The 72,089-nt window shown below is 39.8% G+C and overlaps 1 protein-coding gene across 1 annotated transcript; it reads right to left on the bottom strand.

Annotated features, from left to right (window-relative positions):
- Positions 1 to 38,574: 38,574 nt before the first annotated feature.
- Positions 38,575 to 70,326, bottom strand: KCNV2 (potassium voltage-gated channel modifier subfamily V member 2). Its single transcript, XM_075208961.1, has 2 exons — positions 68,800 to 70,326; positions 38,575 to 40,568 (listed from the first exon to the last, which is right to left on the bottom strand). The coding sequence occupies exons 1-2, from the start codon at positions 70,201 to 70,203 to the stop codon at positions 40,284 to 40,286; spliced, it is 1,689 nt and encodes a 562-aa protein (XP_075065062.1). The 5' UTR covers positions 70,204 to 70,326; the 3' UTR covers positions 38,575 to 40,283.
- Positions 70,327 to 72,089: the final 1,763 nt, after the last annotated feature.

Here is a 72,089-nt window from a genome sequence, read left to right as displayed (position 1 = left end):
TGTTCTTGAGGTCGACGCCTCTGACGTCGATGCTGGGGCCATACTATCACAGAAGGACCCTCATACTAATCGTCTACACCCGTGTGCCTATTTCTCCCGTCAGTTCTCTTCAGCAGAAGCCAACTATGATGTCGGGAATAGAGAACTGTTGGCAATCAAATGGGCCTTCGAGGAGTGGCGACATTGGCTGGAGGGTGCTCCACATCAGATCTCTGTCATTACCGACCACAAGAACTTGCAATATATACAATCAGCCAAACGTCTAAATCCCAGACAGGCCCGTTGGTCGTTATTCTTTACCCGGTTCAATTTCCTGATCACCTATCGACCGGGTTCCAAAAATGTCCGGGCAGATGCTCTGTCCAGAAGTTTCTTGGCACACCACGTTCCAGTTTCAAACCCAGAGCCTATTATTCCTCCTTCCATAATCCATGCTGGATTAACCCGAGATCTGAGTATCACACTTCAGAGATTCCAGAGATTAGCCCCTGATACTACTTCGGAGCAACGTCTTTTTGTTCCAGTCCATCTAAGGAAGGTGGTTCTTGCAGAGGCGCATAATAGTAGGTCTGCTGGACACCCTGGAGTTTATAAGACGCTGGAGATCCTTTCCCGTAAGGTCTGGTGGCCATCCTTGTCCGCTGACGTCAAAAGTCATGTCCTCTCATGTGAGATTTGTGCCAGGAATAAAGTCCCCAGGACTCGCCTGGTGGGTCAATTGCTTCCATTGCCCATTCCTGCAAAACCTTGGACACATTTGTCCATGGATTTTATTGTTGATTTGCCACCTTCTGCAGGACATAATACTATTTGGGTTGTGGTAGTCCGTTTCAGCAAAATGGCACATTTCATTCTATTAACCAGGCTTCCTACAGCTCGAGATCTGGCCATTCTCTTCATACAACATGTTTTCCGGCTCCATGGACTTCCTTCCGATATTGTTTCTGATCGTGGTTCACAATTCATAGCACAATTCTGGAAATCCTTCTGTACCCTTTTCGGAATCCGGATCAGTCTGTCATCTGCATACCACCCTCAGTCTAACGGGCAAACTGAAAGGGTTAACCAAGCACTTGAACAGTTCCTCCGATGTTATTCCTCAGAATTCCATGACAACTGGTCCTCTTTGCTGCCTTGGGCAGAGTTTGCCTACAATAACTCATCTCACTCATCTACTCAAACTTCCCCGTTCTACTGCAACTTCGGTTTCCATCCCAGGTCTAATTCTCTGTACTCTCTCATATCTGCTGGTATTCCGGAGATTCATTCCACAGCTGCTGATCTGAAAGTAATTTGGGGGAAAGTTCAGTCCTCCTTGAAAAAGTCCTCATTGTCGGCCAAAATTTTTTCGGATCGCCACCGTACCACCTGCTCATTCAAAGTGGGCCAGAAAGTATGGCTATCAACTAGAAATCTTAGGCTCAGGCAGCCTTGTAAAAAACTAGGGCCTAAATTTATTGGGCCGTTCATGATTACCAAACAGATCAATCCGATAGCTTTTAGATTGAAGATTCCTAGCTCACTAAAAATTCCGAACACATTTCATTGTTCATTGTTGAAGCCGGTATTGTATCCTAGCCAATCCTCAACTGTACCTGGGGGAAGTTCGAGTAAGCCACTAAGATATGTGATTCAAAGGATTTTAGATTTCAAAAAAGTGCAAGGACAGGTGCACTTCTTGGTGCAGGGGAGGAACCGCGGGTTAGAAGAGCGATCTTGGGTTCCGCGGAGACAACTCCATGCCCCTAAACAATTGAAGGAATTCTTCACGAGGTTCCCAAGAAAACCTGGATGTCGGGGTCCCTCGACCCCTCCTTAAGGGGGGGTACTGTTACGAGCCGTGGCGGTGCCCAGCCGCCGCGACTCACTCACCTGCGTCCCGGCCGTTGCCGGGGCAACGAGTAGACGCTTCAGCGCTGCATCCCGGCAATGAGAGGAAGCCGGGCGCAGCGCTCACCATATTCTCTAGCCTGTGGGCTAATTAATGCAACCTATTAATTATGCTGGGGGCTGTGTCTAATTCAGAGCTAGGCTCTGATAGGTGGCCACTGGTATTTAGGGCAATGAGGTCTGCTGCCTCATTGCCGGTTATAGCTCCTGTGTTCCAGTCTACTAACTTGCTAGTTCCTGTCCTGTATCCTGATATCTCTATTTGACTCCCCGTGTATGACCCTTGGCTTTGAATTGGACTTCGCTCGTGTTTCCTGTGACCCTGATCTTTGGCCTGTTTACCCGTTCTGCTATTTGCCTGTGACCCCTGACCTCAGCTTGTCCATCGATACTGTTGTCTGCTGCCGGCCCTTGATCTCTGCGTGGACCTGACTCTTCTTGCCTGGGTTCTCCTCAGCTGGTATGCACTTCACGACCCTCTGTCAGTCTGCGGCCCAGTCTGTCCCCACCATCAGGGGCTCCAGTGAACACCTGACTGGCAGAGTAGATTCCGGGTTGTGTTGTGCCGGCTGGAGGGGTTCCTAACATCAACATGTTTTTTTTTCTTCAGCAAAGGAGTCTTGCATGGTGAGTGTGCATACAGGCCATGGCAATTGAGTGCATTACAAACAATTGTACCTGCTAATTTCAGGTCTTTCTGAAGCTCTTCACAAATGGTCCTTGGTTCTTTTTTTCACTCCTCTGTCAGAAATCTTGTGAGGTGCACCTGGTTATGGCCGGTTTATGGTGAAATTATGTTCTTTCCACTTCCGGATTATGGCCCCAACAGTGCTCCTTGGAACATTCAGCAGTTTAGAGATCCTTCTGTAACCAATGCCATCAGTAGGTTATAAGGTACAATAAGATAGCGAAGGTCTTGAGAGAGCTCTTTGCTTTTACCCATCATGAGATGTTTCTGGTGTGACAACATTGTAATGAGACACTTTTTTTTATAGGCCATTAGCTGTGGCTGAACCAATTTGCAGGATTGCTTTCTAATTACTGATATATTTCAGCTGGTGTCTTGGCTTTCCATGCTTTTTTGCACCTCCCTTTCTTCATGTGTTCAATACTTTTTCCCTGTGTCATTTCACATTATAACACAAAACTTAAATTATGGCCATCAATGGTTTGATTTCTTTGCATGTGTGGATTCAAGGGTTGTTGCCGACATTTGGTGTAAATTTCATTACAATAGCCACAATAAATATATATTCACTGAGAAAAATGTTGCTGTGTTCAATACTTATTTTACCCACTGTATCTTGTATGTTTTGTTATTAACTGTTTTGTAATTAAGCCCTGGAAATATTTTTCGAATTAAATAAATGTAATCTAGCATAATCTTTGTGAATTTGCGAAGCCAAGTATGGCTCATGTTACATGTGTATGTGATTTAAGTGGCAAACATTAATAAGTGGTTTTGGTGAACGCAAGGACGCCATAGTAAATTCTTCATGGTGGCAGAAAAGGTGTATTCATTGGTAAGTGACTTAGGTGACTCCAGTCACAGTCAGCTGTTCAGATTGTGGTATCTGAGACAGGCTAGGCGATAGTGACGTGTTCACAGAGAACAGCTCTTTGTGACAAAAATTGAATCCATTGCCTTGTGCCTCACTGTCTAATGGTAACAATTGGTGAGGTATTGCATCAATTTCCCTTCACTGAATGTTTAGATGAGGACAAAGTTTCAGTTGTGATCTCTGTATGGTTATTCTTTGTTTTAGTGGCATTTTTAAAATTTGAGGGTTAACAAGTAGCCAGATCACCTCTATTTCATAATCCAAAACAATCCCACATAACTTAATTTGCACATAGACAGGAAAAAATAGACTTGCCATTTAATAATGATTTATTCTTTCCTAGTCACACATTTTACACTGCAGTTTTACTGGCCAATTTGTTCCAGCATTTCTCATTATATAGGTACTTTAGTCTTTGCAATAAATTGTGTTAACCTGCACTTTGCTGGAGGTGAAGACGGTTAATGCGTTTTTGGATCTGTTGATATAACTTAACTATGAGAATTTTTCAAGCTATATTGTTAAATGTGGCTTTTATACACGGAAATAGAATCCTTTCTTAAAGAGGTATATAGCAGATGATTAAACACAGACATACCACTGTTAAAGCCATATATAAAGCTTTGTAGAAGAGAAATTAAACCTATGTATTACTAATTTAATGAAAATGTGTGGCATACTACGGTATTCTTACTCTGCTGTCAAATGGAGCGTTGATGTATTGTATTATATAAATAAACAGACTGTAACACTTGACAGCACTACACACAATGATGACCATAAAGTGACTTACAGTCTAGATTTGTATTGTGTAGCAGCTTCTTGCAGCTTCCAGTAGATTGTAACAGTTCCTGTGACTGTTGCTCTGTTGGCAGCCAACACAACAGTTTCCTTGGGGAAAGCAATCTCCCATCATCTCACAAGTGTGAGGAAACACTTGAGCTACTTCGACCACTTCCAACGTAACAATGCCGGCGAATTGTAGAAGAATATGTTGCTACAATCTCCTGACATGCATGTGTTTTTCAGGGGAATCATTAATGTATTTAAATAATTAATGTGTCTCAGGAAGTTTTCATCCCTCCTACTCCCTTTTATCTCTTTCTCATCTCTCTCTCCCCCCCCCCCCTCTCTCTCTCTCATTTTGAAGAATCTCATTTGAGATCGTTTGAATTGTTAATAACATGAGGCTACTGGCACAAATGTAATACCAGCTGGATGGCCATAAACTTAAAATCCAAATGTCATGTGCAAGCTACTTAGAAGTTCTATAAAAGTGCAAATATGTGTTTATGATTTAATTCATTGTATTAGCTTGATGTGGCTCAGAGGAAGTCTGTGTCCAGCCATGGGTTAAAACCTGAAAGGGGGAGAGTATTTCTAAATTCTTCTGCTCTACCCATGAGGTTTTTGTGGATAGAGAATTTCAGACACATAGTTACAGATGTGTGCAAAATACCAATTTATGGCACAAGTCGTTTAAGCTAAAGACCTTGAAATCTCGCAAGGTTATCTAAATAAATAATGATGATGATGATGATGATGAAGGTTATATCAATATGAATAATAAAACCAGACCCATTACATTCTTCGTGCTTCTGTGATCTCTCGGTACATCTCAAGTGGGCGACAGAGGGCTGAGCAACTGGGATTAGATTAAATGAAGGGAAATAAGGACACAGGAAAATGTCATAATTTCTCAAATATCATACATACAGGAGTCATATCTGGTATAAAAATTAAGGGAACTTATGGCCTGTTTTGTGGAGGTAGTTTTTACATCACAGAGGAAGGAGGGCTGCGGGCATCTGTAGCATGTTTAAAATGTCCTGTAAATCTCACAGTTGTTTGTTCACTTTTGGGAATCAATTTCATATTGAGAGATGTTCCAGTATTCACACTCTCCCAGCAAGCAGAAACTGATCATTCATGAGTTTACCATTCTCTGTTTATTTGTTTTTATTTAATAATCAACAATTGTATCATGTCTTTAAGTCATTTTGTTGACTTTTTCATCTTAAGCATTGTGGATTTCTTTTCCACATTAAATTACACTTAATAAGTTCAGGTCTTACAAATTCATGTGTCAGACTTGGTTTAAGAACAATACATAGTTGAGACAAAGGAGTTAATTTGGTTTATGATAATTCTGTGTTAGGGGAGATCATTTGGTTTATAACTCTGATGAAAGTAAATTTGGATACATTAGTTTAAAGGGAGTACTGAATGGTACCTGAATAAGAACATATGCTCTTCATAAAGAAAACATCGGTGGTGGTATAATTGAATTGGTCAGGCAAAGTTAGTGTGTGGGATAGACAGAGAGAGTTTTAATAATTTTAAACAGTCCAGGTGGTTGTTTTTGATTAACCCTTTGTCACACACACACACGTCACACAGGCTCAGGCGAGTATTGGATCGTGACACCAAATATATCCAATAGTGGGATTCTCATCATTTTTAAATAAAAACTAGAGACACATATGTGGCCTAACCTTTATGCAGTCCATAAAGTTACCCTTTGATTCCTTTTGTGCTTCAAATGAGTTAAAAATTTTTTTAGAAACGTCTCACGTCTTGTCTTTATTGGATTGCATCAGAGGTTTGAGTTATTGGAAAATGGACATTGTGATTTAAAGATTTCTAGTGTAAAAGGTCACGGTCTTGGGAAAAGTGACATATGGGGGACATTCAATTCAGCGTGATGTGTCGCTGGAACAGTCCACAGAGATATATCGCTCTGATGTTGATGCTGAAATTTCCATTTTCCTTTCCTTCCATCTGAAAAATGAGTGGAGATTGTCGGCAATGTGTGCATTAGGATATCGTAGCCAATTTAATCTCCCTCCATGGAAATCCTATCCAAGCATCTTAAAAGAGGCATATATAAATATGCCATAATTCCCATACATGATACAACTTAAGATATATAAGTCTCTGACTTATGAAAATTGCAAACAGGTCCAAAAACAGAGTAGAGCTGACTTGAGGTAGCAGAGGATTATGGGTGCTTGGAGAAATGGAGGGTGGCAACCATGCTCCATGGCAATTATTAATCTCATTCCTATGTGTAGCTGCACCATGACTCCTCCACTGGACACTTTTCCTGGCAGGTGCCAACACAACATAACCAAGAGGAGGCATATGTTGAGTAAAAAGTGGAAAGGTGGCGCTCTTCCATATTTATAAACACTGGGTATTAAATATTTAATTTGTTACTTAGACCATTTGGTTTATCTAAAACTATTTAGTGAGCTGCATAAGCTGAACATCAATCTATTATGTATAATCAAGCACAACTTGTATTATAAAGTAAGTGTGTCCTACTCCTGGAAATGGCATTGCTGCATGTACATACGCATTTACATTATGCAGTTGAATGTTGACATTGTTAAGAATGTTCACTTCATAGACTCCTTGGAGGATAGGAAGAGAGAGCTGTAATGATTTCTCTCTTGTGTTACCTCAAACACACACACTTCAGTATGGGATGTCTTCGCCTTGGTGATCATACACTTTTTGTCAAGTGGTTGCAGATTGTACATAGTATCCTAGAAGGGCAGAACTAGGTTAGTACCTTGTAACTCTGTCCCCAATATATTTTTGTTATTAAGATTTTAATAAAGATCTTGTCCAGTTTGTTTTTTCAATGTTGTGCCACATGAGTTTGGGGTGTTGCAGGGTTGGAGAAAATACTCTAGCCCAGGGTTGTCCAAACTCGGTCCTCAGGGCTCCTTAGCAGGGCAGGTTTTCCAGGTGACATGTGAAATAATTATATCACCTGTGTATCTGTTACAATGTGTTAATCAGTAATGAATACACCTGTGCTCCAGCAAGCAGATATGGAAAACATGCACTGTTATGGGGCCCCTAGGACTGGATTTGTGAAACACTGCTCTAGTCTATATTTGTGTGAAAATTGCATAATTATTATATATGGTAATGTTTCTCCCGCATCTGCCCACTTCACTAAATTAGAGCCGGCATGTACGGAGCTTGGCCCCGCCTCCAGTGATGTAATGCTTGTTTGGGGTCTTTTACCACTGTAAAAAGACCCAAAACAGGCATTATGTCACTGGGGGTGGGGCCAAAATGATGCGATTCGCAAAGACCCGCCCAACACCCCTCGTGCCCTCTAGGAACTCTCGGACCCGGCCAACAAAAAGTTGATATGCTAATACCACAGCAGTAGCCCACAGATATAGATACAGACACACTGAAGGAACTTTATATTGAGTTTGAAATTGAACACAGAAGCAAGTCCCGGAATGGAAGATATAGTAGGTCTGCCTGCCCAGTTCTCTCTGTAGCATCACCGAAGCATGTAAATAAGTTGGGGATAGCAGCAATGGTATAATTGGGCCAGGACAAAGACTTCCAAGGAGCAGTTAGGGTACTATGTAAGATGAATTAATTATGTTAGATGAATTAATACCAACATTTTCTTGAGATAACTGGTGGCTCTTATTCTTTGTGTATGGACAACTACATAATGACAATTTTAATGGTGCAACAGTGAATTAGGATCCAAAAAATATGGAAAATGTCAATTTTCTCTTGTTCTGTTTGCTTGGGTATGTGAAATGTCAATATTGTTTTTATACTTTTATAAATTGGGTATTCAAACTAGCCTAATAGTCAATTAGACCAATTCCACTTTTTATTATAGCCACTCCCACTCGTCTTTACTAATTTCCCATAACTACTCTGCGCCAACAATCTGCTTTCTTTCTGATTGATACAGCCCTGACGCTTTTTCTTAGGACTACATCACTGTTTAACAGATATATCAAATGCCATGTTACACCAGCTCACTCATATCTAGACTTGATCTTGAGTCTTATAAAACACATCCCTTACCATTCATCAGTTTCTATAGGCCAATAACAGTTTATCTCCTTTTATCTGAAGACCTCAATCAATTTCATTTCTTGAACATTAATTTCTTTTAAGCTACAGGGATTCCAAACCATTCAGAAAGTTAGGTTTTTATGTTTCGTGTAAATCATTTATGACTGTAGGTAAAATATACTTAAAGGGTTTTTCATCCAGCCTGAACTTTACAGTTTTGTAAAAATAATCAATGCTTTTTCATTATTTGATTTCCAAAATCAGATATGCCTTCCCAAAACAAATTGAAGATGACACAGCATGCAAACTATTCACATACCCTTCAGATATGAACTTGTACAAGCATCTTCTTTTTTTGGAAGTGAATTAAAACCTTTTTATTTTTCTTAAATGTGTGATGAAATGGTGTTTATAACTTTCTTTTGTGCTTCATCCACATGGTTCACTTGCTGCATACCGCTGGGTGAGCAGTTATGTTTTTTCTGTTTGGTGTTCTCGGAATGTGACGTTATAAGTACATGTTATTCATTACTGAAAAGCAAGCACTGTATTTCTTAAAGTTAACTGACTCCTCAGTCTAATTTTACTATGGATAAGGAAAAACAACATGACATCCCTGCAAAGAATAGAAATTAAGTCTTTATTAGGCATACAACATGAGTAATACAGTATATACACAGACATAGAACAGTCCCAGTAAATGGAAGCTGTACTATATTCTTCAACATACGAAAACATAATTCCATGTTTAACCGTTTATAAAGTTATTCCACTATTATCTAAATTGTGGGGATTCAAATTTGCTGTTTGAGTCCTTATAAATTCAAGTGTATAACCTTGATAACCAAGAGGGTCACAAACCATTTTGCCCCTGCTGCTAGGTTTACTTTCTTGAATTACCCGTGAACAAGCCAAATAGGTGAAACATATGTTGAGTTTAGGACATTCTCTTTGGTTTTGGTTCGGATTTAAGGTTTTGGATTCGTTTTTTTTTTGAAAAAAAAATAATAAGTGTAAAAATCAAGTTTTTGGGCTTATTTTCACTCCTACGCTATTATTAACCTCAATAACATTCAATAACAATCATTTCCACTAATTTAAAGGCTATTCTGAACACCTAACACCTCACAATTTTTATTTTTTTTTAGTACATAACGTTGCAACGAGGTATCTTTTTGGACTGCGTAGAGGAGTGTTCCACACAATATAATTAAAAACCCATCAACTGGTCTGAATTACACCCAAAAATAGTATCTGCACTGCGTAGAGTAGTGGGCACTGGGCACCACAATAAAATATATAGAAAACCTTCAACAGGTCTGAATTACACCCAAAAATAGTATCTGGACTGCGTAGAGCACTGGCCACTGGCCACCACAATATAATATATAGAAAACCTTCAACAGGTCTGCATTACACCCAAAAATAGTATCTGGACTGCGTAGAGTAGTGGGCACTGGGCACCACAATAAAATATATAGAAAACCTTCAACAGGTCTGAATTACACCCAAAAATAGTATCTGGACTGCGTAGAGTAGTGGGCACCACAATAAAATATATAGAAAACCTTCAACAGGTCTGAATTACACCCAAAAATAGTATCTGCACTGCGTAGAGTAGTGGGCACTGGGCACCACAATAAAATATATAGAAAACCTTCAACAAGTCTGCATTACACCCAAAAATAGTATCTGCACTACGTAGAGGACTGGCCACTGGCCACCACAATGTAATATATAGAAAACCTTCAACAGGTCTGCATTACACCCAAAAATAGTATCTGCACTGCGTAGAGGACTGGCCACTGGCCACCACAATATAATATATAGAAAACCTTCAACAGGTCTGCATTACACCCAAAAATAGTATCTGGATTGCGTAGAGTAGTGGGAACTGGGCACCACAATAAACAATATAGAGAAAACCTTCAACAGGTCTGAATTACACCCAAAAATAGTATCTGGACTGCGTAGAGTAGTGGGCACTGGGCACCACAATAAAAAATATAGAGAAAACCTTCAACAGGTCTGAATTACACCCAAAAATAGTATCTGGACTGCGTAGAGTAGTGGGCACTGGGCACCACAATAAAATATAGAGAAAACCTTCAACAGGTCTGAATTACACCCAAAAATAGTATCTGCACTGCATAGAGGACTGGCCACTGGCCACCACAATAAAATATATAGAAAACCTTCAACAGGTCTGAATTACCCCCAAAAATAGTATCTGCACTGCATAGAGTAGTGGGCACAGGGCACCACAATAAAATATATAGAAAACCTTCAACAGGTCTGCATTACACCCAAAAATAGTATCTGGACTGCGTAGAGTAGTGGGCACTGGGCACCACAATAAAAAATATAGAGAAAACCTTCAACAGGTCTGAATTACACCCAAAAATAGTATCTGCACTGCATAGAGGACTGGCCACTGGCCACCACAATAAAATATATAGAAAACCTTCAACAGGTCTGAATTACCCCCAAAAATAGTATCTGCACTGCATAGAGTAGTGGGCACAGGGCACCACAATAAAATATATAGAAAACCTTCAACAGGTCTGCATTACACCCAAAAATAGTATCTGCACTGCGTAGAGGACTGGCCACTGGCCACCACAATTTAATATATAGAAAACCTTCAACAGGTCTGCATTACACTGCACATACGGCTGCTCCTCCATCCTCTCCATCATATACATGTTGGAGTTTCAGCGTGTCAAAACCTCTTGTTTTTGATAATGACAGTGCATTTTGAATATTTTTCAATTTGCCCCACAACACTGAATGTACTTTATCTATGATACGCATCTATCTTTCTTGACTGCGTAGTGTGGTGGCCCCGGTACACAATTTGGTACCGAGGCCACAATATAATTAAAAAACCCTCCATGGGTCAGAATTCCACCAAAAAAGGGTATGGACTGCGTAGTGTGGTGTGCCCGGAACACAATTTTTTACAGCGCCAACAATATAATTAAAAAATTGGGCATCAACTGTCACCGTTGTTTAATATCTGATACACCTAAATATGCACAGTGGAGTGGCCCCGGTAGTAAACGTTGTGAGGAAGCAACCTCCTTCGCCGCTCACTGACCAGGTTACCCGCTGCACTAAAAACTCTTTCCGAGTACACACTGGAGGGGGGACTACTCAGGTAAAATAGAGCCAGTTTGTACAGGGGCTTCCAATCTGCCTTTTTTTCCTGCCAGTAACAATATGGACTGTCTGACATGTCTACTTGGATGGTGTCAGCAAAGTAATCCTCCACCATTTTTTCAATTGTGACAGCATCCAATGCAGCGACAGTAGACATGTCTGCAATGGTTGCCAGGTCCTTCAGTCCGGACCAGATGTTATCAGCATCCCCGCCAGTGCCTCTCTTAGGAAAACTGAGCTTTTTCCTCGCAGCCATAGATGTGGAAGAAAATGAGGGTTTCCTATGTTGTAGGTGGCTGTGTAGGCTTGAATGGCCTTTTGATGCTCCTCCATCCTCTGCAGCATATAGAGGGTGGAGTTCTAGCACGTCACTACCTCTTGTTAATTGAGATTGCAATGCTTGTAAATACTTTGAAGATAATAAAAAGCAGGCTGCACAAACTGTGGAGCTAGAAAGTTAAATTAAATAGACCACGTTTTTTTTGTGGCTAGTATCTATGCCCCCCCTCCCCCCCCCCGCCCTACACTTGTAGTTGAATATAAAAAAAGCAGCCTGCATAGACTGTAGAACTAGAAATTCAAATATACAAAGAAATGGACAAAGGCAGTTTAGTATCTGTCTGCATCAGATCCCCTCTCCACTAGGAGTAAAATAGAAAACTATTCAGCCGTTATATAATCTAGAATATAAATAGGAATTGAGAAAGGCAATTTGGTATCTGTCTGCATCATAATCATCAACATCCTCCTCACCCCCAGCTACATCAATATCCTCCTCCCGGTGTACAACATTCACACCTTCATTAGCCAAATCTGTAACTGGACTGTGGGTGATCCTTCCAGCATATGCAGAGGGCGTGCTGCAAATGGTGGAAGGAGCCACCTCTTCCCGTACAGTGATGGGAAGGTCAGGCTTCGCAACCACCAACACCCTTGGACTCGCCTTATTTGTGATAATTTCTCTTTAGAAGGCCGAGTTGTTTGCTGTTTTGTTGCTGACACCATAACTCTCTTCAATTTTTTGTAGGGGGGGGAGGAGGAGGAGGGCTAAGATCCTTGGGTGAAGCTGAACCACTAGTCATGAACACGGGCCAGGGCCTAAGCCGTTCCTTGCCACTCCGTGTCGTAAATGGCATATTGGCAACTTTACGTTTCTCCTCAGATGATTTTAAGTTTCTCTTTTTGCTACTTTTACTTAACTTGGGCTTTTTGGATTTTACATGCCCTGTACTAGGAGATTGGGCATCGGGCTTGTAAAACGACGTTGATGGCATTTCATTGTCTATGTCATGACTAGTGGCAGCAGCTTCAGCATTAGGAGGAAGTGGGTCTTGATCTTTCCCTACTTTATCCTCCAAATTTTTGGTCTCCATTATATGTAGCACAAGATACTGCAGAATGTGTGAACTGGGTAATATTGCAGTACCAATGGACTTATACTGCTGGATTGGTTTTGCAAATTTGGTTATAATTATTTTTTTATTTTTTTTATAACTTTTTTTTTATTTTTTGAAAACTTGGGAATAATGGGGAAATAACTATGGCCTTAGAAGCACAGAGCACAGGACACAGCACCACTGGACTGAACAGGACACAGCACAGGACCCAGCAGCACCACTGAACTCAGCAGGACAGAGCACAGGACACAGCACCACTGGACTGATACTGCAGAATGTGTGAACTTTGTAATATTGCAGTACCACTGGACTTTTACTGCTGAATGTGTGAACTTGGTAATATTGCAGTACCAATGGGCTTATACTGCAGGATTGGTTGTGCAAATTTTGTTGTAATTAAAAAAAAATTAAATTAGTTTTTTGTATTTTTTTTAATAACTTTTTTTTATTTTTTTAAACACTTGGGAATAATGGGGAAATAACTATGCCCTTAGAAGCACAGAGCACAGGACACAACACCACTGGACTGAACAGGACACAGCACAGGACCCAGCAGCACCTCTGAACTCAGAAGGACAGAGCACAGGACACAGCACCACTGGACTGAAGTGAACAGGACACAGCACAGGACCCAGCAGCACCACTGAACTCAGAAGGACAGAGCACAGGACACAGCACCACTGGACTGAACAGGACACAGCACAGGACCCAGCAGCACCACTGAACTCAGAAGGACAGAGCACAGGACACAGCACCACTGGACTGAGCACAGCACAGCACAGCACAGAACTGAACAGCACGAGATATAGCAGGACAGAGGACCACCTAACACACCCTCCCTCTACCCTGATCAATGCCCGAGTGAAGATGGCGGCGACTAGCAGGGAATTTATAGGATCCGAGTATCGCGAGATCCGACAGCGGGATTATGAGTCAGAGCCTCGGTTTCAGATTTGAATTTGGCGCCAATACCCGAATCTGTCTCGGATCCGACTCGGATCGGCAACGTTCAGGTGGGCTCGGATTTCAGAAATCCGAGTGCGCTCATTTCTATAAAATAGTAATGCCTATGTGAATCACAAGAATAGAGAGATTTCCTGTTTAGCAGAGTGTACTCATAGCTGATGGCAATCAATTTAAAATGATGACATAGTTCCATTTCCCGCAGCTAACGGAGGGTTTAACTAGTAAAGCTTTAACTGTGGTGGATGTTTTACCTATATTGGTAAATTACCTTATTGTCTACTAATTGCAGCACTGTCCTCACTACTGGGCTTTCCTCAAATTATTGCATCCAATAATTGCCCACAATTCATAGGATAGGTCGGGGTCGGCAACACTTGGCACGCGTGCCAGATGTGTCATGCGGACCACTTCTTTCTGGCACACCGAGCTTCGCAGCTGTCTCATTAAAAGTGAAGCAACTCCTGTGGAATGGAAGATCAACATCAAATGTAACTTGGAGGAATAACATTAGCTGAGGGCATAACTGTGATGATATTATGAACTGGGGGCACAACTGTGAGGGATAACAGTAGCTCGGGGCACAACTCTAAAAGCTAATATTAGCTGGGGCATAACTGTGTGTGAGGGATAACATTAACTGGGGGCATAACTGTGAGGGATAATATGAATTGGGGTCACAACTATAAAGAATGAGATAAACTGGGGGCAAAACTATAATAGATAATATGACTGGGGAACAATTATAAGGCATAATATGAACTGAGGGAACACCTATGTGGCATAATACTGGGGGCACAGGTTTGAGGTTAGGGCGGCACGGTGGCATAGTGGTTAGCACTTCTGCCTTACAGCACTGGGGTCTTGAGTTCAATTCCTGACCATGGCCTTATCTGTGAGGAGTTTGTATGTTCTCCCCGTGTTTGCGTTGGTTTCCTCCGGGTGCTCCGGTTTCCTCCCACACTCCAAAAACATACTGGTAGGTTAATTGGCTGCTATCAATTGACCCTAGTCTATGTGTGTCTGTTTGTCTCTGTGTTTGTGTATGTTAGGGAATTTAGACTGTAAGCCCCAATGGGGCAGGGACTGATGTGAATGAGTTCTCTGTACAGCGCTGCAGAATTAGTGGCGATCTTTAAATAAATGGTGGTAATAATAATAATAATAATAGTATGATCTGGGGCACAACTGTGTGGCATAATATGAACTGGGGACACTATTGTGTGGCATAACAAGAACATTTATTTGGTTGTCCCATTACTATTATTATTATAATGATATTACCATTATACAATAAGAAATAAAGAAATGCTATATAAATATAAATACACAGTGGTGGAAGTGGAAATTTAGAAGTGGGGGTATGGATAATGTAAGTTAATGGAATTTGATAGTCAATCAAAACAGTAAAATAAATGGCATGTGGCATACCACTGTATAACAGCACTCTTCAACCAGTATATATTGTAAGGTAATCAGGGGAATAGGTACCATTTCCTGTGGTAGATGGCGACGAACAGCAGTAAGAAGTTACTTGAATGCAGAGTTTTTCGGTGTAACTGGCCTCAACTAGTTTTATTAGAATAAACAAAGTAAACAAAACACAAATAAAAACCTTGGGCCTGATTCATTAAGGTTCTTAAATGAAGAGGATTCTCATTTCAGTCTCCTGGACAAAACCATGTTACAATGGAAGGGGTGCAAATAAATGTTCTGTTTTACACATAAGTTAAATACTGCCTGTTTTTTCATGTAACACACAAATATCAACTTTAAATTTCAGTGTACAAATAAGCTATCAAATATTTGTGTGTTACATGAAAAAACAGGCAGTATTTAACTTGTGTGCAAAACAGAACACTTATTTGCACCCCTTCCATTGTAACATGGTTTTGTCCAGGAGACTGAAATGAGTATCCTCTTCATTTGAGATCCTTAATGAATAAGGCACCTTGCCTGTCCGGCACTTACTTAAACATTTGTGGAGGCCCTCTCTCCTGTGCAGGAGTTTATGTCCCACACACAAACAAATGTTATGTGTTTAGAAGACATGATTTGACACTAGATTCATCATGAAGTTGTTATATAAGTTAGGTTTTACCGGCAATGTGCCATTCTCCCACCTTACCTCAAGGATTGATTCATAATTGCAAGATAAGAAGTGAATGGGAAAATCAGACGAAACATTTGGGATGTTATTTCTTGCTTATGGGGTCTACCTGGCTGTGAATAGGAATGCATGAAATATTCAACATTTTGGAGAAAATAGTCAATGAAACTATGTCAGTGTTATGTAAATTAACAGACGTAGTAAGGGCTCATAGGATGGTAATAAAAAATAATAAAGTTTTAGATTTTCTGTTACCCAGTAAAGAGGGAGTGTGCGCATTATTAGGACAAAAGTGTTGTTCTTTCATACAAGACAATATCAAAGACCAATATTGTAAACTTTTAGAAAAAACATGGAATAGAGTAATCAGGGTTTATGTCCCTTGTTAGAAAACTTTTGTTGCTGAAATCATGCAGTCTATATTTACTATAACTTGTGTTTTATATTATATTTTTATATGTATCATTTGGTTGATAGGTTTCCAATCACATTATTTAAATTTGAGTGTGTAAGTGTTCCTATCTTGAAATGTTTATTAGAGCATATCTCTATGTTGTCACAAACTAAATATCAAATCACCTCTGATGTTAGTAATAAGGATTCTAAATTAGGAACATAGGCTTACCATATGTTAATGATATTGTTAATCATGGAGTTTATATGCCATTGTATTAGCAGGTCTAAATTAATGTAAAGTGTTATTCTGAAATACAAGCTATAAAAACCAGGATCCTTTAAACAAGGTTAATTATAAGTATGCTTGATTATTATTAGAACAGGTAACACTTCTGAATAATGAAAATGAGATTTCAAACATGGCTACATGGAAACATTTAAATATCTATAACAGTAGTATGTAAGGATAATAGAGTTATACATAAATCAGTTTGAATATTAGACAGTTATAATTCAGAAAAATACTTTTGTTATATGGGTTAATTCATAAATTAATATAATTAGTCCTATAAATGATCAGGTTAGATTAACCCTGATCTTTCAAAGGGACATAAGGATTTATGAAAAGTTCATATTTGTACTCTTGACATAGTCATTGTTTATTTTTCAACATCTAAGTCCAATATGAACAAAGAGTTGGATCATTGCCATTAAGAACCTAAAAAAACAATATTCTTTGTTTTTTTAGTTTTTTAATTAGAGTTCAATGTTTCACAGAAGGGACTTATTTTTTTTAAACATTCAAATACTCTTAATTGTGTTTTAAACCCATAATTTTATTTATATAATTAATAAATTAAATTATAATGGTGTGTTACTTAATGTTAAATAAGATCAAAAATAAATTTGAAACACACAATGGAGCTTAAATGTTTATTGATGAGTGAGGAGAATGAACTAGGTTTTAAAAAAATATATTCTATTAGCCCCATGTAAATTAGCATTCAAAGTGTAGTATGACTAAGCCATTTGAATGAATAATATAATAGCAACAGGCTTATGTAGATGGGAGGTAGACGGTAGGAGAACATTCAAGCAGAAAGTAGCATTAATAATAAGCTGCTCAGTTGCATTTCAAAAGGTTCTTTCTATAAAAGTCACTAAAGTTTGCATGATTATAAAAGAATAACCAAAATATAGTAAATTATATGAGATGTACAGAGAATGAAAACTATAAAAAAAAGTTGGAACACTGAGATGAATTAAAATGATCTTAGGCTGATATAAGATGATCTAATAAAAAAACATAAAAAATATATACATATAAATATACCTCTATAAACTCAATTTTATATATAAATTATTATATGTATTATGGTGATTAAAAAACCTAGCTCAAGGAAGGTTGGCACTAGTTGTGGAGTTTCTTATAGGTTACGACATCCACAGTTCAGTTTACAGGGGCTCTCTTTTTATACAGTTTTAGACACAGCCTCACAGGCTTTTTTTAGAATCAGGATGCAACCTGTTTACCCAAAAATTAATTTATATGTAATGCAAAGCTAGCAATATTTACGCTTATCTGTGATATCCTAAAACCTTGCTATGATTCCCTGCGTCTTATTTTGGACACAGTGGACATCTGACAGCAAGTCTAATTACCTCTTCCTTTCCCTGAAATTTTGAAGTTGAAGTTTAGATTATTCCTAATTTGTCATTTTTTATTCTTTTTTTCTGAAATTTGGCAAGCGGCACCTGTGGACAGTTCTCCATTCACATGCCAAATTTCAGCTTAATAGCTTTAATACGTTTTAAAATGTAGACCCTCAAACACCATGCCCCCCCTCTCACAGATTTATAATGGAATGTCATTTATTAGATGCAACCTTAATATAAGGGCACAACTGTGCCCTTATAATTCTTTATGAAACATTCTGGATACACATGAAGGAGTAGCAGAAAGTTGCAACAGAAAAACTGAGATAATCACCAAAACATAGAAGAGCAACAAACAATGACCCAGAAGTCACAGAACATATTCGAAGCCATAATGTTACTTTTTTTATACTTAAAATATATTAAAAAAGAGCGGGGGGACAGTGTGCTCAGGGCCAATACTTATAGACCATAGTGAGTGCATACCACGAGAATGGAAGAATAGAAGTGTATTCTGAACGAATGTGCCGTAGGAACGCGGGCTCTAGTGAACTGCGAGAATAGGAGAGGAGGGATGCAAGCTGGTTACACCAAGTGATACTGGGCAGGGATAAGACAACATTGTATTCATTTGATTCCTTGAACTCCAGCCAGTTGCAACATGTAGACATGAAAACTGAATATTTATCTGTGGCCGACAAAATGTTGTCATCCATTGACATATAAAAGCCCACCCTGTGGAACCACTTGCTTATTGAAGGAGTTTAAGTCGAGTGCCAGTCCAGAGGAATATTTATCCTCGCTGCGTTATTCAGAAGTTTCAGCAATTACTTTTTGTATCTGGAATACTGGTGTGGGAGAGTAGCCTGAAGCAAGGATCCTCTGGAACCTCATTGCCAACTATCTTTGCTGAGACTTAGAGTACTTCCCTCCAGAAAGGAGTAATATGTGAACAACCCCACCATATGTGAAACAGCACACCAGGAGCGCTATTACATATACAGTAGGTAAGCGAGACCTGAAGTTGGAATTTATGTAGAAAGCGGGACATCTATATCTTCTGGTGACAAGCTTATATTAAGTCTCAATCACCAAAACACTTAAAGAGCACCCATGGTTGGCTTGAAAGATCTTGGGGCAAGATAATTGAATGGAAGTCGAGGCTAAGTCTCTATCCCAGGGCACCATGAAGGAGGTTTTGGGCTTAAAGGGGTCTTCTAGGAGAATTTGGTATATACCTGATATGGCATGTGTGGAAGTGGCCTGGGAAGCACATAGCATCTCAAAGTGTTATACCTCCCCCCTCCAAATGGTCTTAACCTTCCCCTTGGAGCTAATGAAATGTACTACCTGCATATAGCCTAAATATTCCCTGTCTTCCAAAGAGTACCTGGCTCGGAGTTCTGAGAAGGAGCATAATCTCCTGTTTATTACCAGTTGGCCTAACCTGGTAACACCCGCTTGAGTCCCAGAAAAACCCTGGGCAAGAACAGGAGGGAAACCAGGAGTAAACAGGATGGGGGACATGGGTGAGTTGAAACACAGCTACGTGAACGCAGCCTTCCCCATATTCAGAAGGTGGGGCCAACAGTGGAGTAGGGCACTCTCACAATTTTGGAGAGTCAAAGAAATATGTGTAGTGGAGTGCCAACAGAGGAATTTCAACATTGTTTGTTCCCATCCCCCTTGTTCATTCCATAATTCTACTAAGGGACACCGCGTGGTGGTAACTCGTGAACATAGGCAGTTGCATTCCTCCTTGGTGTTTACACCTAAACAAGATAGCGTGCTTAAACTGTGGCCTCTTCCCTCCCCAGACAAAGTCACAAACAGCTTTCTGGAGGTCAATAAAGAACCACAAAAGAATTCTAATTGGGACAGTTTGCAAAATGTAGAGCACTTTGGGGAGTATGTTTACTTTTACAATGTTAATTCTGCCAAACCAGGAGAATTTTGAGGTGGACCATAACCAAAGCTGTCTACGAATTTTAGCAAGCAGTGAGGAGTAATTTAGCTTGAATAAATGAGCATTGTCTATGGCGATTGAGATCCCAAGATAGCAGATATGAGTGGGCTTTTTAAAGGGAAGGTGGACTGTAGGCCAGCAATTAAGTTCATAGGAGCAGATATATTAAGCATGTTAGACTTAGGATAATTAATTTTGAAATTGGACAGATGGCCAAATTTAGAAAATTCTAACATCATTTCAGGAATAGTCATGGTTGGGATGGAGACTATGGTAAGAAGGCCATCAGCAAATAAGGCTAGACCATATTCTTTATTACCTAACTGAAGGCCCGGGACATTTGAATTGCGACAAATTGCTCTGGCAAGGCCTTCCATGGAAAGCACAAAAATTTGCGGGGATAAGGGACAACCCTGGCGTGTGCAACATAGTGATTAATTCTGATCTTGGAAATAAGGAAGTTATAATCATCATCATCCCCATTTATTTATATTGCGCCACTGATTCCGCAGCGCTGTACAGAGAACTCATTCACATCAGTCCCTGCCCCTTTGGAGCTTCCAGTCTAAATTCCCTAACGTACACACACAGAGAAAGAAAGGCTAGGGTCAATTTTGATAGCAGTCAATTAACCTACCAGTAGGTTTTTGGAGTGTAGGAGGAAACCGGAGCACCCGGAAGAAACCCACGCAAACACAAAGAGAACATACCAACTCCACACAGATAATGCCAAAATCTTATGAAAACAAGAAGGATGAATACCCATATGCACCAATCAACTTTATCAAATGCCTTTTTGGTGCCAGTGGATAGGAAAATAGTCAGTGACGAAGTTGAGGAAATTAAATTAATTAAATCTATTATTTTAGTGGCGCTGTCTCTCGCTTCCCTTTCAGGCACAAATTTCAGTTGATCGTTGTGAATCAGTGACAGAAAGAGACATTTGAGACATTTGGCAATCAATTTGGCAAACAATTTGATGTCCACATTAAGGAGAGAGATTGGTTGGTAGCTGGAACACAATGAAGTGTCCTTCTTCTCCTTTGGTATGACAGTGATATGTGCTTCAAGTGATTGCGCAGAGAAGCCCTTCTCATTCGATATCTTGTTAAAGGCCTGGGGAAGGGTGGGTCCCAATTTATTTTTGAAAGTTTTATAGTAGAAAATTGAGAGCCCGTTAGGACCAGAAATCTTCGCAAGGGGAGATGATTTAATAGTGTACTCTAATTCAAGTAATGTAAAGGGGGAGTCGAATACTAGACACATCTCCTGTGGATACTCTGTCTGACCTCCTGTGTATGACCCCTGCTTGGATTATTTTGCACTCTGCCTGTTTTGCTCGTGACCCTGACACTTCTTGCCTGCACTTTGGACTTTGCTACCGTGCCTGTGACCCCGACCTCTAGCGTGTTTATCGGTTACCCGGCTTGCCTGTGACCCTTGACCTTAGCTATGGTCTTGACTACCCGTTGTCTTCTGCCAGTCTCCTGGCCCGCCGCTGTGGTCCTGCATTACCAACCCACACTACACTTGGAGCTATGTCCTGGGGGCATCCGAGTACCGGTGAGCGCGTCAAGCTCTAAGGGAAAGGCGGCTGCTATAGGTGAAGATCTCCGTCGTCTAGTTCTGTGGGTTGGTGATCAGGGCCAGCAGCCTAACATTATAACCGGCCCTATAGAAATTCCAGAGACAAAATTGGAATGGATGAAAGCGAAACCAAATCGTCTCCATCTCAAGTTCTGGCTGGCCATGTTTACACCCTGTATCAAATGGTCCAGGGATTGGCCCAGCATTTGTCCGCTCAAAAGGAGACCTCCAAGGCTACACAAGTTACGTCAGGTCCCATCTGTGAACCCAAGTTAAACCTGCCGGACCGGTTCTCTGGAAATAGAGCCTTGTTCCGGAACTTTAAGGAGAGCTGCAAGCTCTACTTTTGGCTGAGACCTCGGTCGTCTGGTTCAGAACAACAGAGAGTCGGGATTATCATCTCCCTCCTTCAGGGTGACCCTCAGACTTGGGCCTTCTCCCTGCCTCAGACAAGTCTTACCATGCAGTCGGTATAAGCCTGCATTAGGTCTGCTATAGGATGACCCAGATTGAGTGGCCTCCGCTCCCCTACGGGCCTTAAAGCAAGGTCGGCGGTCTGCAGAAGAATCCTGAGCTGAATTCCGCAGATGGTCACCTGACAGTGAATGGAATGATCCAGCGATACGCAGCAAGTTTTGCCAAGGACTGTCAGAGCAGATTAAAGATTCACTTGTAGAGTACCCTTCTCCCACCTCGTTAGAGAATCTTATGCAACTCGCCATTAAAATTGACAGGAGAACTAAGGAGAGGAAGACAGAGAAAGAGGCATCTTCCTTTTCATCTGCATTTATTCCTGTTCCCACGGATGTTGAGGAACCTATGCAGTCTCCTGAGGAAAGAGACAGAAGACGGTCACAGAGCCTATGTCTCTACTGTGGTACTAATGGCCACTTCTCCCGCTCTTGTCCTAACAAACCGGGAAAAGAGCATGCCTAGGGAATGAGGGGAATGTTCACCTAGGTCTGCAAATTGTTTCCCCAAAAAATTCTGTCCTGATTCCCGCACAAGTCACTTTCGGTGCCAGTTCAGTGGCCCTCTCGGCCTTCATTGACAGGGGAGCTGCAGGCAACTACCTTGACATCGGGTTTGCCCGCTCTGCTGGGATTCCGACTGTGAAGCTCAAATCTGCTATTACTGTTTGTGGCTTAGATGGGAGTCCATTGCCTGGTGGCAAGATTATCTGGGAGACCCCACTACTGCAACTAAACATAGGAGCTCTCCATTCAGAGTCCATGAACTTCCTTTTTATCGACTGTCCGTCAGTTCCGTTGATTCTGGGCCATCCTTGGCTTTCCCGTCATAACCCTGTTGTGGATTGGGTGAAAGGGGAAATTATCCAGTGGAGCTCTCATTGTACACAGTCTTGCTTAACTATGCCTCTGCAAATCATTTAGTCAATTCCTGAGCAGCTTCCCTTACAATATCATGAGTTCTGGGATGTGTTCTCCAAAATTGCTGCTGACACTTTACCACCTCACCGTGACTTTGACTGTGCTATCGAGCTTATTCCTGGTTCCAAGTTACCCAAGGGACGTTTGTACTCTCTCTCTGGTCCAGAGACCAAATCCATGCAGGAGTATATTGATGAAAACCTAGAGAAAAGTTTCATAAGGCCATCTAAATCTCCAGTATGAGCCGAATGCTTCTTCGTATCCAAAAAAGATGGAGGACTAAGACCCTGTATCGACTATCGAGGACTGAATCTCATTACAGTCAAGAACACCTATCCTCTTCCTCTCATCTCCGTATTATTCGATCAGCTAAGCGGTGCTACAGTCTTCACTAAAATCGATCTTCGTGGAGCACATAACCTAATCCGTATCAAAGAAGGAGATGAATGGAAGACAGCGTTCAATACACATTCTGGCCACTATGAATATCTGGTCATGTCGTTTGGTCTTAGCAACGCACCTGCAGTGTTCCAAGATCTGATTAATGAGGTTCTTCGAGAGTTCCTTGACTATTTTGTGGTTGTCTATTTAGACGATATGCTCATTTATTCTAAATCATTATCCATACATCAGGGTCACGTCAAACAGGTTCTACAGAAATTGCGAGAACACTACCTTTACGCCAAACTAGAAAAGTGTGGGTTTGAGGTGCAGAAGGTATCCTTCCTGGGTTACATATTTTCTTCTGAGGGATTCCCCATGGATCCAACCAAGGTCCAAGCTATCCTGGATTGGGTGCAACCAAATAATCTCAAGGCGGTGCAGAGGTTCCTGGGCTTTGCCAATTATTATAGAAGGTTCATTCATGGTTTTGTTGACATTGTGGCTCCTATTGTCGCCCTGGCCCGCAAAGGAATGGATCCAACTAACTGGTCGCCCCAAGCAGTAACCGCATTTGAAAGCTTGAAGAAAGCCTTTGTATCCGCTCAGGTCCTTAGACACCCGGATCCTGAAAAACCATTTGTTCTGGAGGTCTATGCCTCTGACGTCGGTGCCAGCGCTATATTATCGCAGAAGGACCCTCATACTCATCGCCTACACCCATGTGCCTACTTCTCCCATAATTTTTCTTCAGCAGAAGCCAACTACGATGTCGGCAATAAAGAACTATTGGCAATTAAATGGGCCTTTGAGGAGTGGCGACATTGGCTGGAGGGTTCTACACATCGGATCTCGGTTATTACGGACCATAAGAACCTACAATACATACAGTCGGCCAAACGCCTGAACCCCAGACAGGCCCGTTGGTCGCTATTTTTCACCCGATTCAATTATGTGATCACCTACCAACCAGGTTCTAAAAATGTCCGAGCAGATGCTCTGTCCAGAAGCTTCTTGGCACACCATGTTTCAATTTCAAATCCGGAGCCTATCATTCCTTCTTCCATAATCCACGCTGGGCTGACCCAAGACCTGAGCATTACACTTCAAAGGTTTCAAAGATTAGCTCCTGATAATACCCTGGAGGGATGTTTATTTGTTCTGGTTCATTTAAGGAAGGCGGTTCTTGCAGAAGCACATAATAGTAAGACTGCTGGACATCCTGGAATTCAGAAAACATCGGAAATCCTCTCCCATACTGTATGGTGGCCATCGTTACCTACTGACGTCAGGAGTTATGTTCTCTCTTGCGAGGGTTGTGCCAGGAATAAAGTTCCCAGGAATCGTCCGATAGGCCAGTTGGTTCCATTGCCCATTACTGCAAAACCCTGGACTCACTTGTCCATGGACTTTACAGTCGATCTGCCACTCTCTGCAGAACCCATATGGTGTTGTGGTAGACCGATTCAGCAAGATGTCACACTTCATACCACTAACCAGGCTTCCTAGTGCTCGAAATTTGGCTATCCTGTTCATCCAGCATATATTCCGTCTCCATGGACTTCCTATTGACATCATTTCTGATCGTGGTTCCCAATTCATAGCACAATTCTGGAAATTCTTCTGTACCCTTCTTGGCATCAAGATTAATCTTTCATCAGCATACCACCCTCAGTCTAATGGGCAAACTGATAGGGTTAACCAGTCCTTAGAGCAGTTCCTACGTTGTTACACTTCAGAATTTCACGACAACTGGTCCTCCTTGTTACCCTGGGCAGAGTTTGCCTACAATAATTCGTGTCATGCATCTAATCAAACCTCTCCATTCTACTGCAATTTTGGTTTTCATCCCAGATCCAATTCCTTGTATCCTCTTAAGTCCGCTGGTATTCCGGAGATTCGTTCCACAGCCAGGGATCTCAAGGTCATCTGGAAAAAAGTGCAGTTGTCACTAAGAAAAGCCTCATTTTTTGCAAAAAAACTTTCGGACCGCCACCATATCACCTGCTCCCTAAAAAGTGGGCCAGAAAGTGTGGCTGTCTACACGCAATATTAGGCTCAGACAGCCTTGCAGGAAACTGGGGCCTAAATTCATCGGTCCCTTCCTCATTGTCAAACAGATTAATTACATAGCTTTTAGATTGAAAATTCCTGGTTCCTTAAGGATCCCCAACACATTCCATTGCTCCCTGCTTAAACCTGTGCTATACTAGCTTCCAAGTTCGCATGTACAGAATCGGAACAAACCTCAAAAATATATAATTCAGAAGGGTCAGGTGCACTTCCTAGTACAGTGGAGGAATCGTGGTTTGGAAGAGCGCTCCTGGGTTCTGCTAGGCAAATTCATGCTACAACACATCTGAAGGAGTTCTTCAAAAAATGTCCTAAGAAACCTGGGTGTCGGGGTTCCTAAACCCATCCTCAACGGGGGGGGTACTGTCACGAGCCGCGGCGGTACTCACAGCCACCGCGTCTAGCTTCCTGCGCCCCCTGGCGTCCCGGTCGTCACCTTGATGACCGGGACGTCATTTCCGCCTAGCACCCGACTGTTGCCAAGGCAATGGTCGGACGCTTATCATTGTAGCGCCGCGTCCCGGCAACATGGTACAGCCGGGCGTGTGAGCAAAGTTAAAGTAATAGCTTGAAAGCTATTTAGGTCTAATTTATTAATAAGCTAGGGTCTGTGTGTTATTTCAGAGCTAGGCTCTGATTGGCTGACTGCTGTATTTAGGGCAGTGAGGTCTGCAGCCTCACTGCCGGTTATAGAGTATCTGTTCCAGTCCTGCTGACCTGCTCCTGTTCACTTGCCCTATCCCAGGGGTGTCCAACCTTTTTGCTTCCCTGGGCCACATTGGAAGACGACGAGTTGGTTTGGGCCGCACATAAGATACACTAACAATAATGATAGCTGATCATCCAAAAAACCATAGAAGACATAGTTAACATATATATATGAGAAAGAAAGTGATTATATATATATATATATATATATATATATATATATATATATATATTATCACTTTTTTTTCAATTCCCCTTATACTTACCTTTCAATCGCCCTGTTCAAAAAATCCTCTCTAGTTATTATACTATAATCACTTCTTGTATTGTTTCGATGCAATATCAATAAAGTGCATTGTATATCAGGGTGCCCTGACCAGGCCTGCGGTGCCTGACATATACATCACTGTGACTCCAAATTGTGACCTGTTTTGCTAATTACACCACTATGTTAGTTAAGGGATAACAACATATAATGGGCCAAAGAGAAAAATATATAATGCCCTATTAGCATTACAAGTATAAGTATGTAGCAGAAAGATAAGGTCCATGATGCTCCAGGACCAGGTGACTTTTATTCACTGGTCAGCGTCCCTTGAAATAATAAAAAAAATCCCCCTTAACTTACCTTTTAATCGGCTTGTTCTCCTGTCTTCTTCTCTTCTTTTCTCCAATTCTGTGCTGCTGATTGTTCTTCTTGCGCGGGTGACTCCTCTGTGCTGCGCTCCGCAATGGATGTTGGGCGTGATGACATCACGCCCGACATTCACTGCGAGCACCGCACGGAGGAGGAGACAAGGGAGGGAGCCGGAGTACCAGCTGACGTGACCGCGTGACCGCAAGGTAAGTATTTTCTTTTCCTTTTTTTTGCAGGATTTTTTTTTCCATTAACAGTGCTGCCCCCTTGCCACAACCAAAACTCCTTCTGGGCCACATTTACAGGCCTGCTGGGCCGCATGCGGCCCGCGGGCCGTGGGTTGGACTCTGCCTGTTTTGCTCATGACCCTGACACTTCTTGCCTGCACTTTGGAATTTGCTACCGTGCCTGTGACCCCGATCTCTGGCGTGTTTATCGTTTACCCGGCTTGCCTGTGACCCTTGACCTTGGATATGGTCTTGACTACCCGCTGTCTTCTACCAGTCTCCTGGCCCGCCGCTGTGGTCCTGCATTACCAACCCACACTACACTTGGAGCTAAGTCCCTGGGGGCATCCAAGTAACGGTGAGCGCGTCAAGATCTAAGGGAAAGGCGGCTGCTATAGGAGAAGATCTCCGTCGTCTAGTTCTGTGGGTTGGTGATCAGGACCAGCAGCCTAACACTGGGGGAAAGTCTACCAGGTCGTGTAAATGGGTGTATGAACCGAGTCTGTCATCTGACGAATCCACAAGTCCACCACTATGTCCAAATATCTATGGCTTATAAATAAATATATATATGTTTTATATATATATATATATATATATATATATATATATATGTATATATAAAACTCGGGAAATTGCAGGGACGGCAGTAAGAAAGTGGTATTAGTGTCAGAGGGGACAACAGATAGAAAAAGCTGTCACAAAGAGAGACTTTTTTGGATTCAGAAATTAAACACATTATCACCAAGAGGTCTTAATGTAGGTGTAGACCTCATTTAGACTAAAGATTATACAATTAGTTAAACCTTATGTTATTAATATAATATTTTAGAATCAATAATCGAAATTAAATATATTTTTAGCCCTTATTGATTATTATTTCTATCCATTATTTTCAAATATACATGGTATTGATTCTCTGTACTAACCAAACTGCGGTGCATTGTATATAAAAAAAAAACTTTGAATCTCTGCACTGACCAAATACATCATTAATGTTCTTCTAACTACTAGAAGCTGTAAAAAACAGTGACGGGTAGTTCCACATAGTGCAGTAAACAGTATCTTTTTCCTCATTCTCCTCTTCCATCAGTTTTACAACTGTAATTTTGGTTTCAGTTTAGTTAATTCCTGTTGGCTTACTAGTGGATCAATAAGTGGTTATATGTCAGTTCTTAATTCTGTAGTAGCAAAAACGTAAGTAAATATAAATGAATATAAAAAGAAAATATTTTAATAGCTTTATAATTTGCATACAATACTTAAGATAAAATAATTAATCTACAATTTATTTTAAAAATTAGTCTACATAGCTTGATAGCCCTGAGGAAGTCAATCCCAGAAATGATTGGTCTCCCTGTGATAGTTTTAGAGGGGGGGCTTCTGTATATGGTTAGCTGAGTAGCATATAAATCATTTCCATTCCAAACATAAAAAGGATACTCATCTAAAATAATTCCAGAGCAATAAAATAAGATTATACAGTTATATTGACGCGTGTAATGTCAGCCTGCTACCCCAGGAGACAGAAACTCTAACTCGATCTTGCGGCAATGGGTATAAGTACGTTCAACTTATGCGACACTTGCATATATATATATATATATATATATATATATATAGTATATATATATAAAGTCCCATCAGAATGCGCTGAAAGAATGCAATTATTATTACCTATTAATAATGTAATCATTAATGAAAATCATTAAAAAAGTTTTTTTTCATATATTTACAAGAAATATAGACAAGCAACCCTGACCATGACATTTATATTTGCAATTAACTCTTTTCGCCCATATGGTGTAGACTGCTAAGATATACCATACACCTGATTGCTCTGGACCAATTTTATCAGCATCTTTATTATATTTAAGATGGAAGAGTGTGAGGATTCACAGCACTAGCTAATGATGACAGCTGTCAGAAAACTAATCAATGCCAGCTACAAACACTTTCCCTCAATTCATGTAATCAGCACTCTGCTGAGAACAGCATTCTAGCTAGTCACCTCACCTGGGCTCCTGCACAGATTTCTTTAATCTGCAATCAGCCTTTCAGTGGAAAGGTCAAGTCAATCAGAACATTTATCATACCTGGTTGTAGACTTTACAAAGTCCCTTAGTTCTAACCTTTGCCGGAACAAAATTTTGTTTTGTATTTCTCTACTTGTGCTTTGAAGACTTGTTTAGTTTGACTGTACAGCACGATTCTACCTTCACCAGTCTTTCGACCTTGGCTTTGTCCCCACTATTCTACCTTCTCCAACTTTGTCCATCACTGTTTTACTTTCTACAATCCTTTGACGTCCACTTGTACCTCACGACCAGTCCTCTCAGGATTAACCGTGTTTTCCGGATGTGATGTGTCTCTGTGTCTCTACCTCAGCGAAGTGGTGCCACTCAGTTGACTATATACAGGATGCTATGGAGATATAAGTAGTAGTGGTACTCAATAGATGATAAATCATATAGATCTATGTGTGATATATGATGAAAAAGTTTTTCTGAATTTTATGTCATGCATTAATAAATTGGTTTATTCTTTTGTATACACATGATTTGCAAGGATTCAATTTGACTTTTTGGTTTGAATTGACATGGTGGTTGAGCACTGTGTATTTAATTACACTAAGTTTATATAGTATGCAAAACCCAAATAGTAACCATGGAGCATCCTAATGTGACCAATTTTGAGTTGCAGCAGACTGTAATCTATATTGTCATTCATGTTGTCAAACAGCCCACTCTTTTATACTAAAGCAACATTCACAGCCAGTATCTGAGAAATAAGAAGAAGGTATCTAAGACCTACTGCACAAACACAAGAGCTACTGTTAAGCACCTGCACCCATTAGTCAGTGTAATTGTCAAACTTGAAAAAAACTAGAGAAGTCTTAAGTGCCTTCAGCTTTCTCAAGTTAATTATAGTGTTAAAAAAACCCTCAGACTAAATTGATGCAAGTTTACACTCTACTAAGAATTGGTCAATTAGAGAGCAACACATGGTACATTACTGTGAAAAAATGTCCACCAATTATACTGTCTTTTGTTTCAATTGGCTACGTCAAATTACTGCCAAATATCCGTCGATCTGTTTACCCATGTGTCCCACAGACTTCATCTTAGCACTGAAAAATTAAAAATGGTCATGGATTTGCAGTTATACAATTGTCATTTTCAGACAGTGCATTTCCAAATCAGCATTACTAAGCTGGTTGTGTACAAATATTTATTTATTTTATTTATTTTCATTTTTAACATTATTACATTTTTATTATTTTACAGAATACACATCTTAGGTCATCAGAAATATACATATTATATTATACATTGATACGGCAGTCTCAAATCTTACTGTAGAATGACATTCTGGAAGTACATATAGCATATTGAATGCTAAGTAACAGAATTCAATTTTAACAAAACAGCATTGAGTGTAAAAGATATTTCTCCTGTTATGTAATCCAAAATAGTTTGCAGGTTGTATAAATAAGTAAAATATATAAAATACATATTTATTAAATGACAGGCATAAGCAGGACATTGCATAAAAATGTTTCTAAGTTATTTCACTATGAGATGGGTCATAATCCAAGCAGCAGAAATTTTTTTTTTCCGGACAACACCTATGAATATTTTGTGTAGACATCTTTGTTCACTTGTCGACACCGATGGCAGTTTCTAATTAAGAGCTATTGTTCTTTTTAGCGTAGAACAATAGGTAGTAAAGAAAAATATTTTCATATCTGGATCACTCATTATCTGGTAATATGTCCAATAGACACTACTGATAGTCCAGGGACATCTGCATTGTTTAGAGTACCAGTTGCCAGAATCTAGAATTTCATTTGAAGAACTAAACCTAGGCTTTGTCCCACTCCAGATGAACAAGATTACTAGGCTTTTCATGTATTTAAAGTTTTTGGAGGATAGAGATTACAGAACTCTGAAATACATACACCAACTTTTGGAGGAAGATATTTTAAGTAAGTTAGCTTAACCTATAATAGACAGAGACAGTTTTTGCCCAGAAAGCAGTTTGTGCTTAATAAAGGCACATAAGGGAAGCACATTGAGATGTACACATCCTTTTGTTTTAACAAAACAGCTATTTCTAAATATTTGAATGGAGTTACCCCAAAATAAATACGTGGCACTTTCTTTCTCTCTGGGTGCTTCATGTAAAGCAAAAAGGTTTGATTTGTCCCAATTAATAAGCAGACCAGAAAATAAACCAAATATACAATAAACATTGAAGACATAAATGAGTAGAATAACATACAAATAATTTTACTTCTCTAACTCCCCTATTTCAATTTGTGAATACTTTTATCACATTCATCCATCCAATCCATCCAATCCATTCAATCCATTACATTCCCTTATAGATTGTGGCAGGAGTTCAACATCTAGGGCAAACAGGATTGAGGAGCCTTCTGGCTCTACTAAATGGAAAAGGGTGTGATTTGAAATTTCTATCCTCACTCTTGCTTGTATCAAACATATGAAATTCGGGCAAAAGGCAACCTTCCCCATGCCAGCCCAGATATATACCATTCAGTGGAATTAAGGGCCTTGGAAGCATCTGGTGAGGCTAGGACTCTATTCCCCTAACTATCACGATTTGCCATTATATTATGGAATACTCTTCTAAGATTAATTTCCATGAAGGAACCAGGCATGAATCCTGACTGATCAATGTGTATTACAGAAGATATTATTTAATTAAGCCTAACTTTTAGTATTTTACCAAAATGATTGTATTTACACAGAGGATATATAAGACCCACAGTCACAGAGAGCCAATTGATTAATGTCTCTCTCATTTAGGTTGGCAGTCTCCTTGTCTGATTTCCTTCTCAAATAATTTTAGTAGTCTAAGTGCCAGTACCTCTGTCTGAGACTTATTTCACTTTTAGGGGAAACCATCCATTCACAGGGTTTTACTATCTGGGAGCAAGGCAATTTCGACTGAAAATTGAAGCATCAGCAGGTTTAGTTGTTATCATGAGTATGTCCTGCAAATAAGCTTCAAAATCGGCTTGCATTCCAGACACCGTGGAAGAATATATATTTGTTTCTACAGTGTTTGATCACAATCATTAATTAATATAAGAATCATCACCAGAGAGCCTCTATTATCCATTAGTCCAGTAATCATTGTAATTGAAAGTGTTTCTTAGTGACATTCTGCCCACTTGATCACCATTTTTAAACCAATTATGACTTGCGTAGAAGAAATACTTCCTGGCATCCTCTGTGAGTAGCAATCTATGTCCTCTAAGAATACTTTATTAATAGCGTCAAAGGGAGAAGCCACAATTCTCTTTTTGTTTTGATACGGAATTCTGTCTGAAGTCTGTCTTTTTTTTAGGTCATGCTTCTCCATGCATTCTATCTAGTTCAGCATTTAAAACAAGATTAAAATCTCCCATCAAAATTATAGGCAATGTATTTCAATTTGACACAATATACGGTTACTCCGGTTTCTTCCCCTAGTTTGTGTATGTGTGTGTGTTAGGGAACTTAGACTGTAAGCTCAAATGGGGCAGGGAACGATGTGAATGACAAATATTCTCATACAGCGCTGCGGAATTGGTGGCGCTATACAAATAAATGGTGATCATGAATATCATTGACCTGTGAAATATTGAATAGTAGAGGGAAATACACATTTACCAACAATATTTCTACGACATTTACAGTATGTTATACTCAGGGGTATATTTACTAAACTGCGGGTTTGAAGAAGTGGAGATGTTGCCTATAGCAACCAATCAGATTCTAGCTTTCATTTATTTAGGGAATTCTACTAAATAATAACTATAATCTGATTGGTTGCTATAGGCAACATTTCCATTTTTTCAAACCTGCTGTTTAGTAAATAAACCCCTCAGTAACAATATATCTACACTTGAAATAACATTTGATGTAAGAGTAAGTGAAGTAAATACAGTAGTAAATGTATCCCATCAATGCTTTCTTTTACTAGCTGTTCCCTTTTGCTCAATTAGGTGAATATCCTGCAAAATTATTATAGCAGGTCACAACTTTCTGAGATAATTTAACATTAACACCCTCTTTGGCCAGTTGTATCTATTAAATAATACAGCTTTCCAAATGCAAAACAACCCAAGACCTTATTTTTAGCTAGCAAACAGTATTCAGCTGCCATAGCTTACCATCCAATTATGCTTCTCCCCATCAACCATATAAACACTGGGGGCATTATATTAAGATGACTCCTTAATTAATAGCCATATATAGACACCTCCACTACCAGATGTATTCAGGGGAAAATAACCACATATTATTTATTCTAAACTCTGAACCTCCGAAATGACAACATATATTTGAGTAGTTAATCTTAAAAAATGTCAGAAGGACAAGGTAAAATCAAAAGAATCACAAGGGCTAGTTGGCTAGTTATATATTCACATCTGCTGACGCTCATCTAGCTATGCATGGAAATCCTCAAAGGTAGGAAAGAAAATGAATTTATCACCATCTATCAGTCTGAATTTAGCAGGAAATAACATGGTATAGGAAATATTCAGGTGCCTCAGTATCCTTTTACCATTTCTAAAGGATCAATTATGTTGCTATATTAGGACAGAAAAACGTAAGTAGGATGCCAAATTTTTGATTTGCTTGGAGTTCTGTGGGTTTGTTTCATAAGAAAAGATTTAAAAAAGGCATCAGAGCCAAAAATGTCCTCAAGCTGGGCCTCCAGAAAGTCATCCTGTATTTTTACCTCAGCTCCTTCAGAAAGATCTGCCAGTCAGATATTATTTCTGCTCAGACGGCTTTCCCAATAATCTAGCTTGCTGTGGTATGGGATGAATTCCCATTTAAGAGAATGTACATCTGTAATGGGTCTGATAATCCAGGACACTGACTATACTCTAGACTTCTGAGATGCGAGTTCTCAAAACATGCCTATCTTGCCTAATAAGTGCCAGGTCTTCCTGGAGTTGGCCAATTTTGTTGATAAGCATTGTTTGACAACTATTAATTGTCTGCATCAAATCTGTAAGATGCAATTCAGGGCCTGTATTAAAATGTACTTGCAAAGGTGGGTTGGTTGTCGAAAACAAGTGTAGGCCCCACATATATAACAAGCTTAGTAGCCATTTAAGATCATTTTTTTTGGCCCATTCTATATTGGAGTTTCGATATTCTCATATTGAGGAGCACTGTACACTGGGAAAGTGACACTGGGAAAGTGGTAGATATACTGTATATACTGTATATGTTCCAGGCTCTCTGTCTTATGTGCTTTAAAACTCCAGAGAGATTGTATGTGTTTAGGAAAGAGCCTCCCAAAGAGTGTTTTCGGCTACAGGAAACAATGGTATAAGGGTCCCTGAGGTTATGAATGGAGAGAAAAGGGTGGGCACCATTCACCATGCCAGGGCTTTCAACATACCAGACACTCTGCTGGTAATCAGGAGCTGCACCTAGGAGGTGCTGATAAAAAGCTGCTAGGCAGTTCCTTCAGTCTCTCACCACCTAGGGAACAGGTCAGATGCCTGTTGAGAGACACTGCAATATATTTTCAGTAGCTGCTTTTATTTTGTGTTTGTGGGACTCCAGGTACTTTACTGTAGAGAGACTATTCTTTGTGTATTAGTTAGAAGCCAGACAGGCTAGGATTTTGTTTATGTTTTTTTAATGCTGGTGCAGGGGCAGGCTGGGCTGGCGAGCAGGGGCCTGGCCGGGCCGGTCTCATAGTGGGCTACCTTGGGCTGGGTCACTGGGCCACCTGCATTTTTTTACCTTAAAATAGCCTGCCGAGTTGTGTCCTGCCCCCCGGGCTATGATTTGTCAGCCCTCCCCTGTGCTGGTGAATAAAACTAACTGAGGCTATTTGAACCAAGGCACTGGACTGATATGATACATTCGCTGGCGCGTGTGAAGTCAGCCTTCTACCCCAGGAGACAGAAACCCTAACCCGATCTTGCGACATTGGGTATAAGTACGTTCAGCTGATACTGCACTTACATATATATATATATATATAAAGTATATATATAAAGTCCTATCAGAATGCACTGAATAAAATGCAATTATTATTACCTATTAATGATATAATCATTAATGAAAATCATTAAAAAAGGGTTTTTTTCTATTATTTTTACAAGAAATATAGAAATATATTTACCAGGATGTTATTAATGCCTACTGTATATAAAATGCATTTTTACTGTTGCCTGCTCTGTAGCTGGTGTAAGTTATACGGTTGAAAATCACGTACCTGAGGGATGCCCAGAGCTTAAATATGAGTTGCTGCGTACGCTTGAGCTTGGCATGCCCTTACTGTACATTAAATAAGTGCATATGCCCCTTTCCTCCCCTGTTACACTCTTGAAATAGTAGGCTGTCGGAAGTGTCCTTTGCGTTTGAAGATGAATTTGATACACTTGTGTTCATTGGCATATAGTTTGTTTCTGAGCATGAGCAGAACAATTTTACACAAAATATGGCACATTTCGGCCTTTACATTCCTTAATGGATTAGGTCATACATGTTTAAATGAATCCCTTATTAAACTATTAGATAATCATAAGAGTAATATTCAAAAACCACAGACATGTTCTTACATACGAAAAAGCTTTGAATAAAGAGACATATATATGCAAGCTCTGTAGCTGTCCTCCTACTCAAAGTCCTTAAAGTGACAAGGAATTGCATAGCAGAGATGGAAATGGAGATGCAAACATTATAAATAACAGAATAACTAAATTCATACCCTACCTATATTCCCTGTTGGACTATTTGAATCAATTATTCAGACACATGGTATATGATGCACATGCCAGTTGCATTGAAGATGTTCCATCTGCTATGCAGTATTTATCTCTTTATGTATTCATTTATAGTAAAGTTATATAATGAAATATTGTGACTAGATAGATAAGGCAATAGTTGCTGGTACAGATCTACAGTATGTCTTATTATATAACTTTAAATTGTGTCACAGTTCAAAATACCATTATTTAACATCATGCTCACATTTATTTAACAAATGGGCCTATTTATAAGCGAAGTGCAGGATTAGTTCATCCAGATTGCTGCTACTGGGGGGAGGGTACAAAAATTTGCATTATAAGATAGGAGGAACTACTTGAAGATATAGACAACATTAATAAGCAAGGAAATTATCTGTATATTACTGGTAACATTTAAGAGGTAAAATTGCCAAACCAAACACAAGCTAGAATAAATTATTCAAACAAGTAATATACACTGATACTTTATAACACAGCAGGACTGGAGTACATAATAAAGATAATACATGACTTTATTCATTTTTATGGACACCAGAGTTTGCATTGAAATCTCCTCCAACATTGGCCTTTTAGCCTGATAATTAAACCCAGAATGCAGAAGTACTGTACAATAATATATATATATATAATGTTTTTCTTACACAGACAAATCATACCATCTATTTGCTAAGAACTGTTAAAACTATAGCAGTATTAAAGCTGTACTACCACATAGAGAAAGAACAGAGCATTATAGCTCTGACCCCTCCCTGGAGCCCGGGGACTGGTTCATGCAGCCATTTTCCCCCTGACTTCATAATCTCACAGGAGATGTGGGTGTGTGTGAGCTGAACGACCAACGAGAAATGTCGATCATAGACAATGCAGCCTTTCATTGGTTTTCTTGCTTACACAGCACATGTTCTGCAGCCATTTTGAAGCAGTGAACAAAAATGTTTGTATTTTATCTCTGACTCCTTTCCTCCCTATGTTTTATCTGGTCCCAACTTTCCTTTCTATGTTGTATATAAGATGCCATTCTCATGATCTTATTCTCTAGGTTTTGTTCCTTAATATTCATTCAAACTGCATTTTTAAAATTCCAAAAGAATTGTGTCTTTGAAAATTACTTTTAAAGCAGCAGCAGATGTTCTGGACTATTATCTTCATTATCAATCCTTTAATTTCTAGACTATTCTCTAATGCTTTTTGTCATTATTTTGCAAAGTTTATGTGCCGTCCTCTTCATTTCACCGTACTGCTTTGATTTAAAGTACATGATGTTCCTTTGTCACGACCTGCCTCCGCTTGTACTGCTGCACTACATCTACATGCTGCTTTGCATCGGCAACGCCTGCCTCTTGGACTATATTGGACTTTATTGTTTTATCCCTGCAGTACCCGTGAACCACCAGAGGTGCTGCTATCGTGCCTTTCTCTTCTCACTACCAGGGGTTAACTAGCTGCACTAAGCTAATCATTCACACCTGATTGTCCCCTATTTATGCCTGCCTCTCCCAGTTACCTGTGCTGGTCATTGTTGTTTATGTTGCTGTTCCTAATGGTTGTGCCCACTTGTTTCTCCTGTTCTCTGGGACTCCTACAAGCTGCTGCCGTCATCTCTGTATCTGATTTTTCTCCATTCAGCCAGTCCACCTGCACCAGTTGTATTCCTTGTTACCAGTTCTCAGCATCACCCAGAAATACTTGTTTGTAGCCTATAATACTGGGTTTGTATCATTTCCTGCATTCTCCAGTTCATACCTGGTCAAATAAATATTATATGTTTTCATCATATCCCGGGCTCCATAGCTGTCATTTCCAGCTTCCAGCATTGAAGTGTGTGTAAAAAAAGCATCTCTGCATTAAACTGCTAGTTTTGCAAATGTGCCTAGTTATCTATCTTGCACATACATTAGAGCACACCCATTCTGGTTTTTGGAAGTACTCCATAAAATCTCATAGTCTGTGACTTCTGGGTCCAGGAAAATGCACATAGTGGACTGTGAAGAGAGTAAAACTGTCACTTCAGAGCCCTGCTTGCTACCACTTTAGGACCATCACATTCATAAATATTGCTTATTTTTCTTAAAATTAAGAATGGGAGTAAGGGGACATCAGGGCTGTCTTTATTACATGTGTCAGTTTGGGGTGTTTTAAATATTATTATTCTATTGGTAATATTGAGAGAGGAATAATTGTTGGAGCACATTTAGAAGGAACTGTAAAGAAGACTACTCAACTTGATAATGTTTCAGAAGAAACATTGACTAAAGAAATACTTCACAATAGTCCCCCTTTTTAAAGAGACTTTCTCATTTTTGGACCATGATAGTGCTGAAGACTACTGGAAAGTAGCAGCTGCTTTGTGAGAATGAAGCTGTGGATCTGGTGGGGATTCTACATATCATGAGTGTGGCTTCTTGTAGTCCTTTTTAAATTTTGTAAAGTTTTCTAAGGTGTAGAATAAACTGAATACTCTGAGCACAGGTTGCGGTTTGGAACACGTTTATTTGGCCATAAAGAGTACTGTAAATACCAATAAATGCAAAGCTATCCAAAGTGATCACCTTTGTGTCATTTTTGTTTTGTAATAGAGATTAAATAGCCCACAATGAGAATACTCATTCACAAGGCATAAATGGCCTCTTATTTTTTTTTATGAGCGTGGAAGAGCTGGAAGCCATATGTCATGGGCTTACCAGTTACATGATCTCAACCAAATTTAATTCTTATGGTAGAAACTGGAACAGAGATTTTTGAGAAGCATCTCAAACCTGAGTTTTCCACCGTAATCAATAAAACATCAACTCTTGTAAAGAATAAAGTCAGATATTTGAATAATCTAGTCCAAAGTTGTTTTTTATTCTCAGGTCATTACAAAGTCAATCCATTGCCATGTAAATATGATTTGTGTCTGTGTCTCATGTGTCTTTGTCACTTGGATACACTGTATCATTCTTAAACAAACATAAACTATTACCCGTTACAGAAGCAAAGGTATTGAGTACAAATATATTTGATATGTGTTGTGTGAAGTAAACAAAAGATCCGTTCCCCAAGAAGTCTGTGATGATTCTAAATGATTTTGATTGTGCCCAATAACATACCTGCACCCCCTAGTTACAAGCCTTCTCATGCAATCATTACCCAGAACAATGGGAAATCATTATACTTTATTGCATATATATGTATAATCTTCTTAAATTGAAACATTAAAAGGTTACTCCCCAGTTTCTGTGAATCTTTCGATTGTAAATTCTGCTCCGGTTACCATGAACACTTCCTATTTTTAAACAGTATACTCAAGTCCATATTATAACCAGTTGTTGTGCACCTTGCACTTTATTTCACTGTCAATTTTAACTGATCCTTAAATAAAGAAAAAATCTACATTGATTCTCACCAGATGCATCAGTTAATAATCTATATTATTGTACTCACATGATAAGAATGTCAGGTGTGTACCGATAATGTGGCAAGAAGCTAAATGTATGGAGTTAATAAAAGAATGCAAATATTTTTCTGCTGGTAATTTACTGGTTTCTACAATATTGGTATATCTAAAGATTATAGACAATGGGCCTGATTCATTAAGGAACATAAATGTCGATATGTGACATAATTTTGTATAAAATCACACTACGCATGCCGATGAACGAGCTATATGCCCAAGAATGCAGGAACGTTCAATTCACCTTTGAAAGGACCCTTACTACACACTACGATTTCAGGGGTGGAAGAGGGAGGGCAATGGCCGTATGCATATAGTCAAAATACAGTAAGGATGAGCCAAGCTCGAGCACACATAGCAACATCTGATTCAAGCTCTGGGCATCTTAAAGGTACATGTTTTTATGTTGTATCACATGCACTAGCTACAGGTCTGGTGTAAGTGCTGATTACTAGTGAAGAAAGCTGTGTTTGTATGCTAGAACATGTGTTTGCAATCAGGAGCAACTGTAAAAATGCATTTTATGTCCCGTAGTCATTCATAACATCATCATAAATGTATGTTATTGGGGAAGGTGATAAAAAAGCTACTTTATTTTTAAATGTTTTGTCATTAATTACTATATTATTAACATGTGTCATTAATTTAATAGGTTTTTTTTTATTTGTGTGCTCTTTTGTGACTTTATATTCCACATATGTATTGGATGTATCCTGCAGTGTCTTGTCTGTTAAAGCAGAGTGGACCTAGGTCCGTATTCATCAACAGTCGTATCTTCAGATCCGCTCCTTGTGCAATATTTTTAGAAACGCACAATACGTCTGTTTTACGTTCCTTGATGAATCAGGCCCAATATGACAATATTTGCTTTTACAGTATAACATCATACACATACACATAATTGTTAGTTCGTGTAAGGGATGAAACAACATTTCATATATATTTCTAATTATACTTAAACTACCCTAAAAAATTTTATAATGTTATAATTTTGGAACATGGCATCATAAAGCATTAGGAATACCTTCATTATATACAGTGGTGAAAAAACAATGATGTTTTAAAAATAAATAATTCCAGTGTTATCTTGCAGAACAAGTCATTGGCAGCGGTGTCCTGGGAGACGTTGCGTTGGCACTCCGGAACAACAGTCAGAAATCTTCTTCATGGCTCGACCAGTAAAATTCACTTTTCCTCTTTTCTTTCGAATCGTTGTGTATTCATATGATTTTAGTTTGCTGTAATAATCTGAAAACTTGTTATACAGAATAGAAATGGGCATCCCATTTAGAATGATCCCAAAAGCGATACACAGGAAAGCAAATAGCCGTCCAAGGGGGGTTTCTGGATATGTGTCTCCATATCCTACAGTAGAGATGCTCACCTGGAAAAGAATGGCAACAGTTAGCATATTGTTGTTATTATCACTATTACAAAGATTTTATTTTTTATTGCTTTGACCTGGCCTAAATTGGGACTATTTTAAAGATCTGCATAAAATAGTTTTTTTGACGTTTTCTGCAACTGTTCATTTGAGGGATGCTGAGGCATATGGAGATTACACTACATTGAAGGGATTAGACTGGGGAGGAAAGAGTGGGCAACTGTCCAAAGTGAACTGTGCAGTGGATGCTAATAGGATTACTGAAGAGTAGCAATCACATGACATAGGTCAGTCTATTGGTGTTTATCAGAAACGTAGGATAAATGATAGATTGGGCAATAATTGGGCAATTCCTTTAGGATGTAAGCTCTCATGAGCAGGGCCCTCTTTCCTTGTGTGCTCCTTCTACTATTCCATCACCCTCTGTACCTCTTGGCCTGTTTTCTTAAGGTTAGGCCTACTTCCCACTGATTACTACCATCACTCTCTCTCACTGTCCCACAAATAATTTGATCTGCATTACCATGTTACCTGTATTTTTATTCATTCAGTATGTCATGTATTTGTATTTTGTTCTTCATGTATCATGTTGTGTTATGGACCACTCCTTACTGTGTATGTCATGTACAGCGCTGTGGACCCTTTTTGGCGCCTTATAAATAAAAGATAATGATATGATCAGGTTTGTAAAGGCAGGAAGGAAAACATAATCAAGGATTCAAGGGTAACTGGGATAAAAATGAAGGGAAGTGGAAGTGGAAGACAGCCATATTTTATCAACCGATAAACAAAAAAGTAGAGTGAATAGTAAGGCACAAGCCAGTTGGCAGAATGCCAAAATAGGTACTCACATATATAGGGGCGCTGAAAGGGGTAGGGGGTACAAATTACCTGGGCCGGGCCACCACAGCCACGTAACTAATTATTTTTTTTAAATTACATTTTTTTTGCCATCGGGTGGAGGGAGGGAGGGGACTGACAGCTGGCAGCTGCTCCCAGTCCCCGGATAGTGTGTGATATCACACTGTCCTAGCAGTCTGCAGAACAAGCCGACGACTTCCAGATCTCTGGAGACTAAGAGCTGCCCTGCTGACTCTGCAGGACATTTCCATCTAATGGATGTCAGCCCCTCAAGCACAGCAAAGGTAAGTACAGTGGCATGGGGGTGTCAAAATGTGTCTGAGGGGGTGTCATAGTGATAAATGCAATGTTTTATTATAAAGTATGTGGCCATGCCACCTTCGATGTCACAGCCAGAGAGCGGTGACACAATCCCTTCTTCTATTATGTTTGGAGGGGGGAAGACCCAGAATGTTGCTGTACAAGGCCCAAAATTCCTCTTGGTGACTGTGCATATCTAAACTAGAGATTGGTAGCTATTCAAGCCAGGGACAGATAGCCAGAGTCAATAACAATGCAAATAGCTAAAGAAATGAGATGAGGACAGATGAGGATAAATAGTAACAATAGCGGAAGGAATACAAAGAATCAGAAGTGGTAGACAAAATACAAAGGACATAGACAGAGAGACCAAATGTAGGAACAGAGTAAAAGTAATAGGAACAGATCCAGGAGAACTACAATTTAGGCACACAGAGATCACTGGCTCAGAAATCTAGAAGGGTTAAGCCACAGTTTGTCCAAGTACTGACTGAGGGATTGAAATGGGTTTTTATATGAATTTGAAGGTAGTTGGACCATTGGGGAGCACACATTACTTGGGAACAACCTTCTTTGTTGATAGGATAACAAGAGGTCTGGAAAGGATATTACAGATGGTTCAGCGCTACAATATGTCTGCACCAATTTCAATTTAATAAGTAGGTTACTTATCAGAGATTTTTATTGTATGCAGAAATCTTACATAATTAATGTGCATAACGGCTCATTCATGGATTAATGGTAATAAACATCTTCTCATGCTGAGTTCAACGTGGAGCCCTGACATGAACAAAGAGCTGAAAAAATGTTGCAGAATTTATTAATCATTAATCCCCATGTTGACACAAATGTACTGTCCATAGGACAGCAGTTGAAACTGCTCAGACAAAACTGTGAGAAAATAATGCATGTACTATTTTGTTGAGTTCTTGCCTGCGCAATTATTAAGCAGAACGTCTCCCAGTGCTCCACTCCGAACATGAAGTAAAGTTTTAGCAACTAATGCATTCTCCTGAATGAGCCGTCAGTGGGCCTCATATATGAAGTGCAGTAGATGTGCAACGCAGATCACTTTGGTTTTGCACCTGTGAGGGTAGATGGTCCTCCCAGTGCACTTTAAGGTCTTTGGAAACACCTCTTCAAACTACAAGTGCACCTGGGTTTACAAGGTGAAAGCAAAATTTGAAGAGTTGCAGTGTGGAAAGTGGAAATGTCACTTCAAATTCCAAACCCCTACCATTTTAGAACCACTCCTTTCTTTAAATTAAATTTCAGTTTCTCTCTTTAAATACTGCTCTGTTGAGCCTCATTTATGAGAGTGACAGAACATTGAGATTTCCTTTATTATATATAACACAAATTACATCTAGAAATACTCTTCTCTGCTGAAGTGCAGCTGGAAGATGCAACATTCTTCACATTAAAATGATAAAACATGACATGTTCTCCATCAGGTCGTAACGGGGGCATAATTCAAGTGTTATGCAGAGTAAAAATGGTTATTTCGCCTTTGGCTAAGCAAAGAACACCCCTACAAATTCGTTGTTCTCACACCTTTATCTATTTTAATAATCATTTACAGCAAAATGAAATCTGATTTTATACACTGGTCTGTAAAACTAGACGCACTAGTGTGCTTACTCCATATGTGAGGACTGCATGTCCTAGTGGGTTCTTGGAAATCACCTAGGCCGTTTGTTTCAACCAAACCACAGTTTATTCCGTAGATGACAATACAGACATGCAGATATACGACTACCAGACAGATGCAATTCTTTTCAGGTACAGTATACACAAGTGACAGAAGTGCAATTCCTAGGCACCAATTGACAAACACCCTAAGTACAGTCAAAACACAGGTTATAAGCCCTTCGGGTAGCCAGGCTATGATTGGTGGATGATATGGCATAACCCTATGGTGATTAGAGGATGTTGGTTCCCTGTGGAGAAAGTGCCTAGGAGTCTAATCCAGGGATACTAGTATAACAATGACCTGGCTTGTCTAAACAGGAGGGATTTCATATCATCATACCTACACCAATTGTTTAACCCACACATCTTGTCCTCACTTATCACTGATTTACAGTCCACCTGGCGTTATTTAACAACCCCTTGTCTGGCTTCTGTAACCATGTTCCTATTAACATAAATATGTTGGCATACAATTACAAACGGCTAGTAACCAGTGCACTTTCATAGGATAGGTGCACTAGCACAAATCCAGACACAGGAGTTTGAGTGTTAAGAAGTCATTTTCAAGTCTTAGAGCACCTCCATGCAGAAGAATGAAGGTAAAATGTTATTTAGATGTTATGTTCTCTCTAAGATGCATAAATTTCCACCTCAAATTTTCCCCTTTTATTTTTGAACAGTGCTTTCAGAACTGGGTATTTGACTTAACCTGGAAATTAATCTTCCATAATTTGTTTTATAATCCCTGATCTACTTACATTGTATCGCTTCTGTATCACTATTTAAATCACAAAATAAATATTTTTTTAATTTGGGGTCATATGTCTAGTGGTACCTTTTTTGGCCGTATTATAAGAGATGCTCACTGACCCCCGTGATGTGGTTTTGGTATTGGTTTTGGATCTGGATTATCTTCGTGTTTTGGTTTTGGCAAAACCATCCTCGTGTGTTTTGGCTTTGGTTTTGGATCTGTATTTTTTTAGAAATATTGCTAAAATATGCTAAAATCACATAATTTTGCTCTTTTTTTGATCCTACATTATTATTAACCTCACTAACACTAATTTCAAGTCATTTGCAGTCAATTTTGACCACCTCATAGGTCACATTATTATTTTCATACACTTTCGGACAAACACTGCAGCGATCTGGCTGGATGCTAAGTGACAGAGCAATGACTCAAACACATGGCAGTTCCTAGCACATTGGCACACAGCAGTGGCAGAAAAGAAAAGTGGTGCAATATGGAATTGTCCTTGGGCCCTCTCATTCACTCAATTTTGGATCCTAAAAAGGACATGCACACTTTAACAAACCAAGCACTTCAGCCACAAAAGTGCCACTCCTTGTGGCTGAAGTGCTTGGCTTGTTTGGGCCCCCACAAAACAAGGTAACAATGGTCTTAAGCCACCTAAGGTAACAGTGCTGTTAAATAACTCTACTGTGGCAAGATGTCGTTGTCATCATCCTCAGCCTCATCCTCACCCTTATCAGTGGGTACATCGTCCTCACACATTATTAAAACATCACCGCTGGAATCCACCGTTACAGAAGTCTCAGTATTTTGATTTAATTGGCGGGAAAGGCCTTCCTCGTGGAACTTGGAGTTCATTTTTATGAACATCATCTTTTCCACATTTTGAGGAAGTAGCCTCCTACGCCGATCGGTGACAAGGTTCCCGGCTGTGCTGAAAATTCTTTCCGAGTACACACTGGAGGGTGGGCAGCTTAGGCAGTGCAAAGCAAGTTGGTACATGGGTCTCCAAATTCCTTTTTTTTCCTCCCAGTATGTAAAGGGACTGTCTGATGTGTTTATTTCTATGCTGTCGTAAAAATAATACTCCACTATCCTTTGGATGCTGATAGTAGGATCAGTTGGAGTTATGGCAGAGGTGCATGTTTTTTGGTCAATTATTTTAGACCAGACCAGATGTCAAAATTTGGTGCAGAATCATCTGCATCATCCCTGGGGGTCTTGGGAAAGCCAAGTTTTTTCCTAGCAGTTGAGTGAGAAACTGAAGGAGGAGACGCGGTCATGTCACGTAACACTTGAAATGTCATCTTGCTCACCAGAAGCTCCTTGATTATCTTCAGATCTGGGTCACTTGGAAATAAAGAGAAGACATAGCTCTTAAACCGAGGATCAAGCACAGTCGCCAAATTGTAGTGATTCAATTTCAAGATCTTGATAACTCTTGGATCCTGGTGAAGCCAAAAAAGTCTTTGTTCTACAAGTCCGACATACTTAGCATAATTGCTTTGTTTAATCTCCTCCTTCAGTTTCTCAAGCTGCTTTTCCAAAAGTCTAAATAAGGGAACCACTTGACTCAAGCTAGCAGTGTCTGAACTCACTTCACAGGTGACTACTTAGAATGGTTTCAGCACTTTGCATTACATAGAAAGTATTCTCCACTGTGCTTGAGAAAAATACATCCCCCTCCTTTCCCAATGTCATGGCTTGTGAAGTAAGCGTGGATGGCTTTTCACTCTTCCTCCATCCGCAGAAGCATATACAGGGTGGAAGTCCACCTTGTCACCACCTCTTGATTCAGTTGGTGGCACGGCAAATTAAATTACTCTTGCAGCTGCAGCAATCTCCTACACGCTGTTGCTGAATGCCGGAAATGTCCAGATATATTATGGGCCACAGACAGCATCCCCTGCAGGTCCCTGTCATTTTTAAAAAGCTCTGCACCACCAAGTTTATTGTATGAGCAAAACAGGGAATATGAAGGAATTCACCCAGCTCTAATGCTCTCACAATATTGGTGGCGTTATCAGAAATTACATATCCTGAGGAGAGTCCAAACGGGATAAGCCATGTTGCAATGACATTCTCTTAGTGATGCCGGTGATACACAGAGTAGCCCCCCTCTGACAAATGTGACATACTTGGGTACATGCTACTGCTGATCCTGCTGGTGAAGGCGAATCACCAACCCAGTGAGCTGTCACAGTCATATAATCTTTAGTTTGCCCAGTTCCGCTTGTCCACATATCTCTGATAAAGTGTACAGTGGGTAGAATGGCATTTTGCAGCCCAATAATAGCATTTTTACAAACCTTCTGGTAGAGGTGAGAATAGCTTTTCTACTAAAATGGTGTAGTGATGGAATTTGATAACGGGGACACAAGACCTCAAGTAACTGTCTAAAACCAGCTGCATTAATAGTGCATATTGGCGCAGATCTAATACTAGCATAGTCGCCATGGCGTGTGTGATCCGCTTTGCGACTGGGTGACAGATTCCATACTTGCTTCCTCTTGCAAAGGATTGTTTAACAGTCAATTGTTGTAAACTACTAGTAGTCTTCTTCTTGGTCTGCTTCTGGGATGAAGATTTACCCCCAGCAGCTGCAACAGCAGCAGCAGTGGGACTAACTCTCAAGAATTCTTCAGAAGAATAAAGTATAGTGCAGGAGTCACCGAGCCTTAGCAATTAGGATGCAACTCCGATCGCTACTGAGGATATTGATGAGGACGGTGTTGTGGGTGTAGATTGCAGGCATCGGGATGTAGGTGAGAGAAGGGTCATAGCTGATGATGGACTGCTTGTTGTTTTTTTTACTATAACTTTCTGATTTTCCCAACACCTTACCATGAGCTCGCTTCAAATGGTTAAGGTTCCTCCCTCGAATGACTGTGGCTTTCCACTACAAATGGATAGACAACTGTTAGGATTTGGGTAAAAATAATTCCAAATATAAAAAGTGGATTTTTTGGTCTTATGTCCAGGCATGACAATGGCCTTTTTCTTATCACGTGCCAGAATTGCTTCCACCGGTGCAGGACTTACACAAACAACATCATCCTCATCAACATCCTCATTGGCGCCCTCGTCAGCTACACAAATATCCCCCTCATCCTGTTGCAATTCCAATGTGGCATCCTCAATTGGTGTATCACCGGCTACACTCGGGCTGTTCAAGGAACACATCTGCAGAAATGCTGAAAGGGACCTTCTTTATGGGTACACTATCAGAATGGTCACGATTGCACATAGCACTCATGGATGGACTCTCCTCAGGGATAGGTGTCATTTCTGAATCTGAACATACATTTTCCTCTAATGCCTTACTGTTTTCTTCCAGCTCGGCTTTTACACATAAAAGTATTTGGGCACCACTTTTGGAGTCAGAATGACAAGGTCTTGCTTGGTCACGACTGACCTTACAAGAAGATGCCTCAGTAACAGTTTCAGATCTCACACTCATAGAGAAAGCTGAAGGCCTCATTCTTTCTTTGCCACTGTATGTGTGGAATGGCATGTTGGCCATTTTAGTTTTTTCTGCAGATAACTTTGCCTGGATTACAGCTCTTTTTTCTTGACCAAGGTAAAAGGTGTTTTTTTTTACATTTTTATTTGCCTGACTTAAAAAGACTATGTACTTTTACAAAGGCTTTACCAGATGACGTTCAGGGATTACTATCATCATGACTGGTGGCAGCAGCTGCTTGGTGCTCCTGGTCTTTTGTGTACTGCTGTGAATTCATTTTGATAACACTGTACACTTTGACTGTAAATTCAGAAGAAAAGCCTGCAACGCCTAGTATTTGTATTTCAGCAATGACAATTAGCAATGGAGCTCTTCTCTTTAGGTGTATATAACACCATACACTTTGACTGCAAATTCAGAAGAAAAGCCTGCAAGGCCTAGTGTTTGTATTTCAGCAATGACCGTTAGCAATGGAGCAATGGAGGTCTTCTCTTTGGGTGCATATAACACCGTACACTTTGACTGCAAATTCAGAAGAAAAGCCTGCAAGGCCTAGTGTTTGTATTTCAGCTATGACCGTTAGCAATGGAGCAATGGAGGTCTTCTCTTTGGGTGTATATAACACCGTACACTTTGACTGCAAATTCAGAAGAAAAGCCTGCAAGGCCTAGTGTTTGTATTTCAGCAATGACTATTAGCAATGGAGCAATGGAACTCTTCTCTTAGGGTGTATATAACACCGTACACTTTGACTGCAAATTCAGAAGAAAAGCCTGCAAGGCCTAGTATTTGTATTTTTCTGCAATGAGAATTAGCAATGGAGTTCTCCTTTTTGTGTGTTACCTATATAACACAGTACAATTTGACTGCAGAATTACACCAACCCTGACACCACTAGTATTTGTATTTTTCTGCAATGAGAATTAGCAGTGGAGCTCTTCTTTTTGTGTGTTACCTATATAACACAGTAGAATTTGACTGCAGAATTACACCAACCCTGACAGCACTAGTATTTGTATTTTTCTGCAATGAAAATTAGCAATGGAGCTCTCCTGAATGTCACTGTAGACTTTCTTGCTACCCCCTCCGCTTTCAATTTTATCTATTTGACTGAACCAACTACTCTACACAGTGTACTATCCCTTCCGTGTCTCTCTTTCAAGTGGCGCTAGATCGCCGTGGAGGGCGGTATTTGTAGATTTCAAAACTCCCGAGATCCGACGTCGTAACGATGACGTTTTGCCTCGTTTTTGATTCCGAAAAGGCACGAAAGTACCGAGTCGACTCGGCTCGGTACTCGGATCCCCTAAGTTCGGGTGTGTTCGGTTCTCCAGGAACCGAGACGGAGCATCTCTACTTATTATTGTGGTGTATGTAGTTACAGTGTTTGTGTTCGGTGGAAGGTTACACTGGATCTTTATTTGTGCTTTATATAGTTGATGTATGAATCTATCTTCTGGGTAATGTGTTTACTACAGTACTATAGTAAAGACACGTGCAATAACCACTTTGTCTTGCTCACTTTTTTGAATCATAAGTCACAGACATAACACTGGCGACGAGGATTAAACTGTTCACCACGGAGCGTGAATGTGGTGTGCATAGGTGCAGCACATGCAGACTGAATAAAGGGGCATGTGAGTTATATCATTCTTTCTCTAAGAAAAGGAGAAAACGGATATAAAGGTAAAATGTCAGGATACATTGGCACAATAGCTGCTTTTGATGAATTGGGACACATATATTTAATAGTGGAACTATACTGAGATGCTAATGAAGTACAGGGAGACAATAAGGTTTTAGTAAGTGTTATGGATACTAAAACATACAATTTACTGAGAAGTTTATAAGCACCTGAAAACCCAGCCAACAAATCATGTAAAGACATAGTGGACATTTTACAAAAGCATTTAAATCAAACCATTAGTGATTGCTGAGAGTTTTCGGTTTTACAGAAGAAACCAAGCTAAAAGTGACAGTGTGACAGAATATATTGCCGAACTGAGAAAGTTATCTGTACACTGTCAAATTGGAGCAGGGTTAGCAGATGCCCTAAGAGACCACTTAGTATGTGCTATGACAAGTGAAAATACAAAAAAGAAATTGCTGGCTGAGCCTGAACTGACCTTAGAGTGGACATTGTCATAGCTATTTCAATGGAGACTGCAGCCAGGAATGCATCAAAATTGCAAAGAAAGGGGCTAGAATGTACTACACTTCCAATCCACTGGAATGAGAGACAGTCCGGTTTCCGCTGTATCCTCACATGATGTCAGTCAGTGCTGGTTTAAAGACAAGGGACCTGAGTCATTAAGGAGAGTAAAAGGAGTAACTTTGTGCCTGGGCAAAACCATGTTCCATTGGAGGGAGAGATAAACTGAAAATGTGAGGACAGATTTATAGTTGAAATAGGGCATGTCCTAGATCAGCTTTAAATTTCAGTGTAAAAATAAAGCTGTCAAGTATTTGTGTGCTAGATGAAAATACAGCGAGTATTTATGTGCAAAATAATAAACTATTTTGCACCCCTTGCATTGTAACATGGTTTGTCCCGGAGAACATTTACTACTTTTTTTGCCTTACTTTCCTTAATGACTCAGGCCCAACGTGTGTAGAATATGATGCAAAAGAGGCCATATGGAAAGGGTGTGCCAGTCGCGGAAAACACCCGACCATCCACAAGTGTCAAAAGACCCTTGGAGAAAATACACAAAACCCCAGGTGATTCTGGTAGCTGTCAATGAGCCAAACTCTACTGATAGTAATGGTCTAAGCTGTCTAAAGGTGCACACCATAAAGTCAAAAGAGCACCTTGGTCACTATGGAAGTGTCGGGAATTAAATTGCAAGATGACGTTAGATGCAGGCTCTGCTCTGTCAGAGACAAATGCAAGTGATTACAAACACCTGTTTGCAAAGATTTCATTAAAGAAAACATCAGTAATGACCCACACATTAACTGGCGAAAGGGTGTCCCTGCTGGGAAAAATAAAAGTGGTGGTGAAATACAGAGGAACTACAGATAAACTGTATTTATACGTACTTCCACAGGGTGGGCCCGCACTAGTGAGCCTCGAAAGGATAAGGAAAATTCAACTTGATTGGCAGTCCATTCACAGGTTTAAGCCTACCACATCTAATGTGTCCAATAAGATGCTGCTACTAAAGGGCTTTTAAAATTGCTAGCTGCCACCCAACCCATATTTGAAAAAGAGATAGGCACATTAAAGGGCATTAAGGCCAGTATAGAGTTGGATTCAAATGCTGTTCCAAAATTTCAGAAAGCCTGTACTTTACCATATGCTATCCAACCAGGAGTGGAGGAGGAATTATAGAAACTGGAAGACTCTGGTATACTCTCACCTGTAGAATGGAGTGACTGGGCTATGCCTATAGTTCCCGTGGTAAAGAAGGTAAAAGCAGGATTAAGTCCAGTGTTACAATAGAGGACATTTTTGCTGCTCTGTCAGGGGGAGTCTGTGTCTCCAATATTGACTTAGCTCAAGCTTACTTACAGATGGAAACAGAGAAAGCATTCAAGAAATACCTGACTATCAATATACCCAAAGGCTTACGCCAATAAAACCGCCTTGTATTTGGAACAGCTTCTGCCCCAGTGCTATGGCAAAGAGCAATGGACCAAGTCCTAAAAGGAATACCAGCTACACAATGCTACCTGGATGTCATAATAGTGACAAGCAAAGATGATGAGGACCATCTAAATTATTTGAAAAGAGTATTAGCCCGACTATAGGAATATGGAACTAATAAAGACAAATGTGAATTTTTCCAAGAAGGAATATCCTATTGTGGGCATGTAATCGACAGAGAGGGCCTGCACAAGTCGACTGATAAAATTGAGGCAGTACTGCAAGCACCCAGGTCCCAGTCTGTGTCATAACTGAGATCTTCCTTGAGCCTAGTGAATTATTACTACAAGTTCTTGCCTGACAACTCCACAGTACTACACATACAAAAGTACATCACTGCCCATGTTTCCTTGCAGATAACCATGGTTAACACAGGAAGAACATTGATATCAAGCACCACCCTCCTTTTAAAGCTTCCAGTCTGTTATTCTAACTCAATCAACATGACAGAGTGATCTCCAGCTTTGTCCTCGTCAACACTCTCTCCTGTGTTAACAAGAGAATCACTGATCTGATGTCAGCTGGTTCTTTTGGGGCCGGGCTGATATGCAGTGAAAATGTTGTTTTGGGGATAAAGTTCATTGTCATGGCAAAGAGGGACTTTGAAACGAATTGCAATTCACCTGATCACTCTTCATGACATTCTGGACTATATGCAAATTGGCATCATAAAAACTGAGGCAGCAGACTTTGTGAAAAATAATATTTGTGTCATTCTCAAAACTTTTGCCCATGACTGTACACAGCTTTTACTACACTGAACAGCAAGACTATTACTCCAAATTAAGAAGTAGGAACAATACTGTTGTCAATGCATACTAGGCCACTGAAATTTCATTATTTTAAATTTCCAGGACCAAGCAGTAGCCTCATCAATATTTAACATAATTGCTGGTGTGCCATGCTTCCATTTTCTTATAATTATTGTAGAAAAAGTATCATTTATTGAGAGTGAAATAGGATACCACACTAGAAAGGAAGTGTAGGTCTCAGGCTTTATTTTGAATTTGGAAAAATGTATGTTGACAGGACAAATCTTATAGCTCAGTTAATCTTCTAACAAATCTAGTCAAATGGGCAAAACATCTTCTAACATAAAAAGTAGTGCAGGTGAAATCATTCTGCATAATGAAAAAGGCAAATTAATATGCAATTGTGGGAGGGGTTTGAGCTGTATTATTATTGTTTATTTATATGGTGCCACTATATTATGAAGTGATGTACAAAGAATATATGTCATTCTCATCAGTATTTGCCTTGAACTTACAGTCTAAATAACCACACACATACTGGGGGTCATTTTAGTTAGCAGCCAGTTAATCTACCAGTGTGTTTTTAGAGTATACGAGGAATCCCATGCAAACGTGGGGAGAACATACAAACTCCACAAAGATAAGGCCATGGTCGGGAATATAACACATGACCTTAGTACTGTAAGACAGCAATGCTAACCACTAGGGATGTGCACCGGCGACTTTTGAGGTCTCGTGTTTTGTGTTTTGGATCTGGATTTTCATTATTTTTGGGGTTCGGATTTGTCTCGCAAAACACTTGACGAAAGGTCTCGGTTCGGATTTAAGGTTTTGGATTCGGATTTTTTTTTGAAAAAAACATAAAAAGTTTAAAAAATCAAGTTTTTGGGCTTATTTTCACTCCTACGCTATTATTAACCTCAATAACATTCAATAACAAGCATTTCCACTAATTTACAGTGTATTCTGAACACCTCAAAATATAGTTATTAGTCCAAAACGTTGCAACGATGTATCTTTCTGGACTGCGTAGTGGAGTGGTCCCCACAATATAATAAGAAAACCATCAACTGGTATGAATCGCACCGAATAAAGTACCTGGACTGCGTAGAGGAGTGGTTCACCACAATATACATTAAAAACCCTGAACTTGTATGATTCGCACCAATAAATGTACCTGGACTGCGTAGAGGAGTGGGTCACCACAATAATATATATTAAAAACCCTGAACTTGTATGATTCGCAGCAATAAATGTATCTGGACTGCGTAGAGGAGTGAGTCACCACAATAAATATAATAAGAAAACCCTCAACTGGTATGATTCGCACCAATAAATGTACCTGGACTGCGTAGAGGAGTGGGTCACCACAATATATATTAAAAACCCTGAACTTGTATGATTCGCAGCAATAAATGTATCTGGACTGCGTAGAGGAGTGGGTCACCACAATATATATAATAAGAAAACCATCAACTTGTATGATTCGTACCAATAAATGTACCTGGACTGCATAGAGGAGTGGTTCACCACAATATATATTAAAAACCCTGAACTTGTATGATTCGCACCAATAAATGTACCTGGACTGCGTAGAGGAGTGGGTCACCACAATATATATTAAAAACCCTGAACTTGTATGATTCGCAACAATAAATGTATCTGGACTGCGTAGAGGAGTGAGTCACCACAATAAATATAATAAGAAAACCATCAACTGGTATGATTCGCACCAATAAATGTACCTGGACTGCGTAGAGGAGTGGGTCACCACAATATATATTAAAAACCCTGAACTTGTATGATTCGCAGCAATAAATGTATCTGGACTGCGTAGAGGAGTGGGTCACCACAATATATATAATAAGAAAACCATCAACTTGTATGATTCGCACCAATAAATGTACCTGGACTGCGTAGAGGAGTGGGTCACCACAATAATATATATTAAAAACCCTGAACTTGTATGATTCGCAGCAATAAATGTATCTGGACTGCGTAGAGGAGTGGGTCACCACAATATATATAATAAGAAAACCATCAACTTGTATGATTCGCACCAATAAATGTACCTGGACTGCGTAGTGGAGTGGTCACCACAATATAATTTAAAAAACCTTCAACTGGTCTCATTTCCACAAAACAGATGGCGGACACCGGATGGACTTCCAAAAAACCAACATACATGTTAACTGTTACGGTCTTCAACCACATTTGCACTCAGGGAACTTTGGCGTACTAATCTAAACATAGTTGGTCCCCACAATCTAAAAAAAAAACAATTGATCTGAATTCCACCAAACAAGTATCTTGACTGCGTAGTGGAGTGGCCCCGGTACCCAATTTGGTACCGGGGCCACAATATAATTTAAAAAAAATTCAACTGGGCTCAATTAAACAAAACAGATGGCGGACACCGGATGGACGTCTAAAACCAACATAGCTGTTAACTGTTAAGGGCGCACTTCCTCTTTTTTGTGACTGCACAAAGAATTAACCTAGTAATATAAATGGCAGTTATTTTTTTTTTTTAATATAGAAAGAAAAAAGTTAGTAATAGAAATGGCAGTTCCTCTTTTTTGGTACTGCACAAATAGTGATTATTTGGATTTCTATAATTAGTAATAAACTATTATTACTAATAAATAATTAACAATGAATTGTCTGCATCAGATCCCCTCTCCACTAGGAGTAAAATAGAAAACTATTCAGCCGTTATATAATCTAGAATATAAATAGAAATTGAGAAAGACAATTTGGTATTTGTCTGCATCATAATCATCAACATCCTCCTCAGCACCAGCTACATCAATATCCTCATCCCGGTGTACAACATTGACACCTTCATTAGCCAAATCTGTAATTGGACTGCGGGTGATCCTTCCAGCATATGCAGAGGGCGTGCTGCAAATGGTGGAAGGAGCCACCTCTTCCCGTACAGTGATGGGAAGGTCAGGCTTCGCAACCACCAACACCCTTGGACTCGCCTTGAGGATTTGTGATAATTTCTCTTTAGAAGGCAGAGTTGTTTGCTGTTTTGTTGCTGACAGCATAACTCTCTTAAATTTTTTGGAGGGGGGGGGGAGGAGGAGGGATAAGATCCGTGGGTGAAGCTGAACCACTAGTCATGAACACGGGCCAGGGCCTAAGCCTTTCCTTGCCACTTCGTGTCGTAAATGGCATATTGGCAACTTTACGTTTCTCCTCAGATGATTTTAAGTGTCTCTTTTTGCTACTTTTTCTTAACTTGGGCTTTTTGGATTTTACATGCCCGATACTACGAGATTGGGCATCGGGCTTGGAAGACGACGTTGATGGCATTTCATCATCTATGTCATGACTAGTGGCAGCCGCTTCAGCATTAGGAGGAAGTGGGTCTTGATCTTTCCCTACTTTATCCTCCAAATTTTTGCTCTCCATTATATGTAGCACAAGATACTGCAGAATGTGTGAACTTGGTAATATTGCAGTACCAATGGACTTATACTGCTGGATTGGTTTTGCAAATTTGGTTATAATTACTTTTTTTTTTTAATTTTTAATTTTAATATTTTTTACAACTTTATTTTTATTTTTTAAAAACTTGGGAATAATGGGGAAATAACTATGCCCTTAGAAGCACAGAGCACAGGACACAGCACCACTGGACTGAACAGGACACAGCACAGGACCCAGCAGCACTACGGAACTCAGCAGGACAGAGCACAGGACACAGCACCACTGGACTGATACTGCAGAATGTGTGAACTTTGTAATATTGCAGTACCACTGGACTTTTACTGCTGAATGTGTGAACTTGGTAATATTGCAGTACCAATGGGCTTTTACTGCTGGATTGGTTTTGTAAATTTGGTTATAATTATATATTTTTTTTAAATTTTTTATTTGTATTTTTTTTAAAAAAAAATTTTTATTTTTTAAAAACTTGGGAATAATGGGGAAATAACTATGCCCTTAGAAGCACAGAGCACAGGACACAGCACCACTGGACTGAACAGGACACAGCACAGGACCCAGCAGCACTACGGAACTCAGCAGGACAGAGCACAGGACACAGCACCACTGGACTGATACTGCAGAATATGTGAACTTTGTAATATTGCAGTACCACTGGACTTTTACTGCTGAATGTGTGAACGTGGTAATATTGCAGTACCAATGGGCTTATACTGCAGGATTGGTTGTGCAAATTTTGTGGTAATTAAAAAAAAATTAAATTAGTTTTTGGTATTTTTTTAAATAACTTTTTTTTATTTTTTTAAACACAGGGGAATATTGGGGAAATAACTATGCCCTTAGAAGCACAGAGCACAGGACACAGCACCACTGGACTGAACAGGAAACAGCACAGGACCCAGCAGCACCACTGACCTCAGAAGGACAGAGCACAGGACACAGCACCACTGGACTGTGCACAGCACAGGACACAGCACCACTGGACTGTGCACAGCACAGCACAGCACAGCACTGAACTGAACAGCATGAGATATAGCAGGACAGAGGACCACCTAACACACCCTCCCTCTACCCTGATCAATGCCCGAGTGAAGATGGCAGCGACTAGCGGGGAATTTATAGGATCCGAGTATCGCGAGATCCGACAACGGGATTATGAGTCAGAGCCTCAGTTTCAGATTTGAATTTCACGCCAATACCCGGATCTGTCTCGGATCCGACTCGGATCGGCAACGTTCGGGTGGGCTCGGATTTCATAAATCCGAGTGCGCTCATCTCTACTAACCACCATGCCACTGTACTTTCAATACCTTCTCCTAATTATTATTGTTTTTATGCCACTCACCATTGTAGGACAGATGACTTCCTGCATCAGCCTGATCTTCAAGTTGGTGGTATCAATTTATCTAGGGCCATCTTAACAACATTATGGGCCCCCGGGCAAAGCAGTGCACCGGGGCCCCTAGATATAGATATAGATATATAGATGTATACAGATATAGATATAGATATATAGAGATAGAGATAGATAGATGTACTTGCTCAGTGACCATTGTAGTTTTTTTTTGCAGGTTTTTTTCTTTTGCAGGATTATTTATTCTCATTAAGAGCCGTGCCTATGGGGCCCCCTTGCCCATGGGTCACCCGGGCAGCTGCCCATCGTGCCCAATGGAAAAGATGGCCCTGAATTTATCTCAATCTGGATTACAAGGAGGGAATTCAATTCCCCTAAGAATACTGCTGCAGAGTAACCATTAAAAGTTACCATTAATACAATAATTTTAAGACAGATTTCAGGAAGCCGAAAGTAAACAGCTGGCGTTGAACTTACTATATTAACGGTAATTATGCACACTATCACCGTAATATCGATAATAGTGCACAGGCCGCGTTACTTTTGACAGTAACGTGGGCAATTGAATTCCCCCTAACTGTTTCTCAATTTAGTCCCTAGTTCACTTGTGACCTGGAAAAATTGCACTGATAGGGCTCGCTGACGACTGGATTTGGGAAACACTGTTCCTTATGTGCTTTTCCCCAGCTTCCCTGATGGCACTGGATTATCACAGCTGTTAGCAGTCTGCTCTCCCCCGCTAAGTAATGCAGCAACCATTGCCCCCTTCCAAACGCATGGTATTGCCCTCCCCCAGAAAATTCTTTCAGTCTCTCTGCCTTGCCTGTCTCCTTGTGTGCAATCAAAGAAAATAAGTTTTAACTTCATCACCGGTTCAGTGTTTAAATCCCTGTAACAAAGCTCAGGATCACTTGGATATAAAAGTTGTAAAAGCAATCATCTTACAATGTGCAATCTTGAATCCACTACGTTACAAAAATATTTGTGTTTAATTTTTCCTTATCTATTCACTTATTCAGTGTTTCTTTCTACTACCCCATGATCATCTCCTTTATTCCCACATCCTCTTTCCTGATTTTAATTGTGGTAATTTCTTTCATACTCCACCTATAGCCCCTTCCCACATCGGTCCCTCATCACTCTCCTCTATTGCAGTATATAACCCCTGGTTCTGCAGCATTGTATGTGAGAACTCCCACCCTGCCTCAATACTTGGCATCAACAGGAATGAATGAGTCCAAACTTCAACACATACAGCTGCTGCTCAGTTCGTTACATACAGTATATAACGTATATACTGTGTAGTAGTTTACCTTCCTAATACTCTAGACCAGGGGTGTCCCACCTTTTAGCTTCCTTGGGCCACATTGGAAGACGACGAGTTGGTTTGGGCCACACATAAGATACACTAACAATAACGATATCTGATCATCCAAAAAAACCATAGAAAACATAGTTAACATATATATATGAGAAAAAAAGTGATATATATATATATATATATATATATATATATATATATATATATATAAATATATATAAATCACTTTTTTTTCAAATCCCCCTATACTTACCTTTCAATCTCCCTGTTCAAAAAAATCCTCTCTAGTTATTATACTATAATCACTTTTTGTACTGTTTCGAAGCAATATCAATAAAGTGCATTTAAGCCAGGCATTGTATATCAGGGTGCCCTGACCAGGCCTGCGGTACCTGACATATACACCACTGTGACCCCAAATTGTGACCTGTTTTGCTAATTGCACCACTATGTTAGTTAAGGGATAACAACTTATAATGGGCCAAAGAGAATAATATATAATGCCCCATTAGTATTACAAGTAGAAGTATGTAGCAGGGAGATAAGGTCCATGATGCTCCAGGACCAGGTGACTTTTATTCACTGGTCAGCGTCCCTTGAAATAATAAAAAAAATCCCCCTTAACTTACCTTTTAATTGGCTTGTTCTCCTGTCCTCTTCTCTTCTTTTCTCCAATTCTGTGCTGCTGATTGTTCTTCTCACGTGGGTGACTCCTCTGTGCTGCGCTCCGCAATGGATGTTGGGTGTGATGACATCACGCCCGACATTCACTGCGAGCACCGCAACGGAGGAGTAGACAAGGGAGGGAGTTGGAGTACCAGCTGACGTAACCGCAAGGTAAGTATTTTGTTTTCTTTTTTTTTTTGCCGGATTTTTTTTTTCCATTAACAGCGCTGCCCCCTTGCCACAACCAAAACTCCTGCTGGGCCACATTTACAGGCGTGGTGAGCCGCATGCCTAACACAGGGCCTATGTATTTATACAGAAAGTATTAATCTTCAATATACTCTTCTTCATATTTCATGTTTTGAGTAATCTCTGTGCCAGAAACAACTTAAGGTGTGCCAAATGTAGATAACAGCTGCACAGAGAAACTATATTATCATGTATCTGATGATATATTGGACCTAATAATATTGTAATTGAAATGCAATTATGTGTGGACGCTATGACCTGTTTATTAGACAGATAATTATGTCTCTTTGGTGTGTCAGAGAAAAAATGGCAGGTATAAGGATTTTAGGTTATTTCAGAGCAGACTATGATTCACACTCAGGTGTGCATTTCCTCCCCATATTAGCATATATACTGCCTCACTGAGTGACCTCCCAGGGAACATGTTTAAAAACCCACTTGATGTTATGGAAAATTGTCAGTTTTGAGCAATCAATACAATTTAAAGCAGTCCATTTCAACTCTGCATTTGCCTGACATACAAATTTTATGATCTATGTAAGTTTTCTGTGGTTGCATTTATTTTTAATGTAATTTATGTTTTTTTTTATTGTCCTGTACATTTTTATATTATTTTTTTTTTTATACATTTTATCCTTGTTATTCTAATGAAACCATAAGCCTTTTAAGAAGAGAAGTATTGATTATTATTATTTGATTGCTGGACTGTTTTAGCCCTTTGATTGCTTGAATATGTTAACTTTTTAATACTAATGTTTGAACTGTTAACTCCTTTGCCTAGCAAAGAGCATAGAGTGTGCCAGCATTCACATCTGTGTAACTGATTCTTAGTGTCCTATTCATCTGCAGGAGCAGCTGTTTATATAGCGTCACTAATTCCACAGCACTGTACAGAGACTCGCTCATATCAGTCCCTACTTCATTGAAGCTTACTGTCTAAATTCCCTAACATACACAGAGAGAGAGACTAAAGTTAATTTGATAGCAGCCAATTAACCTACTTGTGTGTATTTGGAGTAGAGATGGTCACCGACCCCCGTGTTTTGGTTTTGGATTCGGTTTTGGATCTGGATTACCGTCGTGTTTTGGTTTTGGTTTTGGTTTTGCAAAACCGCCATTGCGTGTTTTGGTTTTGTTTGGTTTTGTTTTGCTATTTTGTTGGAAAATCAATGTTTTTGGGCCTAAAATAACCCAATTTAGTGCTCCAACTGTTTTAGAGATAAGTAATCTAATTGTTGAGGTAATAAATCATCCAAAAAAACAGTTTAATTCTTCATTGGTAGGCCTTCATTTATTCTACACACAAAACAGATTGTCTTCCTCTCCATCTATGCATATTGGCAATGCAGCCATAATCTTTGGATGTATATTACACCCTACACTTATAGTTAAATATGTAAAGAAATGGAAAAAGGCAGTTTGCTTTCTGTCTCTATAGGCCCCCCTCCACTTGTTTAAAAAAAAAAAAAAAATTCAGCCGTTTAATAGACTGTACAATATTAATTGACATGGAGAAAGCCAGTTTGGTTTCTGTCTCTCTAGGCCCCCCTCCACTTGTATAAAATACAAAGAAATTCAGCCGCTATAGACTGTACAATATTAATTGACATGGAGAAAGCCAGTTTGGTTTCTGTCTCTCTAGGCCCCCCTCCACTTGTAAGAAATACAAAAAAATTCAGCCGTTATAGACTGTACAATATTATGAGAAATGGACAAAGCCAGTTTGGGGTCACTCTGTCTATGACACCCTACCCTTAAGGATAAATTGCCCTAACAGCAGCCTTTCAAGATGGTACGTGATATGGAAATGCCACAAGTCCCTTTCCTCTTTGGGGGTAGATTGCACCCTACACTTACATAGAAAGTTTTAAAAAGATGTTATCATCATCATCTTGAGCTTCATCCTCACCCTCATCAGTGTGTACGTCATCATCACAGACTATCAATTCATCGCCGCTTGAATCCGCCATTAGAGAACAGTCAGTCTGAATGTCTTAGATGGTGAAGGCCTTCCTCGTGGAAGATGTAGTTAATTTTTATAAACATCATTTTCTCCACATTTTTGGGAAGTAACCTTCTACGGCGATCACTGACTAAGTTACCTGCTGTGCTGAACACTCGTTCAGAGTACACACTGGAGGGTGGGCAGCTTAGGTATTGCAAAGCAAGTTTGTACATGGGTTTCCAAATGGCCTGCTTTTCTTCCCAGTAAGGAAAGGGACTGTCTGACATTTCCATATCAACTACCTCTTGAAAGTAATCCTCCACCATCCTTTGCATGTTTATACTCGTATTGGATGGAGTTATGGGCAAAGTGACACATTTTTTTGAAAAATCCTTCAAACCAGCCAAGATGTTAAATTGTTCTGGTCTGCCCCCTGCGTCTTCCCTGCTTCTTTTTGGAAAATGTAATTTTTTATGAGCAGCAGCAGCTTGAGAAAGTGAAGGAGGACACGTCATCAAGCCAAGGCCCAGTTCAGCGGCCAACTTGCTGAGCAATAGCTCCTTGCAAAAGTTCACATCTCACTCATTTACAAGTAAAGACTCAATGTAGGTTTTAAACCTTGGATCAAGCACAGTGGCCAAAACGTACTGAACCGAGTTCAAGATCTTAATAACTCGAGGATCATTGTGAAGCGAATTAAGTACTTGATCGACAAGGCCAACATACTTTGCTGAATTGCTTTCTTTCAGCTCCTCCTTCATTTTCTCAAGCTGCTTTTCCAATAGTCTAATTAAAGGAATGACTTGGCTCAAACTAGCAGAGTCTGCACTCACCTCACACGTCACAACTTCAAATGGTTTCAGCACCTTGCACAGCACTGAAAGGATTCCCCACTGTGCAAGAGTGAAATACATCCCCCCTCCTTTCACAATGTCATGGCTTGTGCAATACGCTTGGATGGCTTTGCGCTGTTCCTCCATCCTCTGAAGCATGTACAGGGTGGAATTCCACCTAGTTACCACCTCTTGCTTAAGTTGGTGGCAGGGCAAGTTAAACTGCTCTTGGAGCTGCTGTAATCTCCTACATGCTGTGGCTGAATGCCTGAAATGGCCTGAAATTTTACGGGCCACCGAAAGCATCTCCTGCACCTCACGGTTATTTCGTAGGAAGCTCTGCACCACCAAGTTGATGGTGTGAGCAAAACAGGGAATGTGTTGGAAATCACCCAGCTGTAATGCTCGCACTATATTGTTGGCGTTATCAGAAATGACATACCCTGGGGAGAGTCCGAGTGGTATAAGCCATGCATCAATCACATCTCTCAGTTTGCGTAACAAATTGTCAGCCGTATGCCTGTTAGTGAAGCCGGTGATACAAAGAGTGGCCTGCCTGTGACAAATGTTACGTAGTGGTGTACATGCTGCTGCTGTTCCTGCTGGTGAAGGTGAATGACCAACCCAGTGGGCTGTCACAGTCATATAGTCTTTGTTTTGGCCACTTCCACTTGTCCACATATCTGTGGTTAAGTGAACAGTGGGCAGAATGGCATTTTTCAGCGCAATCTCTACATTTTTACACACTTTTTGGTATAGTTGGGGAATTGCTTTACGGGAGAAATGGTGTCGCGATGGAATTCTGTAACGCGGACACAAAACCTCAATTAACTGTGAAAAACCAGCTGCGTTTATTGTAGAGATTGGACGCAGATCTAACACTAACATTGCAGCCATGGCGTCTGTGACTCGCTTGGCGACTGGGTGACTGCTGTCATATTTGCTTCCCCTCGCAAATGATTGTTTCACAGTTAATTGCTGAAATGTAGGACTGCTCATTTTCTTGACCTGCCTCTGGGATGATGATTCACCCCCAGCAACAGAAACAGCAGCAGCAGTGGGACTAACGCTTTCTTCAGAGGAATCAATAATAGTGCAGAAGTCATCCAGCCTTAAGTGGGATGCCGGGCTAACTCCCAGCGCTACTGAGGATATTGATGAGGATGGTGTGGTGGGTGTATTTTGTAGTCGTCGGGATGTCGGTGAGCTGAGGGTCTTAGCTGATGATGGAGTGCTTGTATTTTTTTGGGAAGAACTTTCAGCTTTTCCCAACACTTTGCCATGAACTTTCGTTAAATGGCGTAACATAGACGAGGTTCCAAGATGGTTAAGGTCCCTCCCTCGACTGACTGTGGCTTGACATACACTACAAATGGCTATACAATTGTTGTCTGGATTTGGGTAGAAATAATTTCACACATAAGAAGTGGATTTTTTTGTTTTATGCCCAGGCATGACAATGGCCTTTTTCTTGTCACGTGCCAGAACTGCTGCCACTGGTGCAGGACTTACACAAACAACCTCATCCTCATCAACATCCTCATTAGTGCCCTCGTCGCCTACACAAATCTCCCCCTCATCCTCTTCTAATTCCAAAGTGGCATCCTCAATTTGGGTATCACCGGCTACACTCGGGCTATTAAGGCACACATCAGCAGAATGCTCACGATTAGACATCCCACTGTTGGATGGACTCTCCACAGGGATTGTTGTCATTTGTGAATCAGAGCAAACATTCTCCTCTAATGCCTTACTGTTATCTTGCAGCTCGGCTTTGACGCGTAACAGTAGTTGTGCACCAATTGTAGGCTGGGTAACTTTTTGGGATCTGCCACTAATAGTCAAATGTGAAGACCTCACTCTCTCTTTGCCACTGCGTGTGTAGAATGGCATGCTTGCAATTTTTTTTTTATCGTCACTTAACTTTTGCTCAGTTACACTTCTTTTTCGCTTCAATACAGTAAAAAAAAAATTTGTTTTTGTTTTTTGCACTAATTTCGAAACACTCTGTTGTTTGACATCACCTTGGCCAGATGACGTACTGGGAACACTAACATCAGGACTGGTGAGAGAACCTGGTTGATCATTCTGATCATATGTGGACTGCTTTGAATCCATTCTGAGTGCAAAGCACTGGGGAGTGCTAAAAATTATTTGGTAGATACTGCTGACAGATATGACTTTTGACAGCCAGAAATATTTATGCACAATTATGGGGGACACCCCAAAAGCACCGAGGAGTGCTAAAAATGATTTGGTAGATACTGCTGACAGATATGACTTTTGACAGCCAGAAATATTTATGCATAATTATGGGGGACACCCCAAAAGCACTGGGGAGTGCTAAAAATTATTTGGTTGATACTGCTGACAGATTTGACTTTTGACAGCCAGAAATATTTATGCACAATTATGGGGGACACCCCAAAAGCACTGGGGAGTGCCAAATATTAACAAAAAATAATAAACCTCTATCCTCCTCTCTTCTCTAGCGATTTTTGTTAGAGCAATTGCAAGAAGAATATTGGATTATCTGTCCCTGCTCTAATCAGCCTGTGACTACACCCTGCTCTCTCCCTCTGTCAAATGGCAATGGATTGCTGTGGAGGCGTGTATTTATAATGTTGAAGTATCGTGAGAACCGAGCCCCGAGATCCGACGACGTCACGATGACGTTCGGCCTCGATTTGGATTCGGAACGGGCGGGAGAGTACCGAGCTGCTCAGCTTGGTACTCGGATACCCAAAGTTCGGGTGGGTTCAGTTCTCGGGGAACCGGACCCGCCCATCTCTAATTTGGAGTGCAGGAGGAAATGGGAGCACCCAGAGGAATCCCACACAAACACATGGAGAACATACAAACACCACACAGATAAGGCCATGGATGAGAATCAAACTCATTAACCCATCGCTGTGAGGCAAAAGTGCTAACCACTAAGTCACTGTGCGGTCCTATTGCCCTAATACAATAAGTGGTGGAAGCTACTAGGTATGTATGGATGTGAGAGACCTGCTTTGGGTGTGTTACAGCTGGATTTGTAACCTGCGTGATAGGTTACGGTTTTTTGAACAGGATGATGATTCAAAGCAATACTGGAGTAGCTTAAATTGGAGAAAATAAATTTCCTTCCTGGCCTAGTCAGAGTTTGGTCCCATCAATAAGTAATGACAGAACTTCAAAAATGCTGCCCATCATTGGGCAAATATTGCTAAACCTTAGTTATTAGCTACTTTTCTACAAAGTCAACTGCCTCTCATTATACAGTACATACCTTGAATTTGAGAGCCCCTTTTACCATAAGACACTGTCCTAATTTAAATAATTGAGGGTAAGAAAAAAAACTTTAGAGAATAAATAAAGTATACTAAAGTGTATGTTTTAAGGGGTTAAATATGCCAAAGGGTCTGTTTTTGATCACAAACCCATACCCTATTTCCAATAGTTGCTAGATACCCTCTCTAGCAGAATGTATCTACTTAGTTCAAACACAATGACAACAGGTTTGTGACACATTGTTAGGGGATCAGATGTAGACAGAACCACAAATGCCCCAACTTGCCAAACAAGAAGCATCTAAAGGAAAGGTAAGGGCTAGATACACTCTACCAGATTTTATCTAGCATACAATTACATATAGGCTAGGATTTGTACAGTTAAACTTCTACATTGACATTACACTTTTTTCATGATCCACTCATCCACTCCAGTGGCCCATTTTACTATAACGATATGATTTTTTCATGGACAGTCCAACATGTGTTGACGGTTTACAAGAGACTGACTTCTATTGTGAGTTAACTATTAAAAGTGTTTCTGAGGAATACTATTCTGAAATATATTGTAGAAAATAATTTATTAACACAGCATCAGTGTTTTGTCATGAAGGGCTTCTCATGTGTTACAAATTTTATGAGGAGGTTCTGTACTAGATCCTGCTACTGTAATTGATGCCATATATTTAGATTTTGTTCCACATAACAGTCTGGTACATAAGATGAGAGTGCCAGGTATAGGGGAAAAGTAGGTACATATGTAGAGAATGAAGAAAATTAACAGGATGAAGCATGAAGAAAAAAATACAAATGACCTTGTAAATGACTTAAAAAGTAAGATGTCCAAATTTGCTGACTAACGTATTCAATACATTTCAAGAAAATTGAGATTGGACAAGGTCTTGGAATATTGGTTGACGGAAAGGCATGTAGCAGCACAGTTGCAAGCAGCAGCTAACCATTGCGTAAAATCCTATAAAGGGTAATAAATTCACATGACGGAAATATAAAAATGATCATTGTGTAAGTCATCAGTTACACCATAGTTTTGAACTATTCACTGTAAAAAGAAGCTAAGAGAGCCTGAGTGGTTTCAGAAGCAGGCAACCTCACTACAAAGGGAAATGGAAGGTTATATTATAAAGAGAGATATGAAAGACATTGGGGAAAAGGACACATAAAAGTAACCTAATTATTATGTATAAATATATACAAGGTTTTGTACCATGCAGAGGACCATCAATTGTGAAAAAAGATGGTTTCACCATGAGCATATAAAGGGATTCTTTACTGTAAGGGTAGTAATCTGTGAAATTTCCTACCACATGGGGTGGTGAAAGCAAATTTATAAACAGAAATTCAAAATGGATTGGATGGCTTTCCACAAGAAATAGTATCTGTAGCTATAATTGCTAGAAGTCATTAGTGGGCGACTGATGTAAGTAATTTATCCATTGTCCTTTTCTGGTGTCAGGAAATAAACCCATTCCCCCCTCTCCCCCCCTCTACATGGCAACTGTAACATTGGAGGGTTTGTTTTACCTTTGTCTAGATCAACAGAGCTAAAAATAAATATCAAAGCTTGAGGTCAGTGGACTAGTATCGTTTTCTTTAACCTTACAAGCTACAGTATGTAATTGTTTTACAAATTGTCAATTGCAAATTTTCTTGTGTGAAGTTTTCTTTTTTTTATTAAGACAGTTGGAGCATTCTCAGATGTTTCCTTCATTTTACACTTTTCTTGATTTTACACTAATTTATACTGTTCCCTTGAAAAATAAAGTGGGAATATCGCTGTATTTGAAAAATAGACCTATTGGAGTATTTTGGCACATTTAATGCTTAAGGGGTCCATTTATGACCATCATATTTTTTAATTGCATCGATGAGAAATGATTTAATGTGTCTATTTATTAAAATTGTTTAACTGGTACAGCATCTACGATAGAAGCCTGTCCTGCCGAATAGTTTATAGTAAAGTGATAGCAGTTGCAATCACTTTAACTACATGTTCATAAGGCCAGGCAGAATTTGCGATGGGGAGAGCATCTGAAGATCCTACTCCTGCGATGCTCTCCCCATGGACTACAACGGCCGACACCATCTATGAGGACTGGATTTGCGAACGATGAGGCTAGGACTGCAGCAGATATCCTATAATCATAAATAGCCTTGTTACTAATTAGTGATTTAATCCCCTGAAAACTGCAGTTTTGGGAGGCTGCTTTAATTTGTTGGGACTTATCCCTTTAGTATCAGTTAATTAACTCAGCTCAGGTTATTGCAATTAGGAAACTGTAGTGGAAAGAACCAAAACAGACAATCTCAAGGGCTAATTGGGTTATTTTAGAAGGATGCATTATGTTTTCATAAATCCCTGCTTACATGAACAAGAAGAGTTTAGAGTGAGACCAAGATCAGTTTAGCTAGTACATGCCAAAACACTGAAACAGGAAAGGTGAATCACGATGTAATATATGAAATGTACTGTTCAAAGCAAGCACATTTATTCCAATAACATGCGTTAAGATTTCAGTAGGGACCTCTGGCCATTTACAAATGCATAATGCATTAGATTTTATAGGTTATATCTTCTCATGTCATTAGTCAACACATTTAATTGCAAGGTTAACAGTATGTCCAGATAGCCTTTCTTGGAGCATATCTGAGGAGTTTTCACACTAAAAAGGGCCGACCTTTCACTTATATAAAATTCTAAAAAAATACCTGAACACCATGAGCACCAATTTTTAAGAACATGCTAGTTACCAATGTGGAAATGAGGACTGTTTGATCATGCTCCTGGAAGCGGCACCAGGGGAAACATTATGCAGCTTTTAAAATAAATCATCTATTTGGACCTTATAGAAGGAATCAGTAGGATGTTCTAGTTACCATTATAAAGGTGGATTGTATAAATGTACATGTTTCCAACATATATTATAGCTAGTTTAATGGTAGATCTCAGCACATTGGCACAGACAAGTTGGGAATGGTGGTGGAGTGGAGATTACAACACATTTTTAAAAAACCTATTTGTGTGTCAGCTCCAGTTAGAACTGAAAGAAACATGTAAGATTTTATTTTATTTTTTTACTCTGAGCCACTCTGGGCCTTCTGAGATCCAGTAGCTCTTTCCTGCAGGGGAACATAATGTTTCATGAGTATACTGCACATTGTTTCAGTTTGGATTGTGCAAAGTGATTAAACAGCAAGGAACCATTAAAAGACTCCCTGGCTCTGGGTATGTGTCTCACATAGCTGCCAATTCTATGTGTCAGGAAATAACGGCTCATGTTAATCAGGCCCACTCCCACCCTCCGTAAAAACACTGCAGGAAAGTGTTAACTGGTTAAACAAGCATCTCTGTCTCCACTATGTTTAGGGGAGTCATTTGGAGGGCTGAGCCAATAAGAGGAGTCATTTTAAAACTAATAAGCGGATTAGTTTTGTGAGCTGTTTCCTATAGGTTTACTAGGACCCAGATCTTTGGTAATGTTATTCAGGCTTCATGGATATTAGTCATGGAAATAGTCAGGAATTATCTCAGGGATGTCACCGATAGGCAACATTATATATTTTTAAAAAATATGTATTAGAATAGATTTTAAAGCTGAGTATTGTTTTACAATAGAATTGAGGCAATATTAAATCCAACACTTACTGCTGCCCACCACCAGGCATGAGGAATGCTGGTAAAGTTAGTGCCTGACACATCATGCTCAACAGTGTAGACCATGGCAGAAAAAGAGAAAATCCCCATGGCAATGAAGAGGAGCAGACATCCCACTTGTTGGTAACACTGGCGGAGGGTGAAACCAAAGGCTCTTAGTCCCGTGGAATGACGTGCCAACTTAAGGATGCGGAATATACGCATCAGTCTCATTATTCTAAGTACTTGACCAAGTTTTCCAACCCGTCCCACAGCCTCTATCTCATGTTCATGACTGGACCTTTTACCATTTTGGTCTTCTTCAGAAAACTTCTCGAGAAGCATTTGCAAATACAGTGGCAATATTGCAATCAGATCTACAGCATTAAGAACACTGCGCACAAAACGTTGTATATCTGGGGTTGAGATTATACGAAGCAGGTACTCCAGAGTAAAGAATGCAATGCACAGGGTCTCCACATGCTCCAAGTAAGGTTTACCACTTGGAAGCCCAGCAGCATTTTTGTACTGCATGTCCTCAACTGTGTTTAGTGTCATAGCAACAACTGATATAAGAACAAAGAAGCTAGATGCTACAGCCATGCCCTTGGCTGTAACTGAGGAGAAGGGTTTTTCCATCAAGTTCCAGATACAACGCCTCAGGTGTCCACAAAGCATCCCTCTAAAGAGCTCTTCATTCTCTTCTGTTTCCATTTCAGCTCTGAGCTCTCTCTGGATCTTAAGCTGTTCATTCAACTCATCCTGCCTCTCTTCAAATGATATGCGACAGCAGCGGGGAGTGTGTTTGACCCTTACTCCCCAATAGTTTATTTCCTCTAGGAAGCTGCGAGGACACAGCTCATCCCTTACCCACAACACTCCAGTACGATAGAAGTTATAGATATGGTGGAAGATAGCTGGATCACGATCAAAGAAATATACATCTTCCAATGGACTGTAATCATCACATAGGTCTAGCTTACGCTGTCGGTCAGTGTATGTAGCCAATCGACCTATCCGAGTCTTGGGATAACTAGCTGCTACCAAATAGGATATATAATAACTTGTTCCACCCACATTGATGTGCAGCAAATTATTTGGAGTATTTCCAAAAAAAGAGGGGGAAAGCAAGCGTATTTCCTGATCTTCCTCAAAGAGGCCACGGTCGTGTTGAGCTGCAATGAATTGCTTTTTCCATCCATCCAACCGTCTTTCTTCTCTTTCTGCCCATCTCAGTTCCTCTACATCGTCATCTTCATCTTCAATGTAATAAATATAATTGCTCTCTGAATTCCACTGGCAGCCGGTTGAGTCTCTAGCAAATCGGAATCTGTCTTCTCCACTATGGGGTCTTCCAGATCCTTCTCTGAAAAAGGACAAAGAAGGAGCCCTGGTCCTTTGCTTATACTGCTGCATGTCTGGTCAGGGAGCATTCGTCCCATGCAAGAAAAGCTAGTCGATCATGCAGATAGTACAGAAGCAGCTGTTGCCTTTGCCAGTGTCACAGGGTGTGTGTTGTATCTCTCTTTTCCCTTCTGTTTCATTGGCCACTGAACAAAACAATGGTAAAGGATTTTCTTTTGTGTGTGTCATTGACAGTTTTAAGTCCTGCTGACAAAGAAGATTTGAATACTTAAGAAGGGATTTTCAGCTATTATCCCATTCAGCCTGAAACTTACAGCATGGAGTGCTACGCTAAACAAATGTAGCACACTGATGAGCTACGGACAGATGGCCAGGTCACTGAAAATTTCCTTCTGTAACCCAACTGTTACTAATTTTCACATTGTAAATATTTGCATCAGTTATTTATCATGTTTTTGTCTAGAATAAGTTGAATATACGCCACCACAGTAAATAAGTTTTGTTTATAGGAGATAGCTGTTTTTGCATGGTTAAGTGACAAATTACAGTAGTGATAAATGAGAAAGCATTTCACCTGTTCTTCTGTGTTTTAAAGCTGCTAAATCTATAAACCACTACAACTATGCCACCCATATTTACAGATCATATATTCTTCCAGTAAATAATGATGTAGATAGTAACATGAAAATGTAATTAAAAAAAAAGACTGGGCCCTTGTACAACATCTCCAACATGCCCCAGGTCCTATATGTTTGTACAAACCTGCTGTAGGTCACATATAGCGACCTGTTATTGAGTGAATACTTGCAGTGCAATGATGTCACAGGACAGTTGTCCCTTGAGAATTTACCTGGAGAACCAGATAAATACAAAACCAGGTGTGCCAAGGAAACCATCCGTAGTAAATAAAGTAAAATAAAATAAAAGATGGCGGGCTTCGTCTAATGTGCAAATAGTATTTTATTATAACCAATATAAATAATAATAATACATAGAACTCAAATAAACCACCAACAGTCTAATAGAGGATAACTTTATATACAGTATTATTCTAGTGTATTACTAATTACAGTTGTCGCTGTATCTGGGTGAGACTGCACTATTTACACTCTTTATGGTCATCTGTTGACTGATTTTTACCGCTATTATTACCCTTGGTTTATCCACACATATTCAGGATTTTTATTATTTGTTTACAAAGTGTACTGGCCATACACTTTGTTTCTTACATCTGTGTTCTAGTCTCCAGATTGAAGACTCTATTATAAATGTTTATCATCTAAATTTATTGTTATTTCTGCATTTGCAAACATGCATAATAATATGCATAAAGATATCCTCTTTTAGAGGCAGTTTTTATACTGTTCCACTGTTGGTGGTTTATTTGAGTTTTATGTATTATTACTATTTATATTGGTTATTATAAAATACTATTTGCACTTTAGATGAAGCCCGCCATTTTTTATTTTATTTTACTTTATTTATTTACTACGGATGGTTTCCTTGGCGCACCTGGGTTGTATTTCTCTGGTTTCTTTTTTGCAAGGAATGGCACTCTTGATTGGGTATGCGACAGGGAACAGACATTTTTATTTATTTTTTCAGTTGTTTGCTAGTATATATTCACATTTGGGTTTTGAGTGCTCAATATATGTTATTTTTTTTTAAATCCAGTATTTTTATTGAAATTTTTTTAAGATATAAACATACCAAACAACAAAAAGAAAAGAAAAACAATCGCATATATATCAGAATTAAATGACGGAATTTACAAGATTACAATAAAGCATAATAATAATAAATGTGCTATATTCATTCAGGATCATACATCGTAAATGCTTATACATAAGTATGTTACACATGCAGGGTTTATTACATGGACTCAGATACTTATTATAAGAACTGCGGTAGCCATACATTTAAGTAAATAGAGCATC

This window comes from Mixophyes fleayi, chromosome 1, assembly GCF_038048845.1.
Source record: "Mixophyes fleayi isolate aMixFle1 chromosome 1, aMixFle1.hap1, whole genome shotgun sequence".
NCBI lineage: Eukaryota > Metazoa > Chordata > Amphibia > Anura > Limnodynastidae > Mixophyes > Mixophyes fleayi.
The sequence above is the reverse complement of the archived record's forward strand: the minus strand, read 5'-3'. Positions and strand labels throughout refer to the sequence as shown.

What these genes read in the sequence shown, in the direction of transcription:
- KCNV2 (XM_075208961.1), bottom strand. Translation starts at nt 70,203, where the DNA reads ATGCAGCAGTATAAGCAAAGGACCAGGGCTCCTTCTTTGTCCTTTTTC. An exon ending in ATGCCTGGTGGTGGGCAGCA is followed by an intron (nt 40,569 to 68,799) that starts GTAAGTGTTGGA and finishes ATTCTTTTCCAG; the next exon opens with GTGAGCATCTCTACTGTAGG.